The 71,746-nt window shown below is 41.2% G+C and overlaps 4 protein-coding genes across 6 annotated transcripts; 3 read left to right on the top strand and 1 right to left on the bottom strand.

The window, feature by feature from the left end:
* Positions 1–21,425: 21,425 nt before the first annotated feature.
* Positions 21,426–34,946, top strand: c14h5orf22 (chromosome 14 C5orf22 homolog). 3 transcript variants are annotated; one of them, XM_062405103.1, is made up of 10 exons: positions 21,426–21,694; positions 25,428–25,573; positions 27,376–27,525; positions 27,670–27,803; positions 29,277–29,590; positions 30,330–30,392; positions 31,423–31,544; positions 32,990–33,056; positions 33,708–33,847; positions 33,969–34,946. In XM_062405103.1, the coding sequence occupies exons 1-10, from the start codon at positions 21,626–21,628 to the stop codon at positions 34,123–34,125; spliced, it is 1,362 nt and encodes a 453-aa protein (XP_062261087.1). In that variant the 5' UTR covers positions 21,426–21,625; the 3' UTR covers positions 34,126–34,946. The 3 variants fall into 3 exon arrangements, 2 of the variants coding, with proteins under 2 accessions (XP_062261087.1, XP_062261088.1); XR_009924149.1 differs by having other exon boundaries at positions 21,432–21,694; positions 32,990–33,067; positions 33,969–34,102; XM_062405104.1 differs by lacking the exon at positions 25,428–25,573 and having other exon boundaries at positions 21,432–21,694.
* Positions 34,947–38,872: 3,926 nt separating this feature from the next.
* On the top strand, positions 38,873–45,550 carry LOC133968712 (uncharacterized). Its single transcript, XM_062404892.1, has 7 exons — positions 38,873–39,032; positions 41,909–42,053; positions 42,171–42,266; positions 42,651–42,795; positions 43,430–43,575; positions 43,742–43,881; positions 44,709–45,550. The coding sequence occupies exons 1-7, from the start codon at positions 38,933–38,935 to the stop codon at positions 44,855–44,857; spliced, it is 921 nt and encodes a 306-aa protein (XP_062260876.1). The 5' UTR covers positions 38,873–38,932; the 3' UTR covers positions 44,858–45,550.
* A 3,050-nt stretch (positions 45,551–48,600) lies between these two features.
* LOC133967945 (actin-related protein 2/3 complex subunit 5-like) lies at positions 48,601–56,086 on the top strand. Its single transcript, XM_062403669.1, has 4 exons — positions 48,601–48,864; positions 51,503–51,575; positions 52,867–53,043; positions 55,400–56,086. The coding sequence occupies exons 1-4, from the start codon at positions 48,725–48,727 to the stop codon at positions 55,460–55,462; spliced, it is 453 nt and encodes a 150-aa protein (XP_062259653.1). The 5' UTR covers positions 48,601–48,724; the 3' UTR covers positions 55,463–56,086.
* A 1,914-nt stretch (positions 56,087–58,000) lies between these two features.
* On the bottom strand, positions 58,001–71,496 carry rnf2 (ring finger protein 2). Its single transcript, XM_062403668.1, has 9 exons — positions 71,379–71,496; positions 67,293–67,389; positions 66,641–66,801; positions 65,606–65,688; positions 65,338–65,470; positions 65,148–65,247; positions 64,665–64,837; positions 64,139–64,328; positions 58,001–61,330 (listed from the first exon to the last, which is right to left on the bottom strand). Exons 2-9 carry the CDS (start codon positions 67,377–67,379, stop codon positions 61,229–61,231), a joined length of 1,029 nt encoding a protein of 342 aa, XP_062259652.1. The 5' UTR covers positions 67,380–67,389; positions 71,379–71,496; the 3' UTR covers positions 58,001–61,228.
* Positions 71,497–71,746: the final 250 nt, after the last annotated feature.

Below are 71,746 nucleotides of genomic sequence, written 5' to 3'. Positions count from 1 at the left end.
TTTCCGGGCTGCAGACACGCTGTTTAGCGGTGAGGTGCCCGGGTTGTTCACGAGCACGGCGAGGCCCCCTCCTTTCTTCTTGCCAGTCGCGGTGGTGTCTCTGTCGGCTCGAACCATCTGGAAGCTGGGAATTGTGACGTTGGGGTCCGGTGTCCGCTCGTGCAGCCACGTTTCAGTGAAACACACAATACTGGACTCCCTGTACTCCCTCTGTGTCCTGAATAGCGCTTCCAGTTCGTCCATTTTATTTGCCAGCGACCTCACGTTTCCAGTGATGACTGCAGGGATGAAGGGCTTAAACTTCCTCTTCTCCATCCTCCGTTTAAGCACCGCTCTGCAGCCCCGCCATCTCCTCTTTAGCTCCTCCGGGATGGTGGGTCTCTCTCCGGCCAAGAGGGTGGTGTGCCTCAGGGCCATCAGCTGTTCACGGGTGTAAACAATCCCGGCTTGTGTTGCAGGCATGCTCCCAGTGATCCGAAGAGACCGAAGTACGGTTAAAAGTTATAAAAAGTGTCCAATCAGTTGCAAAAGCATCTTGTCATTGTGCGGTACGAAGATGCACAGAGCAGTGCAAAAAATAAATATTAAAAAACAAACAGCAAACGTAATAAAAACAAAAAAAACGACAGTAATACCAGAAGCTGCTACCACAGGCACCCGTTAGTACGGCACCATTTTGGAAAGCGTACATCCCAGTACATTACAGTTATCTAGATAATAGATTAAACCGATCAGCATCAAACATATTTACTTACAGAACTGCGTCGTACAGCTAGGTACTATTGCAACATATCGTTAGAAAGCCAAGATTCTTCCACTGATGTAAACCATTTCAAGATCCGATACCCACAGCCGGTACAATCAACGTATCAGTCAGACCGGAAGTCAGAAACAATATGATCAGAAAGTTGACGCGACTCACCTAAGTAGCTTCATATTAATCCACAGGTACAGGTTGCGTAATGTCAGCGCAGCAACCTCCTCCATGTAAACTGTGACGTACTCTCACTCGTAACTCTGTCTGCATGTCAACAAAGACCTCAAAATGGTGGCTAGCAGCTCCTAATGGGTTAAGTGAGCTGTCAATCTAAACTTAACCCAATCGGAGCTGACATGGGCTGGCATGGGCTGTCCACAGCCGGCAAAAGCCATCGAGGCACCTCGTTGTTGGAAAGAGCCTGCCCCTCTTCTGACGTGTAAAGGCTGAGCTAATTGCAACCGATTGTTCTGATGACTGGCGTATCGTTTAGCCAATGAAATTCCCCAACTAAGGATATGCAGTTTGACGGTGAAAAAATAGGAGACTCTGAGCAAGTCACTGCGCAACAGTGTCCGCATGGTCCAAGTGCACCGTGCGTCAGTGTTTCGTCCCCGTCCTGACTGCTACATGTTTTGCTAAAATATATGAAAGATGTTTATTTGTATACATTTTAAACCATATGACCGGTTTTGTCTCCTTTATATAAAAGTATGATTTTAAGTGTGAAATTAGCCTTTTAAGAGGCGGGTGAGATTCGCCTAAAACGCCTGTTTGAGGACATCCAAATTAAATTGAAATCTGTTCTTGAACCATTTGGAGTACATGCATGATCTTTGTTTCTTTTGAAAGGTAACATTCTGAACTTTCCCCCCCAACAGTTTTTTAACTAAAAGGAAGTTGTCTGGCAAAAAAGGTTCCACTCTGCACACTGAGCAAGGTAATATGGGAAGGTTGATTAATATCAATATTTTGAATAACTTCCTCTAGATTCTAGTAATAAAAGTGAGTTGAACAAAAAAGATGCATTTTGAAAAGTGAGTGGAAAAGGTCACTGCAAAGCACAGATGTGAATATAGTCAAGGTTTCAATATCCGTCTCTCAATCCCTTTTTATTCTTCACTCAGCTGCCACCCTCACTTTTCATGTGAACCGTGAATACCACTGAACGCTGCTGAATGCCTCGGAAAGTGTTTGCCATTATCCCCATTTGAACAAGGGATCACGTCAAGGATAGATAGAAATGCAAAGGCTATCACTGACAGATAGATATCACTGGAGAGTGTTCGTGGATGCAGCCAGGAAAACGGCAAGTTGTTCATTTATGGCAGTTTGAAACAAATATCGGCATCAAGAAAATGAATATGACAGTCGCCAGGTGGACAACTAATGTTGCTCTGTTTCTACTTCAAAAAAATCAGTTCATCCAGCATTTATTCAGAAATAAATAGATAAACAGGTAAAATTAGATGATGCCACTTGGACTTGCTCGAGGGCAAACATCATTATTTATTGTCAGTTTCCACATTGAACAGGAAGTTATGAATAATACCCTTTTCTCATTTCAAGTTAATTCTAAAAAACATTTAAGAAAACTTAAATTAAGTTTCCTCCTTTTCTGCTATATGTTGACTCACTGAGCAGCTTAAACAACTGCAGGATATTGGTTTTGAACCGCCCATTAGAAGAAGAGTTTGTTCAGTCGTGATTCAAAATCAGTAATCAGTTATAGGTCTGGGTCCGGATCACAGTTCGCCTGTTAGTGACCCCTGCTCTTGTGCATACACACAAATAACCATATTTACACTATTCATGAGAAAAGGCAGCATCTAACAAAAATGTGGTGGTGTATCGAGGTTTTGTCCTCAATGGTAGAATATGCGAGGTTATATTCTAGATCTGAGCAATCCAGTTGTAATCATAATCCACATTCAGCTGCCACCACAATCACCATCCATGATCACAATCCAGCACCACATTCACAATCCATGATCATGATCCACCACGAACACCATCCACAAATCACCATCATGGTCAAGATCCACGTTCTACCATCAGGACATCCACCACCACAATGTACCATCTTCACACCTCAGCTGTTCTGTAAACTCTGAGTGGTCATCAAAACTAGAAAAGCGCTATATAAATACAAAACCATTTACCATTTATTCATGGTAGAAATTATAAAATTATAAATTAAAATCAGGGAAAATGTAAAATGTCAGTTTTTAGGTTTTTAATGATACACTATGAAACACTCATAATGTATTATTATTTATTATTAAACAGGACTAAATTCTACCCATTATCTGAATCAGATCAGAAGGTATCAGGAAACAAGGATACCATTGTACCTTGTTAAGTAGCAGGACAACTGAACAAGAGAATATCGATGATGGAAAATTGTCTACTTTCTATCAATCAATCAAATTTGATTTGTATAGCCCATATTCACAAATCACAATTAGTCTCCATGGAGCAACAACAAAAACAACATACCTGGACGGACAACACCTGGACAACACCTGGAACTGTTCCACACTGTCAAAGTGCCAACCCCACCCCACTGTCTAAGTGCCCCTGAGCAAGGTACCTTACTCCACTAACACCTGCTCCCTGGGGCGCCGTGCATGGCTGCCCACTGCTCTGTATGTCCTCCTGTGTACACCAGATGGGTCATAGCAGAAAAAAATGTTTCCCCCTTACATGTCGTGTGTGTGTGCATGTGTGTGGGACAATAAATGTATCTTATCTTAAAAAATCTAAAAATATTAACATTGTCAGACATCCTCTGCCCTTCACCCTCAGCAAGAGCAAGGAAAAACTGCTAAAAACCTTTTTAACAGGGTATAAATACGTAGAAACCTCAGAGAGAGCCACATGTCAGGGATCCCTCTCCCAGGACGGACAGAAGTACAAAAGATGTCAAGTGTAGGAAAACATCATCAAGATTAAAGTTTTGAGCAGCATTGATGAGGGTAAACATTTTGATGGATAACTTCAATACTATATGTCAAGCAGTCCTGCTGCAATCATAGTCTATGGTCAGCAGCCAGCAAGATCATGATCCATCATCAAGATCGGATCCACTATAGTCCACAGTCATTGTCCATTGCCGCTATTTAAGATCCATCATCAGCTGCCACCCCGGTCGTGGTCCACCACCATTATCTCACTCCAACGTGACAAAGGATCCGTCATTCCCACTACGATCAGCCGGCACGACACAGAATTCCACCATACTGGATCCACCACCGCGACCTCTGACAAGCGATCCACAAATCGCAATCCATGATGATGTGGCCACAGCTGTGGCTCTGGATGTGCGGGCGATGAGGCACAGGGACTCCGGGGAAGGGGTCAAGTCAGAAACATGTATTGATATGATATGAATTACTTTGATGTGATAAGGATGGAGAAGAGGAAGGAGAAGCAGGAAGGAGAAGCTCCGTGTGTCATGTGTCATAAATTCTCTCTGCACCATCAGATGTTTATGCCTTGTAGTCAATGATACAATGATACAGGCCGAACTTGCGGGTACACTGAGGCTCAAGGCAAATCTAACTGGCCACTGGTTTGTATGGCAGTACTATGAAAGTCATGTGGCCCACTCAGTAGATCAGACATCAATACCTCTATGCCTTTTTAAACTAAACGCCTCCTATTTTAGAACATAGGACAAGTTACGTTCTGCCGCACTAATTAATGCATAGCTGCAGGTTGATTATATCAACCTTCTAGACCTATAGCAGCATAACTAAGAGCAGGTCTAACACTGCACCAGCTCTAACTATAAGCTTTATCAAAAAGGAAGGTTTTAAGCCTACTCTTAAACGTACAGATTGTGTCTGTCTCCTGAACTGAAAGTGGTAGATTATACCACAGAGTCTGTCAGCACTGAAATCATTAACAAAGATAAGCAAATAAAAATGTCTTTGTCTCCCGTGCTTGTTTTTTGTTTGCAGATACTGAAAAGCTTTTCCTTCAGTCCTTGGTCCCCTGAGATCTGTGACAGTCTGTTGTCTGACGAGGATTGCTGCTCTCTGAACCACCGGCTAAACACGTTCACACATTCAATGTGCTGTGTTCACAGCTGCTCTGGTGTAGCCATATAGAAAATTGACTCTGATCAGCCAGGCCTGAAAAGGTGCAGAAGTTGAGATGTGTCCAAAAAAACAGGTCTCCTTGAGACTGTCTGTCACCATCCAAGCCAAGCGTCTATTGATTTGTGGTATTATCTTTCATGCTTCACCTGGCATCTGTGGGGCATGGTCAAGTGTAAAACACAAAAACTAAAACTGACATACAGACATTCAGACACACACAATTCCTCTAACACTCTAACAATCCTTATCCTGTCTTTTCAAGCTTCTGAAAGAAGTCTTCATGCTAAATAAGGAAACTGGCCTAAAACAAACACAGCCTAATGTCTGTCGCTGCCTAACCCAAAGTCTTGACATTGTTATTGGCATAAGAAGCACATATTCACATGCAAATGTATACTCTAAATCAGTGGTTCAAAACCTTTTTTCAGTGACGTACCCCCTTTGAAGAAAAAATTCTGCCGAGTACCCCCTGACCAGCGCAAAGCATTTTTGGTTGAAAGAAAGATGTAATGTGATTTATTAATCCTTGTAAATAGACACATTCAAATTTAAAACTCCATAAATTTCCATAACATTGCTCATTTGTAGTGGTCTCTCTTGAACTATTTGGAAATAAAAAGATGTAAAAATAACTAAAGACTTTTATTATTATCTCAATATAAATAAAGATTTGTGCACATCAAAAATAATTATCAACTTAAAGTGACCTCTTTTGGGATCATAATAAAGATATGTTATCAAACTGAACTCATGAACTTAATTATAGCTAAACACTTCTTCCCAAAAAATGTATCATTAACTTAGTTTTAAATAAAAGATTAGCTCAAAATTTTTTTTTTTTATATTTATCCTCTTAAAATATCTTCTTTAAGGATCGAAAAAATTACTGACAGGTAGCTTGTTTCCGCTTGCTTCTGGGAGGCTTTTTGCATCGTGTCTTGAGATGACCTGAATTCAGAAAGTTTCCTCTTAAAAAACTCAGGTGGCTTAGCAACATGACTTTCATGTTTTGTCTGGAGATACCGCTGAAGATGTGGTGGCTTAATGCCACTGTTAGCTAATCTCTCCCCACAGAAAAAAACAAAAAGTGTAAATAACCCAATCTATGTTAATGTTAATATTGGTGAAGTGTCTTTCTGTTATTTTATTGTGAAATATTTGTTCGCTTTAAGTTAATACAATTTAATTTCCGCTTTTGTATTACAGGCTTTTATTTTGAAAGGGTACCGGTAGAGACGCGGACTTCTTGTTATGAATCATTAACTTCACAACGGAAAACTTTTACGTATTAGCGCCCCTTCGAAAAGGCACAAGCTCTCACGGTGTTGTTTAGGGAAGGCTCTCTGCTCTGGTTTCGCCTTCTTTGGCGCTTGTCCCTCCGTGTTTCAGCAGTATTGCTGCTGCACTTCAACTCGACTCCATTGTTGAAGTTTTCAAGGCAGGTGATGACAGGCGATGACAGGTGGCGTGTGCCAGGTTGGGTCAAACCATCGGTATGGGGGAGATTCTGTTTTTTTAGGATAATTAAATTGAAAAGCCTACTGAATATAAAATTTAGTTCATAAACTTACACTTATATTAAATTGAATATTTGTTAAGTAACAATTTTTCAAGGGTTTTTGAATGGATGCTAATTTTAAATATAAAAAAAAAATAATCCCAAGTACCCCCTGGAGTACCTTCAAGTACCCCCAGGGGTACGCGTACCCCCATTGAAGAATCACTGCTCTAAATAATGCACACTATACATACATATAAAGGCATGTGCAAGGTCAAAGTATACCCCCCAACCTTCCCACCCACACGTTGCAAAAACTATTGTGCTAATAGTGTGTGGGCTGCACAGCCTAAAGCTGTTTGTGCATCCTCAGGCCGCAGCCATCCCTAACACTGATAAACCAAACCTCAACTTCAAAAGCACAACCACTAAAACATTCACACGAATGTTCTTGGCAAAAAAAAACACTCATAAAGAAACTTTGAGGAAATGTCCACGGAATATCTGCATGGGTAAAGTTGTTATTTTGCTTCACATTCATTCAGCCATCCAGGACATTTTGTCCTCTGCTAAAGGCCATTGAGAAGAGGCACGCTGGGGTTCCGTGTGCAGCCTAACATGTTGTTGATGTTGTAAGAATGAGTTGTTGGGGAAAGTGTGAGAGCTGGGAATGATTTGCGATGTTTGATTTTAGAGTCTTGTGGGCAAGTGACTCCTCAGTGCAGCAGTGGTATTTATCGAGTGTGCTTCAGCCAAGACTGGTGAGCTCTTCCTCACACTACAGGCCTCCTGAAACTTTAGGTTACTTTCGTAACCCCGGTTCTCTGAGTAGCATGAGTGAGATGTCTCACTATGGGATACGCCCCTCGCGCGTATTCACAGAAGCACTTATTCCAATTCGCCAGCCCTGATAGGCTGGCAGTCGTGACGTCCGCGTCAAGGTGCCGCACCTTAAATAAGGTGGACGCGGCGTCACACGTCATTCAAAACAAGCACACCTCTTCTCGCTTCACCCCAGTAGCAAGAAGGGCGGTCTGGTGAGACATCTCACTCATGCTACTCAGAGAACCGGGGTTACGAAAGTAACCTAAAGTTCTCTTTCTTAGCATTCGTTTCGATGTCTCACTATGGGATATGGAGACTCCCGTATTGCCAGACAAGCTTATCTCGGTGACTAACCACCAGCCCCCCCCCTCACTTAAAAGTGAGATCCACATTGGAGCCCACGCTCAAGACAGCGTGGGTCAGGCCAGGGGATGTGACATCCAACCTGTAGTACCTCGCAAATGTGAGGGGAGAAGACCAGCTAGCTGCAGCGCAGATGTCTTGGATAGAGACTCCCTTGAACAGGGCCCAAGAGGTCGCGAGACCTCTAGTAGAATGTGCCCGTAAACCAGTCGGAACCTGAAGGTCTGAGCTGGAGTAGGCCAATGCAATGGCATCCACTATCCAGTGAGAAAGTCTTTGTTTGGTGACAGGTTTGCCCCAGTGGGGCTTAGCCCAGGACTCAAACAACTGATCCCCTTTTCTAAAGCTCCTTGTCCTTTCCACATATGTGTGTAAGGCACGGACAGGGCACAGCATGTGTAACCGCTGCTGTTCTGCAGAACCATAGGGAGGTGGCTGAAAAGCTGACAGTTCCACTGGGGAGCATGGTTTAACAACCTTTGGAACAAATGCAGGATTCGGTCTCAGCGTCACCCCAAGGTTCCCCGGGGTGAACCGCATACATGCTGGATTTACAGACAAAGCGTGAATATCACTTACACGTTTAGCTGTAGCCAAAGCCAATAACAGAGCCACCTTCAAGGATAACGTTTACATGTCCACGTTATCCAATGGTTCAAAAGGATGACTAGAGAGGGCTCCAAGCACCACTGCTAGATCCCATGATGGGGACATAGTCTTAGAGATGGGCAGCAACCTCCGTGCACTCTTCATAAAACGACAAACCAGAGGATGTTGACCCACTGGTTTTCCATCAAATCCAACATGGCAAGCAGAAATAGCTGCCAAGTAAACTTTGACAGTAGAAAATGCCCTCTTTTGATCAATCAAGTCCTGCAGGAAGGACAGGACTGTACCAACTGGACATTGAAAAGGGATTTCCTGTGCCTTAGCACACCAATCCTCAAACAACCTCCACTTACAGTCATAAAGAGACCTAGTGGATGATGCTCTGGCATTCTGAATTGTGTTAACATCATTATTTGATAATCCAGTCAGGCTCAGATTAAACCACTCACGGGCCAAGCCCACAGGGCGAGGCGCTCCGGGTGAGGGTGAAATATCTGTCCGCGCGCCTGGGAGAGCAGGTCCCTGCGCAGCGGGAGAGGCCATGGGTGACCGTGGAGGAGCTGTCTCACTTCCGCCAGCCAGTGCATGGACGGCCAGTGAGGAGCGATCAAAATTACTGACAGACGATTCTCCCGCACCCTGAGCAGTGTCGGGGGAATCAGAGCCAGAGGTGGAAAAGCGTAAAGCGGGACGCGCGGCCACTCGTGAGCGAACGCATCCAGCCCCAGCGGTGCGCTCTGGTCGTGCAGGGAGAAGAACAGTGGGCACTGTGTGTTTCCCCTCGACGCAAACAGATCCACTGTTGCGCGGCCGAAATGTGACCAAATCTGAGCTACTACAGCCGGGTGAAGTTTCCACTCCGCGTAGAGAGGATTTCCCCTGGACAAAAGGTCCGCACCCACATTCTGAATTCCGGGAACGTGAGTCGCTCTCACTGAGAGGAGATGCTCCTCGCTCCACAATATCAGTCTGCGTGCAAGAGTGTGTAACTGTAGAGAACGTAGACCCCCCTGACGATTGATATACGCCACCGTGGTCGTATTGTCCGTCCTCACTAACACATGATGTCCCTGGAGGAACGGCAGAAAATGTTTCAGCGTCAGAAACACTGCCATCAACTCCAGATAATTTATATGGGCATGTTTGAGATCTGTGCTCCACATCCCATTCGCGGATCTGCCCTCGAACACACCGCCCCAGCCTGACAGACTGGCGTCCGTTGTGATCACTTTTCTGGCAGATATTGCGCCCATGCTCACCCCCGCTGTCAACATAGACGGGCGTTGCCATGGTAGCAGCGCGAGGGCGCAGGACGCGCAAGCCGTTACACTGCGGCGTCTGTGGCGCGCAGGATCCAGTCTGAGAGAAGCCACCCAGCGCTGAAAATCTCTCATGTACAGCCTGCCCAGCCTCACCACCAATATTGTTGAGGCCATCAGTCCCAATAACCTGAGGCACAGTCCGTATGTGACCCGACGTGTTATGGCAAAATGAGAGAGAGTGGACCTGAAAGTGCGCACTCTCTCGGCTGACAGGCGAGCCGTGTAGGTCAGTGAACTTAACGTGAGACCCAGAAAGGCAATTTCCTGTCTCGGAGTTAACACACTCTTTTCCCTGTTCACCACAAAACCGAGATCGGCCAGGTGAGTCAGTACAATGCTCGTGTGCGCCGCAGCCTCTTGCTCTGAGCGCGCCAGCAGCAGCCAGTCGTCCAGATAAGTGGCCACGCGTATACCCCGCTCCCTGAGGGGAGCTATAGCGGCGTCAACACATTTTACAAACACCCTCGGGCTCAGTGACAGGCCAAATGGGAGTACCAGATACTCGTACACTGTGCCCTGAAAAGCGAACCTCAGATATTTCCTGTGCGGAGGATAAATGGGAATGTGAAAATACGCGTCTTTCAGATCGATTGATGTGAACCAGTCCCCCGGTCGGATCAAACGTATCAGCGTTGAGTGTGTCAGCATGCGAAACTTGTATCTCCTGAGATACGAGTTCAAAATGCGAAGGTCCAGGATGGGACGTAATGAGGTCCCCCCTTTCTTTGGGACCAGGAAATACCTCGAATAGAAACCCTCCAGTCCCTGCCTGTGTGGCACTATTCGTATGGCTCTTTTGTTAAATAGAGCTGATATTTCTTCCCGTAACACCCGGGCCGACTCTCCCTGCGCACGGTAAGCGATGAGGCCGGGAAAACGGGGGGGCATTGTGGCGAATTGAAGCCTGTAGCCTTTGGCCAGTGTTCTCAATACCCATTCTGACGCTGTGCATGCTTTCCAACTCTCTAGCCTCAAAGTTAGGGGGGAGTGAAGCTCTGTCTGACACAGACGATCTTTGGGGGCCCGTACCAGCTGCGCACTTCCGAGTATCACTGCGCATGCGCTGTCTGATAGGCTCGGAGCGAGCGGAACGGGATGTTTCACAACAGGTGGGACGCTGCTTCCCCCTTGTGGTGTTATGGGGAACAACAGTGTGCTCTGCACCTCTGTGTTTCGTTGGTTTTGTTTTTTGTGTTTTTATGATTTTGCAACCCTGCGCCCTTGGCTGTGAGCCTGGATACCTCAGTGGAAAACCTTTTATTAACACAAACCCTGTGTGCGTGCTTGTGAGACATTGATGTGGCGTTGAACAATCCCGCATCTGAAACATGTCTCTTCGCCTCTTTACTGGGACGCACGAACTGAGCTCTGGGCCCACGCGTCGCCGAGAGGGATGGGTGGCACTGGGTAATTTCTCCCCTAACACACGTGATAGCTGGGCTGCCAGTGAACAGGGAACGGGTGGCAGCTCCGCTCGCGGTGGGGTTGACCGCTAAGTCGCCTTCTTCTTCCGCCTGGCCTGCTGGCTGGTCGACGGACCCGGTTGAGCAGCCTGGGTTGACGGGGAATAGAAGGACTTTCTCGGCCAAGCGGGCTACGTTTCCGGGGGGCCGTTGGTGTTCGCACCCGGTTGAGCCCTGGGGCGCTTCGGGATGCGGAAAGCAGGAGCGGCGCTCCTAGAGGCAACCTGAGCGAAAGTCTGCCGGGGGGGCGGAGGCGCCGCGGCAGGTGCTTTCCTTGGAAGGCTGAGCTGTAGCGCCTCATCCTCCTTTTTCTTCGCCTCACAGCGCTTTTGCATTGAGGCGAGGGTGGAGCCGAAGACACCCTCGGGGACAATAGGCATGTCCAGGATGTCCTCCTTTTCTCTATCAGACAGATTGGTCAGATTCAGCCATCTCGTCCTCTCTTGTAACACCAACACCGACATGCACTTCCCTGCCGCCTGTACAGCGCATCGCTGTACGCGTAGGCAGATATCCGCGATTGTGGTGATCTCGTCCCACGCGGAACTTTCGGGCATGTCGGCTATGTCGTCAAAAAGCTCCGCTTGGTAAGCTGACAACATGGAGGTGACGTTGACAGCCCTCACCGTCAAAGCCGCTGCTTTATAAGCTCGCTCAGTCATGGCAGATTGGAAGCGATCGGCTTTCGTGGGAAGTGTGGGGGCCCTGGATGAGGCAGCTGACAGCCGTGGATGAAGGTGTGCTGCCACCAGGGGCTCCATGGGAGGCATGCGGGCCATGGCATGCTTATCCATTCCCTCAATATCCAAGGAAGACGCACCTTGAATGGTGGTTTTGCTGGAGTAAGGGTTATGTTTCCATGAGGCGGTAACTTCCTCCAGGAGTTCCGGGAACACCGGGAGAAGTTGTCTCGCAGCCCTCTTTGCTTGGGGTAATTTCTTCCCCTCGTAGCGGGACCTTGGGGCCTCCGCCACGACCGCGGGCCATGGAATCTTCAGTCTCTCTGCGGCGCGTTTACACACATCGTGCATATCGCCACTGGGCTGGGGCGTAATCGTCCCAACCGAGCCCTTTGCAGGGCTTGGAGAGCTGAGAGCCTGTGAAGGTGGGACAAAGCAGGATTCATAATCCTCGTCGTCACCGTCCGACACCAGACAATCCCCGCCGTCGGACTCATCCTCCTCCTCATAATCCAACATGAGGGGAGGCTCCGTTAGCGGGTCAAGCAAATCCAGCGTGGAGCCCCAGCGCCGAATCTCTGATTCGGGAGCGTCCTCCTCATCCACACCGGGTTGGGGTTCCTCGTTAGTGGCACTGGAAAGGATAGGGTCCCTCTCAGAGACGCTAGCTTGGCGTGCTAGTCGTCGGCGGAGACTCTTCGCTGTGAAGCGGGCGCAGTCCGCGCACGAGCTCGCGTTGCTGACAGCGGCGCGGGCATGTTCCAGCCCGAGACACGCGGAGCAGACCTGGTGAGTGTCCATGCTCGATATTTTATTTCCACAGGTGCACAGGCGATGGGCATCGCCTGGTTGCGAGGTGGAAGGAAGCTTTGCAGCTTGATCCATTTAGCTTGGTGTGCTAAAGGGGAGCGAATTATCTGGAGTGATAGTCGCTTTTAGCCAGCTCCGGTGGCAGGCAGTGTGGTGACCGCAGGCTCCCGGTGCCGTTTAGCTAATCAAATAGAAACAACTACCTATGGTGAAGGCAGTCGCATCGACGTTAATTCCACTAGCGTCCGGCGATGGAGGTGTTAGCTCCGGTCTGTGGACAGCAGCTAGTTAGCATCAACGCCGATTAGAAAATTGCTTGTTCGTGAAGCGAGAAGAGGTGTTTGAATGACGTGTGACGCCGCGTCCACCTTATTTAAGGTGTGGCACCTTGACGCGGACGTCACGACTGCCAGCCTATCAGGGCTGGCGAATTGGAATAAGTGCTTCTGTGAATACGCGCGAGGGGCGTATCCCATAGTGAGACATCGAAACGAATGCTAAGAAAGAGAACTCTCCTCACCTTTGTCTGTGGTGTCTGCGATGCCTCACATCACATGCACCACTGACATGAAGTAAGTTCAACACATCCAAACAGTTCACTAAGCCTAACATTGGCTGTACCTGTACTACGAAGCAGATGTCTCGTATAAGCAGATGAGAGAAGCAATGCAATATCTGTCAGTCAACCATTAATGCCAGAAACTGTTGCATTAATGGTTATGTTTAAAATAAGGTTCAGGGTATGCTGTGTATAAACAAAATTATATTAAGGTTATCATTTTTGTTTTAGTCTGACGATGAATGTGATGCAGTTGAGTAATGTCAGTCTGTACTGATCAGACTGTGCTGATAAGAGGAGTTGGTATAGAAGTTATTCTGACTGAAATGTTTATGATTTATAATTTATGAGACATATTTAACAGGGTGTGTATCATTTTTTAATAAAAGACATCAGAGGCTTTAGTCTTTATTTCTCCTCGTGCTGTTCTGAGTTGTACTGATAGAATAAGTTAAAAGCATCAACACTGTTACAATCAGAATCTTTGATGACGAGTTCACATGAAGCTTTAATAGTTATCATGTATTTATTTAGTCTGATAAAGTCTCCCTTTGTATGTAAAAACCACACGTGGACACATGAAAGGTCTGGAACAGTAAAACCATTGCACTCATCTATAAAAATATCTATTACTCTTTATAGAAAGAGCAGTTGCCCAACTCCACCAGCACATGTCCAACCATGAGCTCTATGAACCCCTTCAATCAAGTTACCGACCCCACCACAGCACAGAGAGGGCCCTCATCAAAATCACCAACGATATCCTCATCGCTGCTGACTCCGGCCACATCAGTATCCTCATCCTCCTTGACCTCTCTACTAGCTTCAACCCAGTCTCCCATACCATCCTCCTCAACTGCTATGCAAACACCCTGGCCTTACTGGAACAGCTCTGACCTTGTTCCATTCTAACAGGAAACAGTTCATCACCCTCAAAGGTTCTATCTCCACTCCAGCCCCACTCAACCAAGGTGTGCTGCAAGGCTCATTGCTGGGCCCCCTTCTTTTCACCATCTACCTGCTCCCACTTGGTTGTATCATCCATCAACATGGCCTTAATTTCCACTCCTATGTCGACGACACCCAGCTCTATCTAAGCAGTCATCCAACCACTCAGCTTGGACGTCTGCTCCATCTTCCCGTCCCCCGAGGTCCGCAACCTCTGTGTCATTCGTGACTTCACCCTCTCCTTCCAATCCCACATATAATCTGTCACCAACCTGTGTCATCTACGTATTGCACTGGGTTCTTTCACCTCAAAAATATCTCCACACTCCAGCCTTCACTCCCCGACTCTGTGGCAGAAACCCTCACTCATGCCTTCATAACCTCCCGCCTGGATTACTGTAATGGAGTCCTGTTCAGTGTACCAGAAAACATCCTGAACAGACTTCAATATGTATGCCTTAATCGACCTGTAAACCAGTCTGGAAACATGTTTCCTCAAATCCGCAAGCAGAAACTTCAAGAATAGATCTCATCGTATAGTACACCCTGTCTGGACCTGAATCATAACCAATATTGGAAGGGATTAAAACTCTTTATTGTTTCTGTTTCCTGGTTTCCATCCTTGTGAGTTCACATAAAAACTATTACCTTAACAATGGCACTACCAAACAGATAAAAGTTGCTTGTAATTGTTTTGCTTGTAAGAGTTCTCAGGGCCTCTGTACGTATCTGCCAGGCAAACAGACACTCAACACTGCCGTCTAGTTTCAGACAGAAATAAATTCTCCTTCATGTTGCTTGTAATCAACACAATCACATTCCTAGGAGATCTGATGCAGAGGGAATTAAAACTAAGACAACCACTGTGCTTCATCCAGATCAACCTGACTGTGTAGCTTCATCATCAGAAAAGTGAAGCAAAAGAGATAATATGCATGATACACAATGTCTATCCAGGAGGAATAGCATGAGCAGCATGTTAGCAGAACAGCAGTGTTCAGACAACATTTAATAGTAGGTCCCTGGCACTTTTGAAGCCCAGTACTCTTTGTGCGTTCACATACTCAGAAGTTCCCCAAGTTGTGAAGTCATTGTTCTGACTCTGATGTGTTCATGTGCTTTGAAGGCAGAATGTGGGAAAACATGGAGGCTGTAAAGAAAAAGTGTTGTATGTATGTGTTAAGAGCATTTAAACAAACGCCTTGACAACACTTACCAAAATAAATGTATGTAAAAAAATATGATCATGTGTGAAAGGAATATAAATAATTTTAATAATTTAAACCTCATAAAAGGTTCTGTATTGAGTAAAAAGTGGTTTTCTGCACTTTTGAGAGATGGACATGAATTTTGTTAGCGACAAAAAACACTTGACTAGTTCACATTAGAAGCTGATCTTTTAGTGCTGATTGTAAATTTATGATCATTGCTTTATACAGTGCTGACGTCAGGAAGTCACCCACTCATGAACAACAAAGGTCACTGACTTTCTAAGTTGTTGTTCCTTCTTGAGCTGTGTTCACGTGAATTTTCCCAGCTGATTAGTTAGACACCACACAATTACTAAGTGTCTAAAGGGCACAAAAACCAAAATTGAAACACAAGCTTTTTTGTTGCTTGTGAAGCTGGCTTAATTACTATAGTGTATTTGTGCCATGCGATGGACGACTTAAAAATGCCTTTCTTTGTAGATAGACGTAGTCAACACTCAACACTGACACATAATGTGAAACAAAAGCCATCTTGAGAACTAAAGGTGGATCGTGCCCAACCAGTAATTAAGGCCAGACTGTGAGTGTTTTATAAATTGCACTGACTGCTGTATAACTTTGAGAGGAAAACAAATCTTGACATCTTGCAAACCGAAAACATAATTACACACTTCACCTTCATTAATAAGGTCTTGTGCAATCAGTCACAGATCAAATGAATACCCCACACTAAGAGTGGGCCACCCCAATCCATCTGACCTTATCTTGTTGAACTCATTACTTTATAATTGGATTGGTAAAAACTGCTGGCATCATCAGTAACCGTACAAATAGAAAACAGATATATATACCATTTGCCTTTAATTGTGCAGCGGAGGGGGCATAACGTTTCCTCCAAGTGGATTGTAAAAAAAGGAAAGTGGCACCATGACAATAGCATGTCAAATTTGTTGTGATGCGCAAATCTGCATAAATCAGAAATAAAAGAGCATCTTAGGGGGAAGACTTACCCTGTGAGCAGTATACACCTCAATCAGGCAATTCACTTTTTAAAATGTAATCACACAATGTCCATAGCATATCAGATTGTATTTTTCTAACTATATGAGTTTTAAATATTGTCTATAATAATAGGGGGCAGAGATAACTTGTAAAATGTGTTTTTGAACTATGTATGACGTCATTTTCAGACATTCTGTGACTTCTTCATGACATCCCTTGTTATATGATGTCATGTGACAGGTAGTTTTGTGATCAATATAAGCTTTAAGATGGTCTTTCTAGTCCTATTACTTGCTGAGATATCTTGGAAATGTGTTGTTTGGACAATATGTTGAGATACCCTTCCACCGATATTGGAGAAAATCCATACTTGTGTTGCTAAGACATTATGTAAGAACAACACACACACAGAGAGCACTAAGGCTAACTCAGGGTATAATGTTCAGAGGCTATAGGTCAGTTCACACTGTTGCTGTGTGTTTGTAGTGTTCTGTGTTTCAGTTTGCCCAAAACAAATTAGTGGCTGAACAATCACTTATATAGATCATCTTTTTTCTTATATATATTTTGAGACATCCATGCATTTATTTATTCATCAAACAACAATTTGCCCATTAGTTGTTTTGCATCGTTTTGTCACTGCAGTTAATTTTGCACCTCTTTATCAGGTAATGTAATGATTCTGGAGCTGGTTGCATATTTAAATTAAAACTCATTGAAAATGAATTCTGAAACACAATTTTGCAACGTCACTTTCTCATGGTCTTAAATTAACCATGTGTATCTGTCAATCCTCTCAGTCACCTCAGCCCCGCCTGTCGAGTTTTAATCGTGAGAGACATAGAGCAGAGAGGAGAATGATGCTACATTGACAAGTGTGTGTGTGTGGATTCACCGTCTATATCCAGCAAGCACCCCCCATCCCCACCCCCACTCACTCTGTTGGAGTTCACTGACCAGATGAAAAAGCTGTCACTGCCGCTGGGCCCCAATGTGTTCCCTGCCCTGTTCTCCTCTAATTCCCCCCCAAACACCCTCAATCTGCCTTCACCAGTTTTGACAAAAACGTCACAGGCATCTCCATGGGGAATTGCAGTGCTGGTCAGAATAGAAAAAGAGGCCGTGTCAAAAAGCTGAGCCATCCACAGGCTAACAAATATTCCTGTGTCAAAAAGTCCCGGCACTTCCAAACACCAGGGCCTGCCATAACTTTCCCAGCTTCTTCATTGAATTCAGAAAGGCAGACAAGCAGTCAATGCCTCCCTATCAGATTTAGAATATGTGTTGCAGCTGTGTCCATTTTAAATCAACTGAAGCAGCATTACACAATTTGATCCCATTAACCACAACATCTTGGAAGACATTATAGAACATCGGAAATACTCCTTATGAGCCTTGAAAATCTGCCAACAACCTTTTTCAAACTTGATTCTAATTCTGCAGATGACATAGAAATCTAAATAACCATTCTGGGGACCACAACCCAGACAGGCTCTGAGATGGTACATTGAAAGATTGGATGTGCCAGAATTGTTTTTTAATAACGCAAAGACAAAACCATTTTTTGGAGACAAGGACAAATATTCTTCGATTGGGTTACAAACCACAAACCTCAGAAATCGTGTGTTTTCAAGGACTCAGACCTAAGTTTTAACAGACACTTTCCAGAAATGTAAGAACATTTTGAGATTTTAGGGACCTATGTTTCAGCAAGAAAAACCCTTGGATGCTTTTGTCTTCAGTCACCTTCACAACTGTAATGGTGTGTTTATAAGTCACCTGAATAAAATTGAACAGTTAATAAGTAAAAAACAAATCAATGTGTCTTTTTCCAGAATTCCTGGATCCGCTCCCTTAATCAAACCCATCCCGAAGCTTGGATTCTTCCTTGTAATTAAAGGAGTAAAAATGTAATGAAATAAATTGTGTCATATTCGAGCTATGCAGGTCACATTGAACCTAGATCCTAGATTTTCTTATTTGAAAAACCACATATCCTGGTATGTCTCTCGAACCAGAGGTGACAGCAGAAACATTGCACTCGCATACAAAGAGGGAAGCAGCCAAGGACTCCATTGAAATCAGTCCCTTTGAACTCTGATGCCTGATGTTATTTTGCGAGGGAAAAATGATTCAGGAATTTCTAAATCGCTGTCCCTCTATTCACTTCCAATCTAATGCAATCAGCAAAGCCAAGTATATCCCTGCTTTCATCCTTTTGATCAGAAGGAAAAACAATTTACATTTTTTCATTTCAGAGGCAGTGTGAAATGAAAGCAGAATGAAGGAGAGTCAGTGGAAAGGGCAAAAGACAGAGAGAGATTGGAAACAGTGGGGTGTTAGCGAATGGATGAAAAGCACTGAGCAAATTTCATTAAAGTGATCCATCATAAATGTGCTCAATGCACACACACACACATATACACAGAATTACATGCCTCAAAGAGCTACTCCAAGAGCAACTAGAAGCTGATAACAGTTAGTTTAGTGGAAAGATTTAACATGAGCTTCAAGCCGACAGAGGACATGTAAGTGTCACCGTATAAATAACTCTTGGGACGCCTCCTGGTGAAGGAGCTCCCTTTGAATTACTTCTATAATTGTATAACCATACCCTGAGGAGTAATAAAGGGCATTTTCGATGACGATGACTACTTGGTAAATCTTTGGGAAAAAAATTGATATATATATATTATATTTTATTTACCAGTTTTATTGCTAACATTTTTGTCACTTTCTGTTTAATTGTAAGAAGGTTAAAAAAATATCCTGTGCAATCATAAACGTAATTATTGAATCTTTGGGGAATTATCTGGTCTTGCTACAGCCAGTTTGCTGTTATACCATCCATGCACTACTTGAACAATTTCTATATAAAGATAATTAAGAGCTGGGTGGAGACAGAGACACAAATGCTGACAAATGCAAATACAGCAGAGGAATGAATTTGCAAGGTGGTAGTTTCTACTGAATAAATAATATACATATAGCAAAATCTGTATTTTGTGGATTCTTCAGTGAAAATGTGGCATTATTTCTTAAAAGTATTATTGCTGTTGAAGCTTTTCAATGCAGAGCAATAAAATAGATTTAGCACCACTGAATGGTGGAGACAGAAAAAACGAAATCTGGGCATATAAAGCTCTAATCAATAGAAATGCTTGACATTGAAGACAGATAATAGAGAAATTAAATCTTATTTTGGAATGCGAAAATACCCCATCACATAGTAGTAAGCATTATTTCTTCCCTGAGAAGAGTTCTTTTTCTTACAGTCTTCCTCTCTTTTTGCTCCCATTACTATCTTTCTTTCGTTGAGAGCAAATTTCCTGCTGTGTTTTTGTTCATTCTCTTTTGTCTTCCCAATCTCTCTTCCAGCCCTACACCAAGTATGCTGCTATACTTTTAATCTTTCTTTTTTCTCTTACGTTCCTCCACTCTTCCCCTCTTCTGTCTGTGTTGCTACCTCCACTCATCGTCCTGCTGTCATCTCCTATGGGCTGTGGTCCAAACTGAAAGGATAGGATGGGAGAGATCAAAGCCTCCCATTGCTCTCAGAGGCCACCAAGATCAAAGGGAGGATATATGAGCAGAGTCTCTCTCACACACATATATACACACATAGTGAATAAATCCCATTTCACATCTATACAGAAACACTGGTCCAACTGATAGAGATGGTCTGAGGAAAAATCTTTTCAGGAGCTGAGTTTCCATTTGTGTGTTGGAAGAGTTACTGATTACACAATCTAATAGAAACTTTTTTCTTTTTCTTTTGTCTAGACTTTCAAAAATGTTCCACTAAATTTGATATATTATCATAAAAATCTCTTCTGTGTTTTTATTATGCACTGTCACCTTTAAGATGAGAATTATTAATTATGTTGTTGCAGATAATGTAAAAGTATTCATGTTTTTTTCAGAAGTGGGATAGACTTTTTTTTATCTTTGGTAAGCTGACTGAAGCAGTAGCCATACTACACAATCTTTGGCATCACCGTTCTGCAGGCATGATTTTCGGTTTACGATACCAATGCCTAACCATTCGGCCACCATGCTCTGCTTTATGTAATTTGCCACCTGGCAGTAAAATGCTGGATATTGTCCTGCACCAGGAAGGACCCAGGACCCAATAGAACAATGTAAGGTCTTTTAATAGCTCTGAGGATTTCATCCCAATGGCTAACAGCAGTCAGGGTACTGCTAGCTATGACATGGAGGTCTGTGCGACCCTCCAAGTACTATCATCCAGACCATCACTGACCCACTGACAAAACCGGTCATGCTGAATGATGTTACAGGCAGCTTAGCGTTCACCACGGTTCTCCAGACTCTTTCAAGCCTGTCAAATGTTCTCAGTGTGAACCTGCTCTCATCTGTGAAGAGAACCGGACGCCAGTGGCCGTCCTGCCGATTTTGGTGTTCTCTGGCAAAAGCCAATTGAGCTGCACGGTGCTGTGGCATCGTGCAGCCTCTAGTGGCACAGGTGCCCACTAGAGGCACAGTGTGCCACCCTCATGGAGTCTGTCTCTGACAGTTTGGTCAGAAACATGCACATAAGTAAATTGCTGCAGGTCATTTTGTAGAGCTCTGGCAGTGCTCCTCCTGTTCATACAGAGAAGAATAAGTCAGGAAGGAAAAGGAGGAGAAATCGTTTGTAGCCATCACTTGTAAAACATTCCCTTGTTTGGGGGTGTCTTACTTTTGCCTCCTAATTGTACCTGTTGTCACTTTCATTTGCACCAAAGCATGAGAAATTGATTCACAATCCCTTGTGCTTTTTTTTTAAATGGACAGATTGAAATCCCTGAAGTTCTAATAATAATAATAATTTGTATATATATATATATACATGCATAAAATACATTGATTAATAATAATGATATATATATATCATTATTATTACTTAATGTATTACTATATTACTTAAATCACAGAACCACTGGCGTATTTTCTTACAGAAATTATTCAAGATACATAAGTAATGCTCATAGACAACATGACTCGATAAACTTTTAAATTATGTTGCTTCATAATGCTACATGTATTTTCAGTGTATTTTACAGAGTGATTCATGTACATTTACCGTCTCTGAATCTGTAAATTCAACAGTTTCTCTTATATAATGCGTCAAAAATTTAAAATAGATTTAATCAACCTTGCGTTAATCATGTATTGTCATCTTCATCATATTAAAGCTTTAACCCACACGGAATGTTTGTTTTCATCCCGCTTCTTGTTTCTGCACGGATATAAATACAATCCGTCATTTCCGGGGTATATGTTAGCTCGCTCGTGCAGGTCGCCCCGTGTCAGCAGCTGGTTTTATGACCTGTTGCTGTGTGTATGTGTTTGTCACCGTGTCTGTCACTCTGTGTGTGTGTGCTGTAGGAGGACATAACACAACATTGTATTACCTGAAGTCACGTCTATCGGTAACATCAGTGTGAGCGGAAGTTCCCTTCTGTCAAAATGAGCCGTGCACCGCTGAAGAGGGTCTACAAGGATCTGCCGGTGTGGATCGTGGAGGACCACAACGACGTAAGGCTGCACTGTTGTGTGTCCGCTGAACATGTACAGTTAGTTGTGTGTCTGTTTGTGTGTGCATACCCAGATTACTACAACGTTAGCTGAACAAACCCATTAAAAGCAGTCTGTATAGGAAGTTGGATTCCTCTGACCACAAACTACCCAGAGAAACATTCCCACACTGCATGATGTTTACCATGATGATGACTATTGTTAGTGATATTATCATGTTGCTGCACATCACCTTCAGTTATCCTAATAATATTTGTTCTGAAAAGCATCCTTCATACAAGTGTGTATCTCAAATTGCTTTGCAAGAAATGAAACACACACTGAGTGTGGCACATGGACATAGACTGAATAAACATAAAACATAGAAAAAATACCAGAGCAAAGGTCACATAAGATGCAAAATAAAATAATATATATATATGAATGAATAAAGTAAAACAGAAACAATGAAAAACTCAGTATAGCACATACCTCAACAGAACCCATGCAGCAGTCCCCTTAAATTCAATCAAGCTGCACCAGATTGTTCACGCTCAGAGATATCACTTCTCTAAATACAAACATAATGTCCTTGATGGAGGTACAAAACAAGTATAATACATAAATGAAATTAAAATAATTGCATAAGTGCACACAAGTCTGAGGGGATCGGACAAGTCAGAGTGAGTTAAAGGTTGAAGTGAAGAGAGAAGTACTTAACTTTCTGTTGGATTATGTGTAGTGAGCTGACTTCTCTGGTTTCTATAGGCACTGTGACCCATACTTTTGGTGAGAAACTGACAAAGGCTGCATTCCAGATATGGGAACCTCCAAAAAACCAGCCACAGACGATGAGTTAGAAATGTAGCTTGCTATCAGAACCGGAAATCAATTGTTAATGCAACAAGAAACCAGCACAGAGCAGCTCAAAGCTTTATGTGCACATTTTCATTTGACGTTATAATAAGTTGTGCATTAGCTTTTGCCTTTGACCAGAATGCTATCAGGTGTTTGGGTTGAGAAGATGCCGTGTTGGTTCCTGACACATCCATCCACTGCTCCTCCTTCATTACAGCTGTCTCGCAAACTTTAGATAACATTGCACCACCTTGTTGTCTCTAGAGGTCTGGTTTCCTCTCCTAGGTGAATTTAGTTCTCAATATTTTGAATGATTCAAATAAGAAAAGAGATGCAGTAATTATCTGTTGTCCAGTCATCAATTAGGTGATTTAAAAAAATTAGCAACTATTAAAGGAATTGTTTAATTCAGGTCTTTCATTTAGATTAACCAACACACCAAACGTGAAGATTTTTTCACCTTTATTTGATTTTTATGTTTGCAAATATACATCACATTCTGCTCTTGGTACCTGAGATGGCAATTTTCGACATCTCCTGGCGCAATGAATAAACAATCCATCAAGAAAAAAGTTACCTTAATAATGAAAATAATTGTTAGTTGTGGCCCTGGTGAGAAAGATCGAGATTTCTAATCAGATAAGTTTGACATAATCACAGTGGTCCTGAGAGTGTTGTGGAAGATAAAAAAGAATCTGTAACCAACTCATTCTGTGCCAAAAGTCTGCAGCAGTATTGGCTGTGGGCCAGATTTCTCCTCCAGATCAGAGGTAAATCATCCTGGGCCTCCGGTAATATCTCTCCGGACGTATCAACCTCTGCAGCTAAGTGCCTATATTTGCTCTGGCAAAGTGCAGCTTATTTATTGTATTGTTTTCTTTTCTGTGTCTTTGTAGTGCCAGTAACATGGTCATTACTGCTGCACAAACACTATGGTTGGCTGTTTTAACATTTAATCTATATCAGGAACAGAAATCGTAAATATTAACAGTTGCTATTTGACATTCAAGAATCCCTAATGTAATTTTGACTGGCAGCACTAACGATCCTGATAAAATATATCTAGAATTCACTTCTCTTGAAACTTGATAATGACTTGTCAACTTTTACCGGTAACATCTATTCAGACTCATTTAATGATAATTCTAAGCAGAGGGCACTCCATCAAGGCCCAGCAGTTTTTGTTTGGATGTGCACCAAATGCATACATTAAATATCAGTCCTCTAATCGTACCTGTTTTTTTCATCAAGATTCATGAATTATTCACTGAGAGATCAACAAATGTTTTAAAAAACCCACCTGATCTCACAATGCTTGAGAAATTGAAGAAAATAAAATCCTGGCTCCGCTCCCTGAATCAGATCCGCACCAAAATGTGTTAAATTCTCCCCTGACCTATTGCACATCCTTCCACCAAGTTTCAGGTTAATCTGTCCACGTCCAGTAATTTGTGTATAATCCTGCTAACAGACGAACAAACACCACAGACAAAAGTCGGGTTCACGTTCATTTTTTAAATCATCATCGTATCCGGCCATCATGAAATACCAGGAGCGGGGGAGTGCGTGCGTGCGTGTGTGCGCTCCTAGATAGCGGACACACACACAGGCCCCGGGGCTCCGCCCCCCGACCCTCTCACATGCTTAGACTCACTGACTGACCGGCAACTTCTTATCAGTGGAAACAGTTAAAAAACACAGAGTTTCTCTAGTCTCAGCTGCTCAGAGATCAGCGCTGCAGCTCCAGAAGAGGCGCAGAACCGATGCTAACAGCTGGCGTCCGTGCTCACGATGCTTACGTTGCTTCAAAAAATGGAATTTCCGACATCCAATTAAATTTCAGATATCTAGAACTGCATTTCAAAGATATGTGAGGGGCACTACTAATAAGAGAAGATTAAATTTGTATTAGTATCTTATATTTATTACCAGTTCCTTTTGTCACTCGTAATTAGGGACGGGAATTGGCAGGGACCTCCTGATTGGATACAATCACAATACTTAGGTATTGCTATGCGATATTAAGATTTTTTTTTTTAAATACTGGACCATGGTAAACAGTTGATTCATACCTTCAAGGACAACACAGTCCAATTCACTTAGAGCTTTACAAGTTTTATTTCAAATATTAACATTAACTTAATAACCGCCGGGCAGCCAATAGAGAAAATAAATAAAAATGTGCCCTATTATTGTATAGTCCCTGTCAACTGCACACAAACTGACAGACAGATTAAGAAATGTATGCCACTTAGGCTACTTTTAAACAATAAATAAAAGGTAAATTAAATAAAATGAATAAAAGTTTACTTAAAATATAAAGTTTGAATTAAACAAAAAGTAGGTTATGCTTCACTGTCGTTTGCATGTAGGCTTGTTTTTTTACGTCTGATGATAAGTCCCGAATGTCTTCAGTTGTATTGGATTTAGCTGGTTCTTTGTTTACCCCTGAAACTCCAGAAGTGTTTTGTTGACTCATACACTTCACCCACCCCTCCATCGGCATAGTGGTGGGTAGATAATGAGTGAAATATTGTTTTTTGGTGAACTACTCCTTTAATATCTGTTAAGACTGTCCATTGTGTACCCCGCCTCTCAACTAGCGTCAGTTGGGACTGCCTCCATCTCCCTCTCAGGATTCTTGTTTTTATCCCATGTTTGATGGAAAAGTATATTCAATTTAGAGCACATATCCAAGTCTGTTGATATGTCAGAATTTAAATTTGTTCCTGAAATGGAAATTACATTTAAGCTAGGAACAATCTTCTCACTAGTGAAAAGGGAAGTTGTCATATAATTTATTTCAATGAATATGTGAAATATATCTATATTTGTGTATGTGCCCTTCACAACCCTCAAATTATTTGAATGGTTTATTTCACTGTGTCTTGAATAGGTGGTGTGTCACATCTACCGTGCTATTGCATCGAGGCACCTCCCAGACAAGAACATAAAAATGGTTCATTTGGACTCTCATCCGGATCTACTTATCCCTGTCAACATGCCCGCTGACACAGTCTTTGATAAGGAGAGTCTGATCAGGTAGGATCAGTTTGGAACATACTGCATGTTACAATGCAGCTCAGTTCATTCTCTCTCACTGCCATGAAAGAGGGTTACGTGGTTTGGACAGAGCACTCACACTGTGGGCTTGAATTGGAAATAAGTGCATGTTATTTATAGGTTTTCATATACTCAGCTGACTGTGGTGGTTTCCTCTTTGATCATACCTTCCTGCTTTATGTGAAATCCATATCCACAGAAAAAGTGTCAGAATGTCCATGTACGTGGCCGTGTTTCAACAAACCAAAGAGCCACTGCTGTTCTCCCTGATCACAGGAACCCAAAGCTTTACAATTGATCATCATTCTCTCAAACTAAAAATTACTTTCTATGAAGGAAGTGTCTCTCTAAATATGTTTTAGCAAAAGTTTACTGGTTGTAGTTGAGATCAGAGAAGGCAGAGCTCAAAGATGAGTGTGGTCCGATGCCAGCTTTGTGCTCATTCACATATTGACTGAATGTTTATGGCTGTGGTTGAACAACAATATGTTGTGTAGATGCCTACACAGTATTACATTCTATATTATTATACAGGTAGTCAGTAATCACCCATAAACTATAGATGGAAGACACAACAACTCCTAAAAGTGAGGCCAAATACTCTAATTTGCCCAAACTGCCTTTCATGAGGTCTCCACTACACACATGCACATGGAAGATGATTCTCAAAAGAACTCCTCAGTGGTAGTTTCACCTACAATAGGTGTCTCCATGACTATATTTTGCCTTGATGACACACACGCACACATATACACACCCAAACGCACACGTTTGTAGCCCCTTACCCTAACCTGGTTAAGGTTAGGGTAGCATGGCTGCATCCATACTAACCTAAACCAAGTCTTAACCCTCAAACGGTCCTCTGAAAAAGTGAGACCCGGTCAAATTGTCCTCACTTTGTAATGTCTTTGCTTAAAATGGTCCTGACAAAGGTACCGATAACCTTCAACCTATTCATCTGGATATCTTCTTTGCCATAATAGAATCTTATATAAAAAAACAAAATTGATATAAAGTTACCTTGTGTCCCGTGACCCTAAACCTAAATTCAAGTCTTAACCCTTTGAAAGTGGGTCAGAAAGTGAGGACTGTTCCCTAAATGCCCTGGCTCCGTAGGTTCTCGGTTAAAAATGCTCCTTACTCCTTACGCATACAGCTGTATTGATTTCAATTACTAGGTGATAATTATAGCTGTTAATAATGTTGCCATAGGGCCAATTCAATTGTGAACAAATTTAGCCACTGATCGTAGAAAAGATTAAGAAAAAACCTTAATTTCTTCCATGAGCTGTATGTCACAGCCACAGCAACAGCCACAGCTGTAGTGTTAGCTGTGGCTGTGCTGAAAAACAGGCCGCATCAATGGGAAACATTACAAAAAACTACCTTCCTGTGGTTTTTAGAACCCCAAACTGCTCGTTCCTTTCACCTCACACAGTATCTTCTCCTCAAGCCTGTCCCCCATGCTGTGGAGCTACGCCTCCCAGTGTGAAAATCCCCAATCCACAATAATGGGTTTCTCTGAAAAATGTTCATGTTACTTTTCCAAGCACCACAAACAAAGTTTCATTCACCTCTATTGTACTTGGTTGAGGGTAGAGAGAGAGATACCTTAAAACCTGCAGTATCACAGTTGGACTGCTGTCCTTTATGGCTGTTTGCCTCTCAACAAGTATGTTCTGAGATACTACTTGATTCAGTGTCTTGCAGCAGTGCACAGGTGTGTGTTGGACCATGACAATTGGCATTTGGGGTAATATTTCCTCTTTTTTTCCCTCCAGTGAGTTGAGTATAGAAAACTGGATAATGCCCATGGTCTATGCCGGCCATGTGTCCTGGGTAGCATGGCTGCATCCATACTGGGCCCAGCAGATCCGAGAGGGAGAGCACAGGATGTCTGTGGGCAGAGACTCATCCACCACCACCATCAGGTAGGGTCACACTACAACACAAACATCCTGGATTTCTTCATAAAGCTGTCATGATTTTACCTTTTATCATAATCTTTATTAACCTTCTCCCAATCTCTGTCTCTGTTTCCCCCTGTCTGTCTTGGTCCTCTCCTGTCTGTGCAGAGTGACCAGTACGGACGACTACTTCCTCAGTGATGGTCTTTATGTTTGTGAGGAGCAGCTGGAAAACTCTAAACCTCTCGGACTGAACGTGGTCAAAGTCAATCCGGTCAAAGCAAGTCATTCATTACTCACAGGTTTGTACCTGGAGTATATTGTTAGAAGATGTACAAGATATGAGCAGGCGATCTGTTCAATTGATACATTTGATGATTGAGCAGATTTTTGGACAGTCAAAATAGATTTGGTCCTTTGAAAGACTGAAACCCTTCTGATCAGTGCAGGCTGATAAGTGCTAAATATTGTTTTTGCTGAGAGTAAACGTACACAGCACAATTTCATGTGCGCCCAACTGACAGGTACACAGAGAGGGCAGGTGTTGTGCTGAGGTCTGCCCACCTGCTGAGGACAGTATAAACTTTATGGATTTTTTTTACCACAGAGAGAGAACAACATCAGGGCAAAGGGCAGTGCACACAGGTTTGCAGTGAATCAACGGTACAAACACAAAGCTAGAAATCGTTGATTTTATCAGGAGAGATGTAAAAAAAATACACCAGATCATCATAAATCTGGAGGGGGGAACAAAGCATTTTAGGTAATTAATGGGAAACACTGTTTTTCTTTTTGAATGCCTTTTGCTAAATGAAAGCTGGCCAATGGGCTTCACCTCGAAGTTTGATATACACAAGGAAAATATATATTTCCTAAAATTTCATGAGCAATCTTTGAAAACTCTACTCCATGCTACTGAAATAGTGTCAGCTACAGAACTGTTCTATGCTGTTAAAGATATATTCTCACTGTGCATGGTCTTCAGGGTTGAACCATCCTCTTTTCCAATGCATTCTAAAACAGTGGTAGCTGTTGTCCTTTTTCTTCTTACAGCAAATAAAAGCAATGTGCCTTTATGGCACCCACACTTATCACTCAGACAATGTGTTACTTTGGTTATTTAAACTCTCTTTTGTGAATACAAAAATAAAAGCAAAATATTCAGAAAATAAATGATGGTAGTATTTATACTGCATGCATTATATTGTTCAGGTTATTGAGGTGTTGTGTCCATCCCCTATATATATATAAATATATATATATTTATAAAAAAATAATTTTCTTTGTTTTGTATTTTTACTTTATTGATTTTTTATCTATTCGCTTTTGATTATACAAACAATGTTATTTTTGTAGTGCCAAATCATGATATGCACTTTCGTAAAGCACTTAACATAGAGGGTCAAGACCTTAAAAAGATAGAGACCCAACAGTTCCCACAAGGAGCAGCACTTTGGCAACTCTAGAGAGAAAAAACTCCCTCATTAGCTGGAAAAATGCTCCAGCAGAACCAGTCTCAATGTGGTCAGCCATCTGCCTCGACCAAAATGGGGAAAAGAGGGGAGAGATCATAGAGGGATAGGCGGGAGGGAGAGAGAGAGGAAAATGGTTACTCTCCTTTTATTTGTATTCTTCCTTATGTTCATTTTTTCTCTTTCTCCCCTGTGTCCTATCATTCCTTTATCATATCTTTGATTCATCCAGCCCACTAAGGAGGAAGGAAAGGTGATGATCTTACATGGCCTTATGCTGCCTCTTCTCACCTTTCATTTCAGACAAGAAAACCCAGGAGGACACAGACGGGTTGCTCATGAAGAGACGCAGGACAGATAGCAGTAAGGCAGGCGAAGCCAGCTCCTCTGAGACCAAGTCGTCTGCCACAGTCCTGCCAGCAGAGGGCAGCAACATCATTGCAAAAGAGTCCAGCACTGTGACACGCTTGGGAGATGATCCTGATGAAGAGGAAGGATCAACCAGTTATGTTATTAAGAGAATATCTCCGTGTCTAAGTGAGACAGAGCCATACATCCTGGACATTGATCTGGATTTCTTCTCCTGTAAGAATCCCTTCAAGGAAATGTATACACAGGTACGTTCGTTGACTCCACTCTATAATCATCTACATAGCTCCGCAACATACTTTTTAGTGTAGTCATGTGTTCAATTGCAGAGAGTTTTTACTGCCACTTTTAATTTTTTAACCTTTTTTAATTAGGTGTGATGAAAGTTGCTTTTTTAACAGCCTTACCAGGATGCTGGAATTTCGGTTAGAATTTACATAATAATGATCTCATACAGGGATGGATCCTGATTCTGTATCACCTTTATGGGCAGTATCTTGAAGACATCAGTTATTAATCTGGATGATGTTTTCCTACACGTGGCATCTATTGCACTTCTGTCTGTCCTGGGAGAGGGATCCCTCACATGTGGCTCTCTCTGAGGTTTCTACGTATTTTTACCCTGTTAAAAGGGTTTTTAGTAGTTTTTCCTTGCTCTTGCTGAGGGCTAAGGACAGAGGATGTCACATCCTGTTTAAGCCCTATGAGACGAATTGTAATTTTTGAATATGGGCTATACAAATAAAATTTGATTGATTGATAGTCATATTGAATGGATAGTTCACCCAAAAATGAAAATGTACTCATTATCTACTCACGACTACGCTGATGTAGGGGTGGGTAAAGTGTTTGATTCCACAAAACACTTTTGGAGAAATAACAAAAGTGTTATTATTCTCCCAAGGGGCACGAGGCGAGATCAGCGAGCACTTTATTCATAATTTGACTCTGTCTGTTTGTCTTACTCTGTCTTGTCCCTGTGTCCAGGAAGAGTACGCCATCATGAAGGAGCTCTATCGCTTCACAGGACCCAGCCCTGATGCTGATAAGGTCAGACACGTTTCTATTTCTGAATGGCCACACTCTTTCAGGTGAACGGCCACACTCTTTCAGGTGAACACAAATTGTAGGACATTAAACATAGTTTGAACATTTCTGAACATATAGGAAAATACTAGTGTACCTATGCAACACAAGTGGGTGAGGAGGGACAGTATATAATTTCAGTGCAAGAACAACTAGAATATATAAGTCTCTCTATATGTAACTTTGACTACTTGTTGTACAAGTAGTAGTACATAATGTGGGCATATGGTCATACAGTAAACTGTTGGTATTTTCCTTGTCGCTATTTCTTTAATAGTGTCATTATTTTTGCTATGAACTTTAATTCATAAGTGTATTCATTTGGAAATGTTCCTCTGAGGTTCTGCTCCATGTCGACTTGATGGCATCACACCATCATCAGATCTGTCATCTGCACGTTCTTGCTGCCAGTCTCTTGTTCTACCACATCATAAAGGTGTTCTGTTTGATGGACAATGACACGCCAGAGATTTCACTGACCTCCCAGTGGAGCTGCTGCGATGTAGGAGAACAGGAGACTAGCAGCAGGAATGTGCACCAGACAGATCTGCGGAGATGATGTGATCTCATCATGTTGATGGAGCAGACTCAGAGGAACATTTGCATAAATTACTGAGGCTGTTTTAGAGCAAAGGTCTGTCAGTATGTTTGTGAGAGGCAAGATACAGCAAATGTGTATGTAATAGTTTCATAATTAAAAAACGCATATAATATTTGTATATTTTAGATATACAACATAATCCTATGAAGCAGACACTCCCATTAATTCCTTATTTCACCCACTGAAAGTTTGTATTATCTAATAGTCTACACTCACATTTAGTGACTTTAGGAGCACAAGCTTTTTTTCCTCCTTGGAGCCTCAGTGATTTGTCCTATTTCAGGAACCTTACCACAATGACTGAACAAAAGAATTTGTTCAGTGTTTGTTTTGTGTAGATAATTGACATGAGTTGTATGTGTACAGATAAACTGTGTGTGTATGTGTGTCTAGGAGGAGCTTGATGACTGTGTGTACCGTCGTATACATCAGTTAGAGGATCTGGAAGCAGCATTTGCAGATTTTCTACAGGACGATGGAGAAGAGACTGTTAAACTTTGGGCCGGTAACCCCGGGTAAAGCTTCTCTGGATTCACTTCACTGTTATACCACGCTGCATTATTGTATATTTTCTAATCACAATTAAACACATGTGGAATTGTTTCAAATGTACATAAAATATACCCTAAATTTGAAGTTAATGTAATTCTTAAAAGGTACGAACATCAAATGGGGTTGACCATCATTTAGGGAGTACTCAGCTTGCGAATACAGTTGATATCAATATATGGCTTTAAGAGCTGTGTGGGAAAGTGGCTAATGTATAAAAACACCTCACCGCTTTTCTTACTAACACCTTTTCTGTTGAAGAGTCTCCATATTCAGCAGATGAGGGGAAACAAACTTTAATCTCTGCCATTACATGTCAGTAAAGCTGATGAAATTCAGTAGGAGGAGTCTACCTTCATGCCTTTCTCACAGGATATAAAACACAGAGCTCTTATGCAGGAGAAGCAAAGATAGGACAAAGACCACAGATTACCCATTGCAGACAAAAAGCCAATTGTTAGTGGGTGTTGGTTGATTTTTGACCAGTGGCAAAGGGACTATAAATCCTTTCACAACAGTAACTCTAAGCTAGAAGCTCAGAGCAGGAAACCTGGAAAAATCCAATACATTATTAAATGAAACGAGCACACAAGAAAAGTAAACTAAAACTATAAGATATGAAAATTAAAAGACTACAACATATTGTACAGTTTTAATTTAAGTGAGGACATTGTTTGGTTTACACTTTATATATTGCTTGTCCGGGCTCTTAATCTGAAATATAAACTCTTTGTAGTGACCTCAACTTAAGTGTAGGAAAAAAGTGCTGACAATGGCATTTACATTACTTTCTGCTCACCCTCCCATACTTCAATATGGTGTGTTTTAGAGAAAATAAAACAAAATGCCATGAATAGTATTGTAAATGTCTGTTCACTTAGACAGTAAATGTCAAAGATTTCAGACCTCTGGAACTGTAATTGAGTGGAATCCTGTTCAGTTATTATTAAGACTAATGACTCCTGTGCTTTGTATCAAAATGTCTGCTGTGAAGAGGGCCTATAGTAATCATGTTACGTTTGGGGTGAAAGTCGTCCAGCTCCGACAGCTGCAACAAAAGGAACCAGTGGAAATATGATCTGTAATCACCCACAACCCCCTCACACTAAGTGAAAACGTGTGTGGCTGGATCACGGTGCATTGGGAGGATTGTGCAGTGATTATTCTCTTTGTCTAACAGAAACTCAGGTTCCTTGTTCATAAAAATAGTTTTCATAAAAAGTTAAAATAATAATCATACTAACTTTACATCATAACTCAGTGAGAGCTCAAGGTAGTACACTTGTTATGGTGGGAATTTAGATCATGAAACCATTATAAGAATTCAGTCACTCTGGTAAAATGACAGAAGATTGGGGATTGATTCTGGACTAGGTCAGAGTGTGTGATCTGACTTGCTTTGTGTTTTCAGAATGGCTTCATTAGCCCAACTGGTTTTCAGTTTGAAGTCAAGAAACCCGAAGCCCGACTACGAGATGGTAAGAATAAGGTAATTCACTGTTCTGTAGTCTGCTCTGTGAATGTGCTAATTCTGCAGCAGCCACCATGACATATCAAAGTCATAGCTGTAGTATTGATAAACGATTATGCTGTGTTATTATACTGTGTAAAGGTACAAACACAGCCAAACAATTGTTTATTTTACCCAATGACATGAGTGTGCTTTCTTTTAGAAAAAAAATTGAAACCATTGAAGTCTTTCTCCTGGATCTGATCTTACTGACTAATCCGTTAAGAATTTTTTATTATTTATCTAACTTTTGACCTCAGAAGCACTTTAACTCATATTTTTCTGAACTTATATGCTGAAATCTTCAAGATGCTTTAAATTGATATGTTTGCCTTCAATTCTTGATTTATAAATATTATCATTGTATTTTTTTATTAGTGTTGTTATTATTTGTGGTTTGGAGTGAAATATCTTGACAGCTATTGGATGGATTGCAATGAAATTTGCCTTATGATTTTGTTGATCCTCAGGCTCACTTCCCTATCAGCTCATTATTTATCAGCAGATACATGCAGCATAATAATCCTTCCATGTTTTGTTCCTCACCCTGACTCTCGCTCTTTTCCTCCCTTCACGTCTGATCTGATCTCCGTCTCCTGTCCTACCTGTTCTCTCTCAGGTCCATCAGGCGGGATTAACCTGTGACACTGTTGAGCTGCCTCATCACATCAGCACTGAGGAAGAGATCGACAGACTCATCACAGCTGTACAGCTGTTTCTGACACCTCTGCCCAGACCTACACTGGTCACTGTGTCCAGGTAAATGACACATCACATAAGCTGGAGTTGGATTTGTTTTAATCAAGCCGATCTTGGAAATAGTTGTAGTTGAGGAAGCAAGGTTAAATGTGCTTGTATGTGTGTGTGTCTGTGTTTTCAGGTCCAGTCTAGATGAATACTGCCCAGTAGAACAAGTGGATTCAGTCCAGAGCAGAATGCTGGCTGTACTGGAGGCACTGTATGGTCCATTGGACTTACACAAAGACTATAAACACAGCAGCACAGAGACTCAGGACCTGCAACCACAGGCCTCTTAACAAACACAAAAATACACGTGTCACTCTCAGATGTTGTGCATGTTTCTATGATAAAGACAATCACAGGAAAAATGACACATCAGATGTTGCTGCACTGAGTCATATGTGTTGAGATGTGTTTTGTCCAATAGGTGTCACTTTGAGGCACTTTATCATGTAGAATTATTTGAAGTGGCCAGAAGTTGATCATCCCGGATTTAGTTTTTGCAGAACTTATAGTTTCTGTGCACAGAAAAAAACAAATGACTGTGAAAATACATGTTAAAAGATAACTAGTCATGTTCAGTTTTTTCCTCATAGTAGACAAATCCCATGTGGAGACCAAAAACTGCCCTGATCGTTAATACTAACAAGTACTGTCTGTGTGTGTATAAAAGCCTATTTCATGTTATTCCTCTGTGCCTAGAGCTTCCTTGTTGTGTAAAGCATCAGTGAGCGACAATGTTGCACCGGGTAACATGCTCTTTCATCACTGTGAACACAAATACTGTAGCGTATTTTTACACACACTGTCTTGCTGTTGGAAACCCTAGCAGCAACATGTATTCATCTGCCACTGAGAATAGTTTCCAACAGATGATGCATTTCCAGCTGTGTGTGTCAAGTTTGCTAAAAATTGCAGAGCCAGCCGTTACAGAAAATTCTTTTTACAAACAGTGGAGAAATTAGAAACTTTTGTTGTCTTTTCATGAGATTTGTAATCGTAACAAAATCAGGTTTCCAGCTTCTTTCATTCATATTTGTCATACCTCTCTGTCTATAACAGTAACGTCTGTGCAGTTTTGTTTTGTTAAACTGTATTAAACTCGTTTGAATATGGACCACTGTGACCCTCCTTTTTTTCTTTCACTGATGCCGTAGTGATACTCTCCCTGTTCTGCTTCTTTGTTGTGCAAATGTCAAAACAACGATGAGATTCTCCGAAGCAGCTGCGTAAACCAGAATTGTATTCTTCACTGGGAGAAGTTATGGGTTCGAAAACTGGCGCGTTCATTTCTGAATCCTCCTTTTAACCTTCTCTGAACTAACACCAGATGTGTGAAGTATTTAAGGCAGAGTTTTATGTGAAGAAATTCCTCAGCTGGCTTTAATATATGAGGCCACAACTTCAGCTGCAACACAATAAAAAAAATGAGCTCTGCTCCATGAGACTGGGGATTTGCCATTACCACAAGAAATACAATTAATTTAATTTTTTCTATTTAATTTTTTTCAAACACATTTAAGCTGTCTCACTTTATCAAACATGATTGATATTGATCATCTAGGACAGTAATTTGAGTTCTACAGATGGGGGAATATGCACCCTGGGACTTCCTGAAGTAAAGAACAAAGAAAGATAAACTAAACAGATGTAACTTATGGTCTGAAGTTGTCAGACAGGAGTTAATGGTAAATCCATTCTGTCCGTCTGTTTAGACTGATCTGGTCTGGTTAGTGAACTTGAACTTAATCAGTTTGCTATGTAAACGAAACAGCTTATCCAAAAAGCAAAGAAGAAGTCCTGTGGTCTGCAGCAACTTGTTTCACCAAACATCTGGAGACGGCAATGGGTGATCGAGTATGATGATGGTCTCTAGCCCCAATAGAAAGAATAATCTGTTTTTGTTATTTTTGCCTGCTGTTGATTGAATTTGATTTTTATTGTCTTTAATAGAATGTTTTAAATATATATTATAGTTACTTTATTTGGGCTAGGGTTCTCTATGTAAATTAATATGGCTTATATAAATCAATATGAATGAATGACATTTCTATGAATAATTATTTATTTTCCTTCTCATTGGTGATTAAATCTTTGTTAAGCATAAAGCAATAGTCCCAGATTACCAAATTCATTCTTTTCGGCACAAAGCACACTAAAAGCTGTGTCATTTCTCCGCTGAGTACTCTATCTCCGATCTTTCTTCTGGTGTGGTAAGAAAACATCTTAAGGATTACAGAAAGTAAAGTCAACTTGCTAAAAGGTCCCAGATTACCCAGATTCACCCCCTAGTAATAATTTCTCCACTTGAGAGCCCTTTATTTATTACTGTAAAATGTCCCACTCAGCATATATGTTGGTAACAGTTCTTTTGAATTAAGGGAATCTTTATCAATCCCTTTGTTCATGTGATTATATATATATATATAGTGATCCATTTTGGAAAGGTGTCAGTCGTTGATATTGGTGCTGGCCTCAGAACAGTTTGGGTTAGCCTCTACTCACCACCTCTGACCACTCAAAACAAATCAGTCTTTGAAACAGAAAGTCAATATGACATTGCTGTCCCTATAGCAGACGTAACATATTCATACTGCCTGTTTCCAAACTAGATCTAACAAGAGCAGAGGTGAGATACTGTGAAAGTGTGTGTGAAAAGGAATGTAATACAAACCAATAGCAAGTGCAGTCTCAGTGCTATTCACACCTACACTGGAGAAACCAATCTAATTCAATTTAATCTTAATATTGAGCTACTGATAAAAAAAAAACTTCTTTCATTTAAAAAAAAAAAACAGGATGTGATTGTAATTATGTGATTTCTCTGATTGATCAAAGTTGTTAGTGTAGACTGCTCTTTGTCAAAGCAGAAGACCGCCTGATGGGACTGATGACTACGTCTCGTAAATGTTTTTTTTCTTTTTTCCTTTGTAAATCTTGATGATGGAGTATCAAGGCAGGAGACGGAAAACATTTGGAGCAGAGTTATGATCAAAGTGAGTCATGTTGACAAGAATAGTTTTGTGCGAATGCGAGAATGCTCTTTACGTGGAGGCACTGGGTTTGGCAGCTCCAATGAATTCCCGGGAGTAAATTAAAGGAAATCGTGCAGGAACCCATCAACATAGTCTTGGTTGAGGCCAATATTATTATACCATCAATTGATCAAATTTTTAAAAAGCCCACAGCTCCCTTCAGCTCTGTGGAGCATTTTAGATTCTTTTAGCTCTCTGTTGGTCTTTTGGCCTCAGATCAACCCAGTTTGCCACAGTAGCAGTTTTCTGAAAACTACTGGGATAAACCCACTGTAGTGCAAACAACTCACCCAACTCCACACAGCAGTCAGACAAATGTTAGCGACTATAGCTGGTGGAAATTTTGCAGCATTTAGCGACTTAACCCTCATACTGGTGCTAGGAGGAACGTACAAATAGTATTTGATTTCATCAGATGGAAACATGGCTCCCTACGAATGCTTATGCTGAATTGTAATGTTGACCACCCAACAACTTGTTTCACTTTGCTGAGTAACTTGATCCAATTTTCCCAAGTGGCCATTAAATCAATTACTGTCAGTTTAAGTTAGCACACATTTCATTATAAACTAGAATTAGACCAAAATATTTTAGAGAATGGTGAGACGGTCGCTCTGATTGGACTGTTGTTTTTATGTTACTTGATTTGTGTAGTTTTTACATTTATGTGTTCAGGACAGTTTTAGTTGTTCAGGATAGTTTTAATTGTTCAGGATGGTTTTGATTTGAGTTTATATTTTACTTCCAAATAATCCTGTTTAACAGGAAAAAGAAAAAAAAAAACAACTCCAGGAGATTCTTATAGAGTGCTTGAAGAATGAAGCTGAAGCAATATTGTTCCAAACAGTCAAGTGTAATCATTGTGTCTTAAGAATGAGCGTTTTCATGTTAATGCTATATCTGACTCGTGAAAAAGTTGACCTTACATAAGCAAAAAAAAGGCAACAGAATATGAGTCTGTACATGTCGACATGTACGCTAGATCGCTGGAAGCTGTAGACTCAGACTGACCTTTCTCTCAGAGGTCACATGTAAATTGATGGAAAGACTGTGCTGTGAAGAGATTTGAGTGGCCTAGAAAAGTGCCAGGAGTACTAGTTCCCATGATGTGTAAAAACAATAGTGTGTCCCTGTAATATTTGTAGTATTTTAAATGAGTTGCCTTTCCTGCATTTCAGTATATAAACTATAGCAACGAAGAGTCCATGGCTGGAAAACTTATACTATTAAACACATAGTATTTTCAGTACTGAGAAGTAGTTAGTAACCCCTAAACCTAACCCAACAGTTTGTTAGTTGCTTCTTAACATAAACACGTAGCTCTGTACTTTTCAGGTCACATCGTTGAGCAACATTTACAGCTCATGTGTTTGCAATGTAGTTTTTTCATTATAGTTTCACTGCGTAGAATGTATTGCTATCTAGTGGGGAAGTGTCATGTTGCATCTGAATAACCCTCAGCTCACCCTCCCCTTCCAAACAGGAAAGGGAACCGTGATAACCTTCAGTTGTCATAAAAACTCAAAAGGTGTTTAGTTTGTCCAGTCTGGGCTACTGTAAACAACATGGCGGCCTCCATAGCGAGGACCCGCTCCCTTTAAATATAAAGAATTTCAAAATGAAGGGCCCAATCTAGGGAAACAACACTAGGATTGTTTATATTACATATCTACCAATAGATCAATTTCACCTAACTCTTACACACTGGACTTTTAGACAAAACTGTTTGTATTTTCACAACTTTCCTACTGAGGGCGCTATTCCTTGCCCTATACTTTTGCATCAGAACCATAGCCTGTATATAAAAGGCTCAGAACCTACAACGTTTTCAACAGTTTTGATCCATGTATCGTTGATTATAGTTTAATAAACATCCATGAAAATAAAGAGTTGAGCTGTTGTGAAAACAAATACTTTCTGCCTGGGGTCGTTTACGCAGAGCACGTGAAGGCATCGCTTGGACAACGTGCGTGCCAGTGTTGCTCCGCCCTCACTGCCACTGACAGTGAGACTTTCATACACGGTCTGTGAAACACAGCAGCGCCGACGCAGCACGGACGCAGTCACCATGAAGCCCATCAGTCTGTTCAGGATCCTTGTCATTCTCCTGTGTGCGGTGGTTTTTGTCGGAGTTCTGATTGTGAACGCTTTGGCCGGAGCGGGAAAAGGTGAGTTCAATGTCCTCAGTCAGAAGCAGCCTTAACTTCGTTGTTGTGTGTAAAGTTCTTTGAACTCCACTTGAAGGTGTTGAATAAGTCAGCTCGTCGAGCAGGAAGGTCTCCTGTTGCTTGTGGTTATGAAACCGTGTTTTCACTGAGCGTCACTCCTCTGTGGGAAAGATGCTCAGCTACAGCTCATTATGTCACAGCCACTGTTGCTCAACATTCAATGTAAACGATGGCCGTTCTTTCCATGGCTGTCCATATGTTAGTCAGCATGGTATGTAGCAGGAACAAGCCACGGTTGTAAAAACACGCAGTGGAAAAAGATGATTTTGTTTTCGAGCTGACGCGACCACTTTCCACTTTCACACGTAAATATTCACCAACACATGTTTTCTAGCTCCCCTCTAATTATTAATGTTTATTTAACAATGTATACAAACTTTGATCCTAACGGGTAAGTCAGGAGTTTATCCTGCCATTTCCACAGTGTCTAAAATAAATAAATATGTTACGGCATCGACTCCAAAAGAAATCACTGTTCGAATCTTTCTGAAAACTTCTTTAAACCAAACACATAGCTCCAGTAAAGACAGCAATGGTTCTGTTGTCTCTATATCCATTGGTGCCCTTTGACAGGAGGAAAAAACAAACATTATAAAATGCATTATAAATAGTCTCAATAGGGTGTGGCTCAAAAACCCGTTTCCAAACTGCACATTCACTGCTTCCCCCTAGTGCCTCAGCTCTGCTGGAGCCACTGCTGCCTTATCCCATCTCTGTTCCTGCCACATCGTCCCCACGGTTCAGATGAGTTATTTCCTGTAGGAGCTGCGGTCAGGGTAATAGTGTCCCTAATGTGCAACTAAACAGTGGTGGACTCAAACTAAATACTTTTACTCAAGTACAGTAGCCATCTACATTTTGATATACTTGCACTTTACAAACATATTCTCCACTGCTTCTTAGTTGGAAATATTATCTTGCCGTCGTCCACACATCGTTTCAGAATAAGATTTTTTTAAAGTCTCTGAAATTGAATTAGATAAGATACGCGTAGGTTCCCTATCTTTTTTATTTGTTGCATATTTGTAAAAAGCTGTTCTTTCCTTCCCACGGTATTCATCCCACCCTTCCTGTGACTCACTGGGTTGGTACTGTAAACACATTTCTGAACATATTTCTCTCCTTATTCTGCTGTAGGATTTTGAATTAAGGCCTTTAATTGTAATAGAAAGTTTATATATATATATTTTTTAACTTTTACTTCATTAAATGATCTGTTTACTGTTCAATACTATTGTCAGTACTGTTTCTGGGATGTAGTTTCCCTGGGACTTGGTGTCATGGAACCACAGTAATGTTCTGCTTTCTTAATCTCTGCACACAAATGAATAGTATTTGTTTTCTCTCCTCAAACCTGCCATTCTCTGTAGCAGTGATAACATTGTGTTGTTGATTTCATATTTCACCAACTGATGAGCCACAACATTGTAAATGATCTGTGTGTTTTTACATTTTGCAGCCATGAAAAATATTTGCAACTAGAAAGTAAGAGTTCAGAACGAAACAGGCCATTTACCCTGATCAGCCCCAACATTACAGCAGATATCTTAACGTGGCTGATGATAACGTTGAGCTCTTTAATCCTGCTGAAATAGCTGTTTTCCTTAAATGACACCTCCATACTTATTTTTTACAGTTTATTCACAGGTCTTTGTCCCAAAATCTTAATATAACAGCAGATGTCATTTTCTAAATAACTGTGTGCCTGGAACCTAGAAGCAGCAGTTTGTTTGCCTCGTTTCTATGTCAACATGACTCACAGATGTTGTTCCAAGTTTGGTGTCCTACACGTACATAGAGATGCACTGGTCTGATACTGAGACAACAGCTGATGGGTATTGTGTACACATGGTCTATGTACACAAACCCCCTGGCCCCAGTGTAACACTGGTCACTCTCTGTTTTAAACGTAGGACATCCATGTAACTCGGTCCAATAAGGTCCTCATCAACAGAAGGACAACTGAACATCATATCAACACAGCAGTTACACAACTACATCACAAGCATTAGAGGCAATGTGCACCCTTTAATAACCTAATAGAATTAGTCTGATTAACAAAAATCATTCACATCTTGGAGGGAGACAAAAAAAATAGGCTCAGCAGGTATGAAGCCATTTCATGCTTGTTGCTACAGCACGGTCTATGGCTACTACTTCTACATGATGATAAATGATAATTCAGTACATTTATTTATATGTATTTTAATTTTGACAATGCTCCACACATGATGATCCCAGTCTCTTCCAGACAGTAAGGGATGTAGTTTAATTATATGTACCTAAAGGATTTTTTAAACTGTTTATGAAATGGTCTCATTTTAATATTGTTACTTCTGTGTTACCTGCAACAGCGATAGAAAAGAACCTATTTTTTATAAATGTCTGTGGTCGGGTTGGAAAACCAGGGAGGTCAGACTGAAAGAGCAGGGTTAGGTTTGGTGTAAAACAAAATTATAATGTTGTCATATTACAGTTGTCAACCATACAGTTAAAAGAAAGTTGCCTCGCCTCATGGCTATGAATCCTCCAAACATCTGTGTGTATTTTTTTTCCCATGACAACGAGGCCAAAACAGTTTACGACTGGAGACAGTGGAAACACTACCGCTTTTGTCCACAGGGGCGCCAAAATCAAATAAAATTAAAGGTTTCTTGTAGGAGCTTTAAACAATGATACTGTATGAAAGACCTGTCAGGCTGCACAGAGCCGTGACCTCATCCCTCTACAGCATGTACTGGATAAACTGGAAAGGCAATGGTAAATATTGTCAGACGACGTTAGTGTTCTCTCTAACGCTTGTTACTGTTTTCCAGCATTTTTCAGTTCCAGTACTGGTAACGTGTCAGCCCGCTATGAGACAGGAATCACTCCAGCCGGCTGGACCTTCTCCATCTGGGGGGTTATCTATACCTGGCTCACCCTTATGGTCATATACATCACCTGCTATGTCTTCAGAGGGTAAGCTCCCTATTGTCAGCAGGTCACACTCAATATTTACTCATTTTCCCTCAACCTGTGTGATAGGAGTCATCACTCAGAGCGACATGAAACTGATCCTGCTCTTTCTGTTAATAGAGCCTGGGCTCAGTGTCTGCTGCCCTATGCCTTCTATTTCTGTTGGCTGTCCAACATGGTGATGAATGTGGCATGGCTGCTGCTGTGGGACAGAGAGTAAGTCTACTGTTCCTACCTATAAGTTCATTCATTAGCACTGAAACAAAGATTGATTTCAAATATTAGTATTATTTGTGGACTACTGAGCTGTGTATGCAGGGGGGAAGGTAAAATGATTCTAAAGACACAAATATTTTTCAGTATCACATTATTATTAACATGTCATCATTAATGCAAAACTTTATTTACAAGAATGAATTAAATTCTTGTACATTTTTTATTTTTACAAAAACAATTTATCTACTTGTATATGTCTGACTGTAAGAAGAAGTTAATGAGTATTCCAGGCAGAAATAACTCATTTACATGTTCTGTTGTAATAAACATTTAATATTACACATTTATAGTTCCTCTTTCTGTTTTTATTTCTTTGTCTTGCAGGATGATGCTGGCGTCTCTGGTTGTTTTAACCCTGATTTCAATTACCAACTACAGCGCTTTGTTCTTCTGTTGCTTTGCCACTGATTTCTATGGAATCTGGTTAAAAACATACCATCGCAAAGACCTGGCCTGTCTCTACATACTGGTACACACAAATGTGGCTTGAATTTAGATTAGAGTTCTTCACCAGCCTGAAAAGAAGCAGATATGTTCTATGGGAACCCGACCCAGACCCATCTATCCTTTGAAAGCCGTGACCGTGCATAACCGAAAAACACTCTAACCTGACCAGGAGACATGGACCCGATGGGCACAAGATCCACTCTGATTTAACAAGATACAGTTAATTCAATGGGTGTCAAAGCCAAACTTTGTGTCTTACCTAGTGTAACATTGGCAGCCTTGTCCCCTGTGCCTGGCCGTGATACATTGAGTATATCCTCCAATGTTTCGTAAAAAACATCCAGGTCTTCTGATATTCCTCTCTTGCATTAGTGAAATGGCAACATGGCTAATTTAATCCTTGTGATATCAGATTATATGTCAATTTATTGTCACATTGACGAACACGGCTCATTTACCATCATCTTTGCAGTTTTGATGCAGTATTATAAAAATAGCTTGGCATAACAAATAATGTTAAATAGACCTGACTGACTACAAAACGTGAATGCGATCCGTAAGGGGTCGGGTCGGTGAAGACCTCTAATTCAGGTATATTGAGTCTGTCTGCTGTGTATATATGTTCACTTTGTGCTTGTTAATGTTGATATGTTCAGGTCCAGAATGGTTTGGCTCTGTACACCACATGGACGTCCATCGCCTCTCTGATCAACTTCTCAGTGGTTCTCCACCTGTGGGGTGTTGACAAGAGCACAGCAGCCTCCGCCTCGCTGTGCCTCCTGTTTGGAGAGGTGGTTGCTTGGTAAGCTCTATTTAGGCGAGAGCATTTCAGAGGTCTGAGATGAGAAGAATGATCACATTTTAATTTACTTCTTTCCTTTGATCTTTTAGCATGCATCCATCACATAGATTGTTTTTTTTTTTTATGTAAAAGCCTTGACATTAAGAAAAACTCTGTCTGTGTGTAGGTTCATCCTTGAGAACTGGGTGCTGGACCGTTGGGTGCGTAACATCCTCACAGTGTACCCTGTGGTGATTGTGGCGCTGATCGGAAACATCGTCAAACATTTCAACCCAGATGATCCCACTATAAATTCCATCTTCATGGGTGAGTTTACCTTGTACATCAAGATTATTCACTTTTCATTCATTCTGGTGGATTCTAACAAGCTCTCCCCTTCCACCTGACATGTGTAACAGTCCAGAGTAAACAGATTACAGTCAGACAGGGCAAAACATACAAATCCTTATCCACACCCACCATGTCATTGTAAGGTGTCTGTAATTTAGCTTGAAAACAGAGAGCATAGACCTCTGCAAAGGCTTAAGCCTGGTTCACACTCACTGCCACCTATTTTCTCTGTGTGCTGCACTCCATTTACCGTAAAATAGATATAATGATCTTTCACCAAAGTTTCATTGTCTATCTGTTGAATATGTCCCAAACATAAATACTTATGCCTCAATCAGTACTCCACCTGCTTTTATTCAAGGAAACGCAATAGTCGTACCAGAAACCTCACGTAGCAGCTCCACAGCAGACATGAAACGAGACGTATGAGAAGCATGCACACACACCTTTGTGTGACCCAGGTGCAACATCTTATTTCACAGCGTTATAGAAAGTGAACAGGATAAAGGTTTTAGCACCATTGATAAGGGTAAACATTTTGAAGCATGACTGAAGGTCAATGATGGATTATTGACAGTAATGGTCGAGTATCTGAGGAGAAATACTTTGTATTAAGCAGTCCTGTTGCAATCATAGTCTATGTTCAGCAACCAGCAAGATGATGATCCACCATCAAGATCGGACGCCACTATAGTCCACAGTCATTGTCCTGTATATCATTTCTATTTTTATACCTAGGATAACTTAAGTCCTTGTGTTCGTCCCAATCACCCTGTGGGTCTTTTCTCCTTGTGTCCTGTCAGTTATTCTGCTGGTGTTGGTGTGTGTCCTGCTGGTGTCCCGTGTCTTCACAGTCATCTGGAAGAACAGGTGGAGGCCTCTCCACTCCCCAGGCTCAGCACGGGTGATGGTTTCACCTCTCGACAGCAGAAAATTCAGGATTTTCTCTTAAACCAGTAGGACCTGTCCCCCCTGCCGGCCCTCAGCTCTCAGCCCAGACACACCGACTTTATATTCTCATAAGCCAGATTTTGTCTCCTTTCATGCAGCTGTGCTTTTATATCTAAAACACTTTAAAATACTAACAAACTACTTTGTTTACCACTTACATTATTATTGTTCATATGCAAAGCACTTTTTACTGAATGACTTAATTACCATGTTTTGTATTGCTATTTGAAGGCAGTCTTATTTTTACATCAATGGCTTTTATAATTTTGTACCTACACAGTGGCTGTCAATATGTTTGTTTTTTGACAATATCATTTGACTAAGAAGACGCTTTGAATTCAGTCTGATTAGCTAAGTAAGACCCTGTTGCTTTATAAAACAGAGGAAAGGCCTGACTTGTCTCCCTCCAACTCATTGTCTGCTTTCATTATGCAGCTTCTCGCATGTGCAATGAGTGCTCTTCATTCAGACGGATTATGAACTCCCTCTTGGTTCCTCACACGGCTTAGCACTTTATTTTATTATCTTTTTTTTTTCTTGCTGTTTTCATTGCTTTTATCATATACCATGGATGTAACTCTAAGTGGGTGCATTGTACCCACAGTTTGAATTTTTTAAGAAGAAGAAATGCTCATGTTCCACATTCTTTTGTTTTTAAGGTGCAAATAAAATTTCCCTGTGAGGGACAATAAAGCTTATGAACACTGATTATTAAAACTTGCAAAGAAAATGTCGAACTTATGATTACATCTAAATGTACCTTTTAAATCTGAGACTGGAAACCTGTGAGTTCTAAACAGAGAGCAGCAGTGCAAGGATTCTTCTTCACACTGACTCTGTTTCAGAGATGCTGCATGAAAACAGAATCCCTGCCCTGCGGTCCGTGGACTCTCCTAAGTCCTGGTCTTCAAAACAGAATGAGAGTGAAGTTGTGATGTATTTAATCTCAGAATATATTGGAACAAACTTTAGACATCAAACTTCTGTATTACTTATCTACATGTTACATATTCTTATATGCAGATGAGGCAACTAAATGCTTCTCTTGGAGAACCCAGCACCATCTGTGTGGGAGTTAAACATATAGTTCTATTGATTTCATTTCATGGCTGTTAGTGAGCTTCACTCCACATAATGAGGGCCGTGTTTTACTTGAGTCCACTGTCATTTCACATTATTGTTGTGAGAACTCAGCTCTGGTCTTCAGCTTTGCTGGTGGCTTAGACAGTACAACATTCTCTCGTTTCTGTTGGTGCGAACTTTGACAATACCTTGCAGCTAATTTACTGTAGTTGATTTGTCAATGGACACTGGTGTCATCATATCTCCCAAGTGTTGAGGATGGAGACTGGTAGTGGGCGAATCTCTAGCGAGGGAAAGGAGTAATGATGAAAGAAATGCTGGTGATTCATGTGGATGAGAGCTGCTCGAGTTTACTGTGTGTCTTCCTCAGCTCAGTTATCCCAGACCACGCCTGTTGTGTTCTTCCAGAATCTGATCTCAGGATAAGGGTTTGGAGGGCCACAAGTGCAAAAGTATTAGGCACCTCATTAATGAATTAATAAGTACACAATTAAAAGTTAACTACAATAAATTTGTTTACAAATCAAATAAATGTACGATTTGTTATCCTAATGAGAGATAAGAGTTTATTATAAAAATGAGTACATTTTTTAATTAATCCATCAAATCTAATTAAAAAAGGGATTTACAGCAACAATGGATAACAGCCAATAAGTACATCATTTAAAAGGACAGATAATTGGAGAGAGGAGACTGTGTGTGTTTGTGTGTGTGTGCACGTGTGTTCAGTTCCAGAATGAGTATGGCAGGATTGTATAGATTTGTATTTATCGTTGAATGAAAAACAGGACCACCAGATTCACAACGAGCCTGAACTGCCACACGTTGTTTACAACATAAAGTGAGGAGTAAGTAACTAACACGTTCAGGACAATATATAGTTGAATAAAGCCCGCAACAGTTTTATCAGTGTGACCTCTGACTCATCTATCATCACCTCATTAGCACCGTCATGGCAACCACTTTTGCTCATAGCGCACACACACACATTCTGTGGCCACAATGAACAATCAGTGAACTGATTCAGTGATGTCAGTTACACAGCGGTCTGCGATCATACTGCAGCTAAAAACCGTATGGAACTGACCACAGAGCAGTGAGCGACCATGTACAGCGCTCGGGGAGCAGATGTTGGGGGCGTAAGGTGCCTTGCTCAGGGGCACTAGACAGGGTAGGGAGACTCTTGGATTTTTGGACAGATCAATCCAGGTTCGTCTTTTGTTGTCTCTCCATGGAGTCGAACCAGAGACGAACCAGAGACCTTCTCTGCCCATAGTCCAAGTTTCTGCCACTAGACCACCGCCTTACAAGTTGGATTCCCTAAATGTACACACATGATTTGGGCCCAGGGCGCCTGATAATACTTGGTCTAGTGGCCATCTGCAGGCAAATGTACAATAAGGAAACAGCAAAGAAAAGGTCTGTGAACAGGGAGGTGTCATGCAGATGTAGTTCAACAGAAATGAAAGATTTGGCAGGAAAATGTCAACAACTCGTGTTCCTTCTGACTTGCTGTCGCATTTCGAACTACATTCTGTGGGCTGAGTTTATCTGGTCAGATTAACTTAATATTAACGTTTTCTTAATGTGAGCTTCATTAATGTGTTTTTTATTTGTTCTGTGCTGAAATTGAGTTTAGCGTAAAATGTACTTTGAAGAGGCCTTTAAGTCAAGAAGTGTGTGTTATTGTGTCAAGCACATATGGCTTATAACACAGTGACACCACAAACAGCTCCATGTCGTCACAAATGGAGTTTGATTACTTTGGGATTTGTGTCCTCATCAGTGTACTGACGTGATTTAACATCTTTGTTGCTTCTAGTTATTTAGTTTGCTTTGCTTTCCTGCCCTCCAGTGGTCATAACCAAATAATGCAGGTGTCATACCATATATGTTTTCTATAAGTCTTGCTTTGATGAGCATATGGATTTGGCTTTATCCTATCATGCTAGTTTGTTCATTATAAATGTTGTATTATGTTTGCAGTGGATGTACAGTACAGCTACATATCTTAAAACATCTTAATAGATCAAGACACGATTTCCCTTCTCCCCACTAAGACTGCTGCCTGGGACAAATACATTTAGGCTGCATCCACGCCAATATGTTTTCAATTTAAAAACGTTGCCTTAAAATTAAAACATATTAGTAGTTGTGTGGATTTTGCCTCAAATTTATCAATTTCTGCTAGTTGCAGTATCTTCAGAGAAGCTGCAATGTATGAAATGTTCTGGATATTCTGAAAATGATCGATATGAGGCATAAATAGCCCAACATTTAAAATTCTTCATACGCATTTTGTTCGGTTATCTAAAGGAGTATTAATATATTGAATAATGATACACAACAATCTGATTACATAGAAAACAACATATGCAGATGAAGCCATTTGTCCCTAATAAGTGGATGCAGCTTGATCATTTTAAATTGGATATTTTTCCATACACGTGATTGCTCTGTATGTTTACTTATTTTAAATCATACATATTCTTAAATACCAACAGTGAAAATGCCCAGTTAAGTTGAAGGAAAACTAGTATTAGTACTAACTTAATACTGTATAACCACAAGTAGACTTTCATAGACTACACCACTACTCACTCCACACCAGTAGGTGGCGGCCAGACAAGAGTACTCTGGTATAGAAACGAGCAACGAAGCCGAAGAAGAACTCTCGTAGCAGGAAGTGAAGTAGCGGTAGGTGGACACTGGACAGCTCAGCTGCTAATATCTGCTGTACTGAAACCCTGTTTCTCTCCGAATAGAACATCTTACTGCGTCCATCATGTCCAAAAGTTCACTGTCAGACCGCTTCAGGAAAGTGGACGTGGATGAATACGACGAGAACAAGTTTGTGGACGAGGAGGAGGGAGGAGAGAACCAGGGCGGCCCGGACGAAAGCGAAGTGGACGGTCTGCTCAGACAATATCCTTCTAGTTAGTAGATGTGTTAATGTGCATGAAGCCAGTTTTCCACCCAGGCTCATGAACGGTCTCCTCACAGTGACTGGGACAGAGCTGCTGGCGTGGTGCAGCGAGCTGGCGGCCCTGAGGAGGCCCAGCGGGCACTGGGCCACTCCGGTGTATTAATACTTATTCTGATACATCGGAGTGACGTCCACCATGTGCAGTGAGGTAAGTGAGACGGGACTGGCGTGGGTTGGATTCACTCTGACCAGGTAGCTGCACATTTCCGTGTTGAACCTGGTTTCCGGGTGTGAGTTGACAGGAGGAGGGTGTGGTCGCACTGTCGTCAGTGTAGTGAGAGAGTTGTACTTGAGTACGTGTACTACATTCTGTGTACTCACCTGTGTACTACTATCAACTGTTACCATGGTGATCACACATCAGCCCACTCAGTCAAATCACTAAATTCTAATGTGTTCAAATAGGGTCGATGCACTTTACATATTCCTATAAACTATAATGTACTAATAATTTACTATACCAATACTTAACTATACCAATACTTTACTATACTGGTACTGTATGTTACACTTCATTGTAGTGGTACTTTGCAGCATTTGTAATGTACTTAAGACTAGACTACTGTACTTAGCTATACTATAGTATGAATATATTGTATCAGTTTAATATACTAGAGTAATAAACTATAAGTATACTTTTCTATAACTATACTGTACAATAACTTTACTATACTATTCTACACTGCTATTACTTTATTATAATGCAACTGTACTATAATTATATTACACTGCCACTATACAGTATCATAACTACTATCCTACTACAGTGTACTATTCTATTCTACACTACTGTTCTATAACTATATTATATTGTACTGTCATATTCATCTGCAATATACTAAACTAAAATAGTGTGATTACTATACTATAGTGAACTATACTTTACTAATATACTATATTGTATAATAATATAATTATATTAAAATAAGATTAGATAAAATAATCTTTTATTTGTTCCACTATGGGGGGTTTGCTGTGTTACAAAAATAAAGTAAACATAAACTTGAAGAAATAGGAAAGGTAGAATAGTATATACGTTGTAAATAGATGTTTAAGTTGAACCTGAGTGTGATAGATTAGGTGCTTGTGGTGTATTGGGAACAGAGCAGATTGTACAGCAGCAGGAAGGAACCGCCCGTGAGATCTCCCATTCAGCACTGTGGGTTGATCCACCTGTGACTGAGGCAGTTCTCAGAGCTGCTCTCTTCTGTCCCACCACCTCCACTGAGTCGATCACGAGCTTCTCTCCACTCCACTCTCTCCCTGTTTGCTGTCGAGATCCTGCTACTCCAGCAGACCACTCAAAGGAGGAGGGGAGAGGTGGTGGTCTAGTGGCAGAAACTTGGACTATGGGCAGAGAAGGTCTCTGGTTCGTCTCTGGTTCGACTCCACGTAGAGACAACAAAAGACGAACCTGGATTGATCTGTCCAAAAATCCAAGATTTTCCCTACCCTGTCTAGGGGCAAGGCACCTTACTCCCCCAACATCTGCTCCCCGAGCGCCGTACATGGTCGCTCACTGCTCTGTGTGTCCTGCACCAGATGGGTTAAAAGCAGTGTTAATTTTGGCAGCTATTTTTGATTTAGTCTTAGTCTTAGTCTTTTGACGAAAATGCAAATTAGTTTTAGTCACATTTAGTCATTTTTATCCTTCTTAGTTTTAGTCTAGTTTTAGGCGACGAAAACTAATTCCATTTGAGTCTAGTTTTAGTCACATTTAATAGCCACATTAAACTCCTTTTCTATAAAAACATATAGCTGCAGCCTAGTAGTTCAAAAATATATATATTTAATTTTAAATGTGAAAACAAAAAGGGAGAGCAGGTCAGACTGGAGCCGGACACAGAAACTGAACATCGGTACAAACCAACTGCAGCTTCTGCTCTGATCAAGAAGCTGAAGCGCTGATCTCTGAGCAGCTGAGACCAGAGAAACTCTGTGTTTTCACTGTTTCCATAGTTAAGAAGCAGTCAGTCACCTAGAGGCTGCTCATAGAGAACGAGCTCTGCTTTCACTGTGTCTCTCTGAGCGAGTGCGCGGGGCGGAGCTAAGGACCGGTGCGCTATCTGGGGCGCACACAGACACACTCACTCGCCCGCTCCTGATACTACATGACGGCCTGATACGATGATGTTTTAAAAATGATTGTGACTTAGTCATCCACCAACATTTTCGTCTTGTCTCGTCAACGAAAATTAAAATAGATTTCGTCATAGTTTTTATTTTCAAAGATTTGTTTTCGTTACGTCTTCGTCTCGTCTTCGTCATGGAAAAAGGGTCATTAACGAATATATTTCGTCATAGTCTTCGTCAACGAAATTAACACTGGATAAAAGCAGAGGTTAAATTTCCCTACCTGCATGAGTGTGCCTGTGCATGTCTGTGCATGTGTTTGGGACAAATAAATGCATCTTAACCTTAATCTTAATCTTAATGTTATTCTTAAAATAATGTACCAATGTTCCTTTATGCTGCTGTGTAAAGAGAATCTCAGTGTTTATTTAGCAGAAAAGGGAAATGCACATGTATCTCCCACCTGTCTGTAGAAAGTCTGTAGTCCTTAACAGCTGTTTGCAAGGGGAACATGACTGCTGCTCTCCAGGCTGTGCTGAAGAACCCTCCAGTCAACTCAAAGAACCAGAACGCCAAGGTATCAGTCTAAGTTTTTGCACAGTATCTTTGTGTGTCTACAGCAATACTCTCACTGGGTGATATAAGATGAGGTATTACTTTCTCTGTGATCTGATATTCCTCTCCTCCTCTTCTCCTCCTCCTTGTTGTTCATCAATGAAGCAAACAGAAGTTTTATGAACGTTTATATCTATGTATGAATCAAAGGTTTTTACTGTATAACAATATTAAATTACCATAATATGATACTGCCTAAGACAACACGTAGAAGATGAGAATATTTAGTCACATAAATATTCACCCATCGTTAGGTGTTACATATTTAATGGTTTACATGTTCCTTAGTTCGACAGCTATAACTTTTAGTTAAAATGTCCCGTCCACGTGTAGCCTGTAAATTCTGAAAACCCAGTTTATATCAAATCTGACACAAGAGACAGGGAGCACTGCATCCTCAGACCTGGAGCAGAACCTGAATATGATCAAACCCTTTATGGGAACCTGGCCCAGTTCGTCCTGTCAGGCTCTGTATCCACAGACGCTCAGCTGAGGGTTCACCTGCGGTTCGGTTTCCAAAGACGCCCCGCCCAAACTCAGATAACTTTTCTTTTCACTTCCCCCTCTCTTCTCTGTGTTTGACCATATTTATTCTCACTTTAAATCTGAATGTTTTTCTTCATTTATGCAACTTTCTCCCAATGCACTTCCATGTATCCGAGGCTGCGCCGTCTTCGGATTTTCGCTCAATCATTCCTGATTTCATGTTCTTTGCAGTTTCTGTGATTGTGTGTGCGCACACAGAAATTCCATCTCATGCCCTTTTATGGGCATTGGCAGGGCATTACCTATGCTAATTAGAAAGGACTGACACACACTTTCACTTAGGAACACATGGTTTCATCAATATAAGAACACTGATACGAACAATTGTACAGTTTAAGAACAAAGAAGAAAGAAAGAAAATTCATTAGAAAATATTGGTGAATGAGGCCCAATGAACATATTGAAGGTTTAGATGATATTATGGCCACAGGATTTTTCCCAATTCTTAATATTTAAACTAAAGTTGTAAATTTGTTTTGCAAAGGTAGGATACTCTTTTTTTCTATCCAATCTTTTGCGTCTTGTTGTCAACCCATGCATCTCATTCCACAGAGCTCATACCTTCATAAAGTGTAATCTATGAAACACATCACGTACACAAGCCTGTCCGTCAGCTCTGCAGTCAGCAGAGTTGTTATGGGACTGAAGAGCGAGACGGACGAGTCGTTAACCTGTGAGTTGTGTGACTCTTTCTTCCCTCTGTGTAGGATCGAGCTGAGCTGCTGGTGGTCAGAGTGCTGAGCAGTTTTAAGAGCAGTGACATAGAGAAAGCTGTTGGATCACTGGACAAAGCAGGAGTGGACCTGTTGATGAAATACATCTACAGAGGCTTCGAGAAACCCTCTGACAACAGCAGCGCTGTGCTGCTGCAGTGGCATGAACGGGTATGCAGTTGATATATAATACGTATAAAATTAAATCATTTCAGTGAAGCAAAATTAATTTAATATTTTGTTAAATTTTTGACGGGAAATATAATAAATCCACCCCTGCAGAAAACACATTTTACAAATTCACTCATACTGAGTATGAAGTCAACTAAAAACCTGGGTCTCATGTCCACAGCTGTTTGCTCAGTAGATGAATGTCTGAAATCCAGCATCACAGTGAAAAACTTGAGTCTAGCCACAAACAGAAGAAATCCGAGCTTCTCTCCACTCCACTCTCTCCCTGTTTGCTGTCGAGATCCTGCTACTCCAGCAGACCACTCAAAGGAGGAGGGGAGAGGCGGTGGTCTAGTGGCAGAAACTTGGACTATGGGCAGAGAAGGTCTCTGGTTCGTCTCTGGTTCGACTCCACGTAGAGACAACAAAAGACGAACCTGGATTGATCTGTCCAAAAATCCAAGATTTTCCCTACCCTGTCTAGGGGCAAGGCACCTTACTCCCCAACATCTGCTCCCCGAGCGCCGTACATGGTCGCTCACTGCTCTGTGTGTCCTGCACCAGATGGGTTAAAAGCAGTGTTAATTTTGGCAGCTATTTTTGATTTAGTATTAGTCTTAGTCTTTTGACGAAAATGCAAATTAGTTTTAGTCACATTTAGTCATTTTTATCCTTCTTAGTTTTAGTCTAGTTTTAGTCGACGAAAACTAATTCCATTTGAGTCTAGTTTTAATCACATTTAATAGCCACATTAAACTCCTTTTCTATAAAAACATATAGCTGCAGCCTAGTAGTTCAAAAATATATATTTAATTTTAAATGTGAAAACAAAAAGGGAGAGCAGGTCAGACTGGAGCCGGACACAGAAACTGAACATCGGTACAAACCAACTGCAGAAGAAACAGAAGAAATCCAGTTTGACAGAGCTCCACTGTGGCCAACATATCTAAAGCATACTGTTGGTTTGCTCCTGAAATGTACAATGGTCAGTTCATGACACTATGCCCACAGTTACTGTGAGAACAGCTGGTGAAGGATATGAGAGGAACTAGTATTCCTAACAAACATTTCTGAGAGACAGATCAGGTAAAAAAAAACTAAAGAAGTGGCTTGGATCAGAGTTTCCACTTCCTGTCAAGCTCTCCTCTGGAGGTTTTTGTTTTGTTTTAACCAATAAGTGTGGAGACATTATCTAGAAACTGATGTGCAGAGTTCAGGGGAGATGAGGTGAGAGTAAGAAAGATGTTCTTTACTTCATATGCTCTCCGCACAGGTGCCACCCATCACAAATACTAAGTCGAACAATACAATTCAGTTTTACTTGTATAGTGTAAAATCCTAACATGAATTACCTCAAAGCCCTCCCACTGAGGACTGGAGTGGCGTTCTGGTCTGGATGGAGGATCGTGGTCCTGCTGGATGCTGACCATGGACTGTGATTGCAGCGGGACTGCTTAGCATGTCATGTTGGGGATGCTTACCCTCATCAAATGCTGCTAGAGACTTTTATCTTTAATCTTGAAGACTTTAATCTTGATGATGTTTTCCTGCACGTGGCATCTATTGCACTTCTGTCCGTCCTGGGAGAGGGACCCCTCACATGTGGCTCTCTCTGAGGTTTCTATGTATTTTTACCCTGTTAAAAGGGTTTTTAGTAGTTTTTCCTTACTCTTGATGAGGGTTAAGGACAGAGGATGTAACACCCTGTTAAAGCCCTATGAGATGAATTGTAATTTGTGAATATGGGCTATACAAATAAAATTTGATTGATTGATTGACTTCTAGCAGAGCCAGACTCAGTGTGAGGAAACATCGGCCTCGACCGGTAAATGGTATAAAATCTGTGGGACGTCACCAGAGCTCTGCAGTCTGACCTCCTAGTATATATAAATGAGATAGAGGCTCTGTGTGGACAGTCCATCAGAATGATGTGATGTACAGCGGCTTTGGCTGAGGGGTAGAGCGGTTGTCCTTCAACCAGAAGGTTGGCCGTTCAATCCCAGTCCTCCCCATCTTCAATGCTCCTCATAGAAAGAAAAAAAAGTGCTGCTAATAGAAGCACTGTATGAATTTGTGTGTGAATGGTAAACTGTAATGTAAATGTAAATATAAAGCACTTTGAGCGGTTATCAAGAATAGATAAGCAATATGTAATGTATCAAAATACAATCCATTTCCCATTTACATAAACAAGACATTGATTCAATGTAAATCCACAAAGAAAAGGTAAACATGCTTTTCTTTCAGAGAGAAGAAGAGCCCTGGTTACCTCGGTACTTCATCTGTATACAAAAATACATTTCCCCATTGTTTTTTTTACACTGCATCTAATGTGTGCGTATGTTTGTGTCCTCAGGCTCTGGCAGTGGGAGGAGTGGGCTCCATAGTCAGAGTGCTGACTGCCAGGAAGACTGTCTGATCGTCAAACATGGTCCATGAGTAAACGGACGTCAAACCGTTGACTGAGACGCGTCTCCTCTTTCTCTGCTTTGGGACATGATTAGCCTTTTGTTTTCATACTGGAACGGAGTGTCTTCCTGATCCAGTTCTCTCCTCTTTTTTTCTGCACTCACTATTTTCAGTCACACCTCTGGGGTTTGGATGTGCTGGCAGTCAGACAGGGAGGTGCTGGCACCTCACACTGTCTGCGTCTGCCAGCCGTGCAGAGAGAAGACACATGTCTGTCCAAAGCAGCGCCTCGCTCCTTTCAAACTGCTTCACAGCTGCTCTGCTGCCTCCGCTGGCTGCTCACTGCAACATCTCCTCCTCTTCTCTCTTCCCCTCCTCCCTCTCAGGCCTGACTCATCCAGGTTGAGGAAATGGAAAAGACTCTTCTTGGCTGGACTGTCACAGACTGGTGACCTGTCCAGGGCGTTTCCCTGCCTTTTTTGCCCAGTGCATGCTGGGTTGTTTTCCCCCTAACATTCTAACTTCTGAACATCTTTGTTCATTGACTTTTTTTCTACTTAGACCAACTCCACATTGCTTATATTGTTTCTTTTTTTACCTGAAATAAAAGACAAAATAATGTACTACATCGGAATTTTGGCTGATTGTATTCTTGTCTCATAATGAGAAAACCTTCCTCATCTCGCTGTCTCACTTTGTCTCATCATTTGCTACTGACAAGACCAGGTTGGCAGCATGAAATCAATTCACTGTGACGGCAGCTGAAGTATCTGTTGAGTCAGTTTTGATGCTGGTAGGGGAGAGGAGCATTAGAGCAAATACAGTAGCTGTGTGGTTTGAGCTGCTTCAGGTGTACATTTCACATCAGGTCCTGCTGAATCAGTCAGGTTCTTTCTAAACTTGTTGTGAAAAGTGATCGCTTAGTGAACATGGTATTAGCAGGGGACGGCTAAAGGCAGTTCTAAAAGACATAACTGTACAATACAGTATTGTAGCAACAGTCAGGAAATGATGAAGTTGAAAAAGATCCTACATGAGTCCTTTGGGCCGACAAAGTGTTACACATAATTTACAAACGCAAAGTAACATTTACAAATGATCACAATGATTTGTGTTATTTGGGGGACTGGCATGCGTGTTCCAAACTGCAAATACCAAGCAATAAACACATAAAACTAAAAATGGCACTCAGTGGAGCACATACCAAAGAGACCCTAGTCTCCTCAAGCTGCACCTAATTTCACACATAGATATCAGTCCCCTCCATGTACCTGATGTTTTTCGTCATGGTGCATGCAGAAAATGGGGACTAACGTACCATCTTGCAATGTTAAAGTAACAACAAAATCCTTCCGCCAAGTGTTGTGGACATCCGTTCAGTTGTTTCAGTCTTGTCTTGCTTAAAAAAAGCAAGATGGTAATTATTCTAACAACTCATCACACATCACAACCTGAGTCAATAGTATTATACGTACAGGTTTTGGAAAAATGATCCTGTGTAAACAAATATCTAAAAGTATTAAAGCTGGTTCATGACCGCTCAAAGCGCTTTAGGGTACACTCATCCAGTATAACACAGAAGTCACTGCACAGGTGTCAGGAGAAGTTTTGGGTTGAATATCTTGACAAACAGCACTCCCTACCCTACTGTCTAGTGCCCCTGAGCAAGGCACCGTACTCCCCGAACATCTGCTCCCCAGGCGCCGTACATGGCTTCCCACTGCTCTGTGTATCCTGCTTTGTTCACCAGATGGGTTAAAAGCAGAGGACAAATTTCAATTGCATGAGTGTGTCTGTGATGTGTTTGGGATTAATAAATGTTTCTTGTTTCTTGGCACAGCACTGGGCTCGAACTGCTGAATATCCGGTTTATGGACAACCCGCTCCACTTCCTGAGCGACAGCCGGCCCTAAAACATTCTATTATTTACAAACTGTTGAATGTATGTGCACAGATTAGGTCACATCAGGTACTCTTCTGTGTCCAGCTCTCCCCGCAGTGACCCACAGTGTTGTGCACTTATAAAGAAGCCATCTGAATTCTCAATGGATGTTTTGTGAATACACAAAGTAGCACTAATATCTTAAATTATAATATCTATAACCTAAACTTCACATTTATTTCATCACCACACCCATAAAGTCTCATACATATTGTGACCTTTTCCCTCAAGGCTGTGTGTTCATTAGCATGTCTCTTGTGCACACCGCATCTGTGACTGATATTTTCCATGTTTCATTTTGTCGGCAGTTCAGTGCAGTGAACTGAGCCATGTCAGAACTCTCCTGAGGCAATGATCTAAAGTTCCTGTAGAACTAAAAGCCTTTAAATGGACTAATTCATAAACCACATGCTTCATATTCCATTGTTCATTTGATTAACGTTTCCTTCATTTAATTCACTTTACTCTCTTTATTATGTCTATCTTTATTCATGTCATATTACAAATTAGGTTAACATAGAAAAACACAAGAAAAATAAAATGGCAAGTTCACTTTTTTTACTTAGGGTGATATATGGTGACAGGAATACACAACTCAACACAAAACACAGTAACGCAACAGTTTTTAATCAGTGAAAACACAAGCAACAGCACTGTGTTCAATGATGAACACACAATTTCAGGTTTAATGTCCAAACAGAAAGATGCAGTGTACAGGTTCCACACATGCACACAGCCATCACACACACAGGTACCAACTGAGAAGAGAGTGAAGGTGCATCCCACACACCTCTGACTCAAACGGCTAACCTTCTCCTCCCTGAATCGAGAATCTGGGTAAAACCTTGGGGTTAAATGAGCCATGAACACTGACAGTAACTGAATCAACTGAACAGAAATCAAATGTAAATGTACATTTGGGACCAAATAATTATTCAAATTAATTTATATTATTTTTGTCAATGTGAAAAACTGAGCTAAATACCGCTGACCAAGACCACAAGATGTGGTGGAAAGCTCTGGGGCTAGTCTTCAGCTGATGTTTGGGTCACAGGGAGGTGGTCAGTTGGTATAGTCTCTGAAGTGTCCAGAATTGAAGCTGCAGAGATTATATTTATGACTGAGCTCAGAAATCGAATCTCTTCATTTTCACTCCACCCATCAGCTGCTCCTCATGTGTTATGTTAATATCTGATATGGAAGAGTGTCCTACAGCAAAGGAAAAGGCGTCCATCTCTCCACAAACTAAAAATGCTGCTGTTCACACGGAAACTAAACTGGGCCTTGCTCTACAGCTGATCTTTACATGGTGCTGCACCAATACAACTGTAAACGGTTTAGTGGGATGGTTGTGGTTTGTCCTATCAGGTTCCTTGTGACCAGAACAATGTACCAAATCAGTTGCAGAATAACAGGTGTTCTATCATGGACACATTTATGGCACAACTGGGCTTCTCATCCCTTTGGGACATTCAGAACACCTTCCTTAGCGACAGACACCCATAACAGCTTCAATCAAAGCATCTCACCGAAACACCACCATATGTATGAAACAATAGAGAACTGTACTCTTACGTCTTCTGTAGTGTCATGTTTTGCCTTCAAGGAGTGCTGCTGAGAAAATAACCCTCCTAACGCTGGCATTCATGTTACACTGCTGAGTCAGCAAGTGAAGTGGAATTGATCCGAAGGTAGGTGGGATGGTGAATACTGTAATGGTCTGACTGTCCAGGGTGCTGCAAAAATACCCTCCCACCCCACTCTTCTCCACACACACACAAAACACCATTCTTTCCATGTTACAAAAGACATTTATAAAAAGGACGAGCCATAGAGAACAGCCACAGATATTAGAAGACAGTATTTTTCCTACAGGCAACAGATCAAGACAACAGCTGCCAGATTGGACCTCACAGTCACAGTTCAGAGTTTCACTTCACTCCCCAACCAGTCTTCACGGACCATGCTGGTGGTGCGCCTGGTTTGTTATCATGCGTTAACACAGGTAGCTGCATTCATTAGATACTCGCTCTGTCCTGTGTCCTGCTATAGTGATTCAGTTTCCAGACAGCAGGAAAACAGACTGCAGCCATTCAAACTGTCACCATTCTCTGGTTTTATTGAAAGACGACAGACATGTCCAAAAAAAGATCTCCAGAGAACACCTGCAACAGTATCAGAAACTAAATCAAACAAAAAACGCTATTTGCCTTCTTCAATCTGTGTAGCTTCATATCATTGAATGCTGTAGATTGACCTGGATTCCTCAGTGTAAACGCACATTTTACCATCTAGCATTCAAACAGATTAACAGGTGCCTTCTTGTCCCTGTACACTGTGTGATAACAGTACGTCACTGGGCCGGATGGCGCTGAAATCTGGCTTTTATTCAGAGGCATAACTATGCAAACTAAGAAATGTACAAAATAATTATATGAGTTTTATGAGCAACTGAAAACTTGAGGCCTGGTTACACTAGAAAGTGGTTTATACATATCACCAATCAAATAATTGAAAGCCGCACTCAGGAAGTAGACAGAAGACAAGGGAGACGCAACTTAGCTTACATATGGAGATTAACATTTTGAGACAGTCGGTCATTGACACTTCACTGGACAAATGGTCCGTTTGCTGCGGTAACTGGCACATTACCACCACCTGATTGAGAGGCTGGACAGTGCATTGCACCAACTGTGTGCGAGTATGTGCTCAAGAGCAACAGAACAGGAATCCAGTTATAGAAATACAGCTTCACAGTGCTGGTAGAGGTCTAAACACCAACAGACACCTTTAACCACAACTGATTACTTAATGTTCAAGATTGAAATATGTCTGAATTTATGGAAACGAGATACCCTCCTAGAAAATGTCAAGCAGTTATTTCAGCTGTGTTATTTCAAATCCATTTGTCATTTTAGATCAAAAAATCCCATCTGCAAAGACACTAATCTGAAATGTCACCACATAAATTCAGAGTGGTGGTTTTCAAAGTGAAATATCTCAACGCTTCACATTCTGTGGTTTCCTATCTTTCAACATTGAGTATTCAGTAGGTTCAATTCACCATGAAATTCGGATTATTATGGCCTGATTTTGCTTCCGTACATGTCAGATTTTTCTATCGTGGACAGGTACAGTTGTAAAGCGCACATGTACATACAGTATGCATGGGTAATTACAATGTTGGTATCAGCCTGAGTGTCATACGACTTTATCTTCTGATTGGTTATTTTGCTGTAGCACAAGTCAGACTTTAACAATGTAGAGTGTGATCTTAAATCTAAGAGCAGCATTTCCAAACTCAGCCTCTAAAGCTCTGACTGACCTGTTGGTGGCTGTAATTCAAAATGAGATCTAAGATTACGTTTCATCACAATCCCTTTACCCTCTGGTTGACAAACCAACATCAAACAGTATAAAAGGGGTCGCCTGCTGAAAACAAATATGGAATATTACAATTTCTTTAGTTGGAAAACAGCACATTGGTAACTGAGACTGGGAATGGAGCGTGGTTTTCTGAGCTGGAGAGAATCTATAGTCACTGTTAGCAGCAGAGCTTTATCTGTGATTTATCTGCAAGCTGCTGCACTGATCTGTTACCTTCTACTGAGAAGGATAGAAAGAGACACATAAAGATACAGAGAATATAAAACAAGGGTTTTTTTCTTTTTACAAGAGTCCGTTCAGGGGTTTCACAAACACCCCTACTCTCCTTCCGACACACACACCTCTCTTGTTCCTGTGTGCGCACATGTAGCCAAGTCCGTCTGTTTACTTCCAACTGGTGAGTGTGTATGTGGTTGTGTGTGTATGCAGGTGTGTGTTATAATGGGTCTACTTGTGTTCTTTAGTAGGGGCAAAGTAGAGCTCCATGGGTTTGTTCACCTTCCAGTACTTTTCGCTGACCAGCTCCAGAGAGAAGGAACCGTTCAGGACCTAAGAACAGAGAGAAAGAGTTCAAGCATCTGGCAGGTTTCCTGCTCTGAGCCTCATGTCTCGCTTCACTCCAGACCGCATCTTTATTAACACAGCTGCTTTTCCTGCACAAATAACCAGGCTGCTCTCCACTACATTACAAATTCATCGAATGCAATTAGTCTGCAAAGTTACATCCGACTGCCACCAACATTTCTCTGCTGAAATAGTGGATTTTCTTTCCTCTGTAATGTCAGTATGGCATTACTATAGGCAATATGAAAATTCTTGCTGTTCAAGCATTATATTGTTGGAGGCTAAGACAGTAGGTTATCCTGAGAACTCTGCCTCTTTTTCATCTCCTCGTTTATGCTTTCTTAAAAGGGATAGTTCACCGAAAAACTTAAATTCACTCATTATTATATCCTCTGAAATTGAAATTACTTGAGACTCCTTCTTCAGACACAACAAAACTATATATATAAAATAGGGCTGAACGATTAATTGAATTTGCGATAAAATCGCGATATGATAAAACGTGATTTTCTAACAGCAACGTGCGCGATTAAACGTGCGAAAGAGAGAAGGGCACTGGGCTGCTGTCCTCACCCGCAGCAAGAACGCTGCGGGACCACAAAACTCCTCTGATCAAGAAGAGAGTGAAGCAAGCCTGCATCACGTACAGGGTCCTAAAGTTTTCGACCGCCGTGGCCGACTCACAGAGCGAGTTCATCTCGCCGGTGACCGCAGTGCGGGCGGCAGACCTGAAAATCGCTCCCCGGAAAAGCAAGCCGTGCTCCGGGGCGGCGGGGCTCCAGAGCTCCCCGGTCACCTACATGCACATCTGCGAGACGGAGGTGTTCAGCAGGGGGGTGTTCCTGCTGAGGCCCGGCGCCTCCATACCGCTGCACGACCACCCGGACATGAACGTGAATCTACAGAGCTGCTGATCCGCACGCTGCCCTTCCAGCACATCCAGCTGGCCCGCCGCATCCGCGGACACAGAGCTTAAACTGCTGCTGCTCCAATGACTATAACAACGTCGCATTCCAACACTTATAGAATGCAATTCAATGTGGAAGTAATCCAAGTATTCAGAATACATTACTCAGATTAGTTAATGTAATTGAATACGTTACAGATTACATTTTTGCGCATGTATTCTGTATTCTGTAACGGAATACATTTTGAAAGTATCCTTCCCAACACTGGAAATGTTACTGACTTGGGAGCAGTAAGACACCTATAATTTAAAAAATGTTTTTCTCAAGATGATAAATTCTGCACACAGGTTATAAAAAGTGCATACTTACAATGACTTCGATTAAATTCCTTAAATACACACTGATTTGTTGTTCCTGTAATGAGCCGTTAAATTAAAATGTGGGAAAGAATATTTTACAGTAAATCTATCTAATATTGTGTAGGTCATATTTAAATCATTCATTATGTTTTTTTGGGGGGAAAAGAGGATAAAATAAAAAAATCGCATATTAAATCGCAATCGCAATATTTGGAAAAAAAATTCGCAATTCGATTATTTCCCCAAATCGTTCAGCCCTAATATAAAATATAACATGCCTCCATACTGCTCCTTGGTGTGTCATCGAGTTTTTCGTAATGCCCGACATTCATATTGGACTTGAAACGTCATAATTTACACAGTGTTTAAAGCCAGTAAGTCCTCTGATATCCTCCTCGGAGCCGCAGGGCTTGAGGACACTTGGATGACACCATACGAGCAGTATGGAGGCATGTTATATTTTTTCTGTTGTTTTATAACGTCTGAAGAAGGGGTCACTTTGGCTGCAGCACTGTTTACCCCAAAGACTCCGTAAATGTTTTGTGGCCTCAAACACTTCACCCAGCCCTCCATCGGCCTAGCAGTTAATGAGTGGATTTCTGTGAACCATCCAGTTTTTCCCTCCAGAAAGCCTGAACTATCCAAAAACGTATTTTTAAATTACCAACTATCAGAACCATGGTTTGTTTGTTTTCAGATATGGAAAACATAATTTAGTCAAACAGTAATTCCACAAGAACTTGAACATATGCAAGAAACAAACTCAAGCAATACTAAGACAGTGTGTAGGCAGAGGAGTAAAAAATTTTGCTTTTCCATGGCTGGTGTAACTTTTACTTTAACCAATTAAAGTTAAAGAATGCAATGTTAACTGACCTCTGCTAAAATTTGAATTTGGGCCAGCTTGAATAAGAGGTCTACCCTGCAGCCCTGCTGATCCACCCACAGTCACACTGTGAAACACAGCGGATAGGCTGCTCCCTCACTGGTATCTTCAGGTAGCCATTAATTGCCCAGGTGCTTTCAAATTAAAAAACAGTTTAGAGGCGACCTCTCAAGGAACTCAATCGCAATGGTGTAAACAATTTCTCTTATATGCACATTCATATTTTCACTCGTGTAGAGTAGTGAAATACTTGCACCATAGGGGTGTTCTCTGTATGATACAGTCTCTGTACTTCTCTGTATGAAAAATGTATTTGCTACAAGGAACACATTTTAACAAAATTGTAATTATTATGAAAACCATTTTCCTCCGCATTCAACCACGTAAGTGTGACAGGGATCCACCATGGACACAACCAAGACCCTGGAAATGAAGCAGCTAAATGAAATGTTGAGTTTTCTCTCATTCTATTTTTACATGTCAACACTTAAAAATGTCAAAAATTCTGTTAAGAATTCCTATTGGAAGATATATAGGAATAGGGCAGTCTTGTACAGTCAAACAAACTAAAAAAATTCTAAAATTATTAGATCGGTAGTGCATGGGTGTGTTTATGGTGTCTTTGTGCTTGTGTACTCACAGTGAACTGGTTTCCAGCAGTGGGGATGTAGATGGTGTACTGTTTCTCTGAAGCCGCCTCCACATTGACAGGACTGGCCTCAGCGTTTCTTCTCAGTTCCTCCAGAGCCAATCGGACAGCCAGGTATTTAGACAGGTGATCCACTGTTGCATTACCGGACGTCTTAATGTAGCGAGGAACAAACTCCACACTGCAGACACACACACACATGTTAAAATATGCATTTGTAATCAAACAGGTATAACCAAAAACACAACAGATATAGATGTGTTCGAGACTGATTTAATTTGTCTTATATGGACAATGCTCCCAAAAACCCAGAGGTAATGTTGTTTAAAGCTACAGGTAAAATTAGGCAGGATGTTAGTTACACTGTAAGGTTTGGCTGTATTTTACCATTACTAAAGCGTATAACCCTAGTAAAACAGGTGGGTGTATGGTCAGTGTTTCCCCTAGGATGGAGTTGTAGCAGCGGAGGTAAAACGCGTGTGCAGGGGAACAAATATTTGCGTTACACTATGAATACCTGTTGTGACTGTCATCCTTGTCCATCAAGGTTGGATGTGGCCTAAACACCAGTTCTATTTCACTTGCACCGCCATCGATCACAGAGTCCCCGCCCCCATTCTCAGCAGCATTGTCCATGTCCAGACCGCTGTCATCGCTCGTCTTGGTGCGTTTGATGCTCGGACCTGCCTCCTGGGAAAACAGATTGAAAAGTCACTGTTTGTATGAAGACCACACACACCAGGAAGACATGTGTTGTGTTGGAAGGCAAAGTTGTCCCTGTGTGTCTGCAATCCAAGCAATAACTACAATTCTTTCAAATGGTCACATGATTACTGATGATTCTTAGCTGTGTTTTTTAGGTCTTGCACTTTCTTTGCCCGATATATGTCTTTTAGAATCAAATTGAACAGTCGTGTTGTTTAACATCATTGTCAGTTACCACTAAAATCACCTGTACAGGTTTTAAGTGTAATAATATGTTGTGTATATAAGTACATACCTGGTTGCTGTGGACAGAGGCGTTGCTACAGTGGGAGGAGTCTCCATTGTCTTCTGCTCCGCTTCCATTCTCCACTGTGTGTCTCTTACCACGCTGCAGTCTGGGAAAAACAAAAACTCTACTTATTAGACTAATTGTTTGTGAATCTGCATCACTGTTTGTGCTTTTCTGTTGACACTGATGTGTTTACCTGGTCATAGCCTGTATCTTCAGCCCCTCCTCTATGCTGTGGGACAAGGCTTGCTGGTTATTGTGTTTGCTAATGCGGGCCAATACTCTCTCCTGGTGGGCCTCGTACTCGTCACGGCTGGGATAAATCTTACCTAAAATGGGAAGTATGAGTGTAAAACATAAGTCTACAATATCTTTACTCCATATTTTGACTTACTGAACTGTGTCAATATTCAGTTTGAGTAGATTTTTTTTGTATTGGTTATCCCTCCTTTGTCGTTACTTACTAATCAGAGCATCAAAATTCGGGTCTGGACGCAGCGACCTCTTAGACACCAGCTTCTTACGACAGGTAGGACACTCTTTATTACTGCAACGATAAGGAGGAAAGGAGGTGCTATCAAAGGCTTGTGAGAACCAGACTCAGTGAACAGCTTGACAATGGTGCAGGGAGGGAGTCTCCCCCTTCTAACCCAACAGACAAGGCCAGGACGAGGGCATTGCTTTGGTTAGCTCATAGATAAACAAGCCCCTGTCAGCAGTGGTCTTGTCTGGAGTGGTTTGCTTTAAGCTTCGGAAAAATAGGGGAACAGATGAACACTTCTGTGTCCAGTTATTAAAAACACAGTGATGAATCTCTTTTTTAAACATTAAACATACCGTAAGAATTGGACACAGGGAAAAACTGACTTATACCGATATGACCGGCCATTCCATCGAGAGAGATGATTAGCACCGGCCTAAAATGAGACGTTGCTGCCTGAATTGTTCTCTCTGCCTTCAATTTCTCATTTACAAGAGGGACAGATTAGGGATGAATGGGGCTACATTTTATTAATGCTACAACTTATACCAGTAGTTTTTCTATAAGATAATTTACTTATATTTATATATAAATAAATATATTTTATGTTTAAATATAATTAAACATAATTTCTATAGCCACAAAGTAACAATATAAACTCAATAATATCTCCAAGTTCCCTAGTTGCTTGCACTTGTATCACAGTCCTACATATGTACATTAAGAGCCAATAGTGACTAACCACAACCGGTCATTTATGAAGGGACCTTTTTAGGGCAGAATAGATAATAAAGGAACTATAAAAACGATCAACAGCACGTGTGCTTGTCAGTACCGTTTTATAATATACAAGAAACTATTTAAATCTACCTTGAGGATAGGATATAATTAAACATGATGTATCACTATCGACCACCACATGTGATGAGATGGTGATAGGATTGATTTTGATTGATTGAGTAATTAAACAAAGGGACGAAGGTTCTCTACTGGTTTCTACTTTGAGGTACAAACTCACCCAGATCTCAAAGCTGTGATGATACAATCAGCGCAGAAGCGGTGCAGACATTCTTTAGTTGTCATTGTGTTCTTCAGCATGTCCAGACAGATAGGGCACATTAGTTCACTGTGCAAGGACCTGGGCGACACGGCTATCTCCAGTCCATCTGTTATAGCTTCCTGTGTCCGTGAGAAAACAGATCATCATATAGGTTAGTACACTCAGATACATTATTTGGGAAATATTACACACACAACTAATGCAGGTCACAGGTTTGATTGATATTTTTGTGACCCAAAGAGCCACAGCAGCTCAAAAGTTGTCATTTTAAATAATTCACTGTTTTACTTTCAGAGGCACGTAACTGTGCACAGGGACAACTATACCATAAACTCATTTGAACTGATCAAGTGTTCCTGATAATGTCCCATATATAGTGGGTGTTTGTAATAAATCTCTCTAAGCGACACACATTAAACATTCCATCTCACATACTGCCAAACTTGATGATGGCATAAAAACATGGTCTTAATGTGACAATAGAGGTCAAGTTTAGAAACAAGTTTAGCTCTACAACAGAAACACAAACCTGTGTAGCTGATTAAATCTGTTAACACACAGACAAACACGTCAACAATGTGTATAGATTGAAAGGGAATGAACAGTTTACCTGTGGAGTTCTCTGTAGCTCATACAGACTCAGTTCCCAGGTCTTACTGAGGGGTTGAACCCCGTTGGTCTGAACCGTCTGAGTCATCACTGCACAACTGAAACATACAAAAACACATTTTCTTTTCTTTTTAGGTTTTCTGGATAAAATTCAAGATTGCACATTTGGCTGCAGATAAATGATAAATGACCTGCACATAGAAATCTTTTTCTGGCTTAGCAGAAGAAACACTCTCATTCACACACTGTGGGGTGTAATATATATCATAGTCACGGCAGCGTGTGGACTGGAGGGATTGAACCCTGCACTTTTTATTTGACCTTTATTTAACCAGGAAAGTCCCATTGAGATTAAAAACCTCTTTTTCAAGGGAGTCCTGGCCAAGAGGCAGCAACAAATAACATATGTACACTCACAATATTACACTCACAACATATAAACAGAAATTAAAATGATAAAAAAACAATTACAAGTAAATTAAAATTTATAAAAAACATCTACAAGTAAAAGAAGTGGTCTGAAATGCTTTCATCGTTGATTTAAAAGCGTTCAAAGAAATCATTTCGGTTAATTTAAAATCTTTTTGCAGCCAGTTCCATGTGGTGGGAGCAGAGTGGACAAATGCCCTTTTTCCTGATTCAGTGCGGGCCAATGGAACTAACAAAAGCATCTGATTGTTTGAGCGCAGACTGTAAGAAGCAACACTTTTCTCTGTGATTAAATTACAAATATATGATGGCAGTAGCCCAAGCATGGCCTTATAAATAAAAGTGCACCAATGTCCCAGCCTCCTGGTGGACAAAGAGGGCCAACCCACTCGAGAATACAATTCACAGTGATGGGTCAGGGCTCTACAGTTAGTGATAAACCTCAGAGAAGCATGGTAAACAGCATCAATCTTACATAGACATTTAGCTGAGGCATTCATATAAATCAAATCTCCATAATCTAAACTGGATAAAAACGTTGCAGTGACAAGCCGCTTTTTCACCTCAAAAGAGGAAACAAAATTTGTGCCTGAAGAAGAAGCCCAATTTAAGTTTCAATTTCTTCACAAGATTGTCAATGTGGGGTTTGAAGGAAAGGGAATCATCAATCAAGACACCAAGATATTTATAGATATGAACCACCTCTATGACATTTCCCTCAAGAGTGGACACTGTGGGGACAGTTTGAGGTACTTTCTTAGAGTTTGAAAACAACATTTGTTTAGCTTTTTCAGTGTTGAGGACTAATTTTAGTTGCAGGAGTGTGTGCTGGACTGCATCAAAAGCTTTCTGCAGAGATTCAACAGCTCTAGCAGGAGTTGATCCAAAACAGTAAATAATTGTGTCATCTGCATAAAAATGCATGTTAGCATCTGACATGTTTGTTCCCAAATCATTAATGTACATAATGAACAACAGGGGTCCTAATATTGAACCCTGTGGCACGCCCTTGTGGACACTCACAAATTCAGAACACAGACCATCATATTTAATACACTGAGTCCTGTCACTCAAATAATCTGTGAACCAGGAAACTACATGATTTGACAAACCCAAGCAAAAAAGCCTATGCTTTAAAACAGCATGGTCCAGTGTCAAAAGCCTTTGACAGATCAATAAAAAGTGAAGCAAGATTGTAAGAGGCTGTGCTACAAAATCAGCTGCTATTTTTAAAAAGTAGGGCTCTATTAAATCAGGTCCAGGGGATTTTCTGCTAGCCAACGTTTTGAGGGCTTGATGCACTTGCTGCACAGTAAAAGGTAAGAAATTAAAGGGTTCTCCTGAAAACCTTGGAGCTTCTGTGCAGGGAAACACAGGGGCAGCTCCCGTAGAATCAAACAAAGAACCAGATAATACAAAATGATTGTTAAAACAATTTAAAACCTCAGTTCTATCATAGACTGGGACCGAGTCTTTTAGATTTAGCCTTTTTAATAAGAGTAGTGCATTTGTTCCTTAGTTGCCTGAAAATAGACCAGTCCGAGGCAAAATCACTTTTTCGGGCTTTGGCCCATGCCACATTACGTCGATGGATGGTATCTGACAACTCTGGGGAAAACCACGGATTATCTCGTCCCTTACTGGATGATTGACTATCCCCTTGGAAAGACCCATGTGAATTGTTGTCCTGTTTGTGATTTACCTCTTGTACGTTTCATAAACCAAGAAGCTTAGGAAAATAAATTTGAAAAATAAAGCAGCTTGCATAACAACGGACCAAACATATCTTTAATGAAAAACACAATGAACCATTCAGTCCATTTCTACAGCTGATGATGGAGAACCAAATGGATTTATTTACTCTCTACGCTTAATTTCTGTGTCAGTGGATTTGCAACAATTGCTGTCATTCAACATATTTGGGTATTAAAAAATAACAGGTAACAGCTGTAGACTCAAAACACCACTTCTTACAGTTTCATGCTTGTAACAGCCATTTTGATAACCTCATCCAGATTTCAACATTAATTGTACACACACTTTTTAATATTTGACTCACTCCACTGTTCTTTTACACAGCTTGTTATTAGCATATATTGATTCTAATACAGATGGTTTTAGAGGAGAGCCACTATTCAGATACATTTAAATATACCTAGTTTTGAGCCGTATATATTAGCTTTATCATTTGAATAAAGTAAACATAAAAGTAAATGTTAATCCCCCTAACATTTAAGCTGTTTTCTTATTTGGACCGTGACTAAAAAGGTTGTGAGGTCTCTATTAAAAGTATGTTAATTGCTCTATATTGTAGTATGCATTTATCTTTGCCCTTTGGTGTACCCCTGGAGCATAGCTGATTAAGCTGATTTCCAAAAGTAATTAAATGTTTGGAAATGACCAAATTTGACAGGCATAAAAAAGAGGATTTCCTTTTCAGAATCCTTTGTTCGTGACATAATGGGTCACGGGTGTGAAAGTGATTGGCAAGTGTCAAATTAGAAACGGATATCTTAAAAAAAGGTTCCTTAGTGCATAATCTATGCGACAGTGAAATGTTATCTCTATTATTCCCCAGGATTAAGTCTAGGTTTTAGCAAGTACCTGTCACCTTGGAAGAGCAAGAAAATAGTTTTTTTTTTAAAGTAAAAGAGTGTATAGGCCATAAGGAATAACATAACTTGGCATTATGCAAAGAGAATTCAGTTAATTTCAACTGACATTTCAGAGCTCTTCAATACACCTGAGTACAGCTTTGATTCAAATAGCTTCCAGTCAAGTAGAAGTAAGTCACAAACTGGAACTGAATGGGCCACAATGCTTCCTAATAATATTAACATGAGCAGAAGAAAACTGAGTGACACTGTCTCATGTCTACTCTCAGATTGCTGCGTTTCCATGAGCATATTGACACACACGTGACAGACAAAAGGGGACAGTCATCCAGATGAAACTAGGTTGCTCATTACAAAACCTTTATGTTTTGACATAATTATTAAATGTAAAGAAATCCCATGATAACAAACAGCATTTTAACCACAAGATGTTTATACTTGAAGGAAAGCGTCCATTTCTTAAAACCACTGCCTGGGATTAGTGCACGTTATCTCTCGTTGTTCTCTTCTTTTAATCTTTGCTTTCCACCACAGGACAGGAGGATAAACTGACGCTTGAATCACTCCAGCGTAACGTTACTAGCTACTACAGATAATAGTCGGACCCCACGCTCAGAATCCAGGTAGAAACTATGGGGCTCGGCTAGTGCTAGCTAGCTAAAACACAGGGTAGCTGTTCTTCGAACGTCATAGAGGCGAAATACGCGTAAAATGTAGCCTGTATGAAACAATACAGACGGCCAATAACGTGTTGAAATGTGAAACAGAACCATTGTATCTATTGAAAGTGTTACCAAAATGGTACAACGGGCTAATCCCACCAATATTGCGAGGGGGTCGTGAATGTAATTTGTCGCTGTGACAGAGGGAAAAACAACAACAGAGAAAAGAGCCGTCGCACCAGTGTGCTGAGGTGATCTGAGGGCTTCTCCTACATTGTTGCCGACATCTAAACAGTCGAGCCCCTGGCAGTGGGACACAAATACACACGCGACTGCCCAATACCCCCCAATGTTTCCAGATATTACTGTTTGAGTACTTACATTTTCAGTTATGGATAGAAGCCGATCCAGCCAGCGCGTTTTAGGCGATGGCAATATGGCGGAATGCACTAGAAGCGATGTCGTCTGGGAAATCGAGGCGCTTTGCCAGAGGGGGGCGGGGGTCCCAGAAAAGGATGCGCGGGGTAGACTGAGAACGTGAATTGTCCCAGAGCAGTCTTCCATCCCCCAGAACGACCCGTAAGAAACATTCACGTTGACCCACTGATCCATCACTTCCTCACAGCTGGCCCGGAGCATTGTGGAAACACATGGATATGTGGTCTGACGTCAGCAGAGGAATAAAACTATAAAACAACATACATTCAAATGTAGAGGCTACAAGGGCGACATAGGACGTTGTTGTTGAA

This window comes from Platichthys flesus, chromosome 14 (assembly GCF_949316205.1).
Source record: "Platichthys flesus chromosome 14, fPlaFle2.1, whole genome shotgun sequence".
Classification (NCBI taxonomy): Eukaryota; Metazoa; Chordata; class Actinopteri; order Pleuronectiformes; family Pleuronectidae; genus Platichthys; species Platichthys flesus.
Note: the sequence above shows the minus strand (reverse complement) of the source record. Positions and strands in the feature narration are given on the sequence as shown.

Bases quoted from the DNA above. Each gene is read 5' to 3' on its own strand.
- c14h5orf22 (XM_062405103.1), top strand. From the start codon at position 21,626: ATGAGCCGTGCACCGCTGAAGAGGGTCTACAAGGATCTGCCGGTGTGG. The intron at 21,695-25,427 runs GTAAGGCTGCAC...TGTCTTGAATAG, and splicing joins TCGTGGAGGACCACAACGAC to GTGGTGTGTCACATCTACCG. The intron at 33,057-33,707 runs GTAAGAATAAGG...GTTCTCTCTCAG, and splicing joins CGAAGCCCGACTACGAGATG to GTCCATCAGGCGGGATTAAC.
- LOC133968712 (XM_062404892.1), top strand. From the start codon at position 38,933: ATGAAGCCCATCAGTCTGTTCAGGATCCTTGTCATTCTCCTGTGTGCG. The intron at 42,054-42,170 runs GTAAGCTCCCTA...TTCTGTTAATAG, and splicing joins ACCTGCTATGTCTTCAGAGG to AGCCTGGGCTCAGTGTCTGC. The intron at 43,882-44,708 runs GTGAGTTTACCT...GTGTCCTGTCAG, and splicing joins TATAAATTCCATCTTCATGG to TTATTCTGCTGGTGTTGGTG.
- LOC133967945 (XM_062403669.1), top strand. From the start codon at position 48,725: ATGTCCAAAAGTTCACTGTCAGACCGCTTCAGGAAAGTGGACGTGGAT. The intron at 48,865-51,502 runs ATATCCTTCTAG...AGCTGTTTGCAA, and splicing joins GTGGACGGTCTGCTCAGACA to GGGGAACATGACTGCTGCTC. The intron at 51,576-52,866 runs GTATCAGTCTAA...CCCTCTGTGTAG, and splicing joins CAAAGAACCAGAACGCCAAG to GATCGAGCTGAGCTGCTGGT.
- rnf2 (XM_062403668.1), bottom strand. From the start codon at position 67,379: ATGACTCAGACGGTTCAGACCAACGGGGTTCAACCCCTCAGTAAGACC. The intron at 65,471-65,605 runs GTAAGTAACGAC...TTCCCATTTTAG, and splicing joins GAATTTTGATGCTCTGATTA to GTAAGATTTATCCCAGCCGT. The intron at 65,248-65,337 runs GTAAACACATCA...TGTTTTTCCCAG, and splicing joins AAGATACAGGCTATGACCAG to ACTGCAGCGTGGTAAGAGAC.